The 60,948-nt window shown below is 26.0% G+C and overlaps 4 protein-coding genes and 1 pseudogene across 9 annotated transcripts in view; 3 read left to right on the top strand and 2 right to left on the bottom strand.

The window, feature by feature from the left end:
• The first annotated feature begins 254 nt into the window (after window positions 1–254).
• Window positions 255–7,741, top strand: LOC112686417 (asparagine synthetase [glutamine-hydrolyzing]). Its single transcript, XM_025558673.1, has 10 exons — window positions 255–496; window positions 575–700; window positions 1,636–1,873; window positions 5,367–5,540; window positions 5,654–5,832; window positions 5,895–6,072; window positions 6,181–6,388; window positions 6,458–6,631; window positions 7,262–7,405; window positions 7,541–7,741. The coding sequence occupies exons 1-10, from the start codon at window positions 371–373 to the stop codon at window positions 7,662–7,664; spliced, it is 1,671 nt and encodes a 556-aa protein (XP_025414458.1). The 5' UTR covers window positions 255–370; the 3' UTR covers window positions 7,665–7,741.
• A 2,415-nt stretch (window positions 7,742–10,156) lies between these two features.
• LOC112686408 (raf homolog serine/threonine-protein kinase Raf) lies at window positions 10,157–15,132 on the top strand. The gene is made up of 3 exons (XM_025558657.1): window positions 10,157–11,109; window positions 11,197–11,927; window positions 14,455–15,132. Exons 1-3 carry the CDS (start codon window positions 10,537–10,539, stop codon window positions 15,086–15,088), a joined length of 1,938 nt encoding a protein of 645 aa, XP_025414442.1. The 5' UTR covers window positions 10,157–10,536; the 3' UTR covers window positions 15,089–15,132.
• Window positions 15,133–20,160: 5,028 nt separating this feature from the next.
• LOC112686390 (homeobox protein extradenticle) lies at window positions 20,161–50,380 on the bottom strand. Of its 4 annotated transcripts, none has more exons than XM_025558626.1 (10): window positions 49,794–50,379; window positions 49,348–49,558; window positions 40,996–41,069; window positions 26,100–26,350; window positions 24,041–24,231; window positions 23,819–23,954; window positions 23,649–23,745; window positions 21,618–21,772; window positions 21,505–21,552; window positions 20,161–21,211 (listed from the first exon to the last, which is right to left on the bottom strand). In XM_025558626.1, the coding sequence occupies exons 2-10, from the start codon at window positions 49,545–49,547 to the stop codon at window positions 21,080–21,082; spliced, it is 1,284 nt and encodes a 427-aa protein (XP_025414411.1). In that variant the 5' UTR covers window positions 49,548–49,558; window positions 49,794–50,379; the 3' UTR covers window positions 20,161–21,079. The 4 variants fall into 4 exon arrangements, with proteins under 4 accessions (XP_025414411.1, XP_025414412.1, XP_025414413.1 ...); XM_025558627.1 differs by having other exon boundaries at window positions 20,163–21,211; window positions 21,624–21,772; window positions 49,794–50,289; XM_025558628.1 differs by having other exon boundaries at window positions 21,124–21,211; window positions 21,484–21,552; window positions 49,794–50,380.
• A 3,608-nt stretch (window positions 50,381–53,988) lies between these two features.
• LOC112686377 lies at window positions 53,989–58,508 on the bottom strand (annotated as a pseudogene).
• Window positions 58,509–59,672: 1,164 nt separating this feature from the next.
• LOC112686349 (serine hydroxymethyltransferase, cytosolic) overlaps window positions 59,673–60,948 on the top strand; it is a 3,843-nt gene continuing 2,567 nt past the window's right edge. The window contains exons 1-3 of one of the 3 annotated variants that reach the window (XM_025558578.1): window positions 59,673–60,084; window positions 60,220–60,432; window positions 60,781–60,948. The exon at window positions 60,781–60,948 is cut by the window's right edge and continues 81 nt beyond it. In XM_025558578.1, the coding sequence (XP_025414363.1) occupies window positions 60,371–60,432; window positions 60,781–60,948 (230 nt within the window). In that variant the 5' untranslated portion in view covers window positions 59,673–60,084; window positions 60,220–60,370. The other 2 variants (XM_025558579.1, XM_025558577.1) reach the window with 2 other exon arrangements.

Genomic DNA, 60,948 nt, shown 5'->3' with positions numbered 1-60,948 from the left:
TTTAATCAATAAAATAAGATACTTAAATCTTAAATGTTGATTATATTTAACGACCTATACATACATACACTATATTGTATATACTATAGGTGTGATACTATAATGAATTATATTTAAAAAATAAATAGTATAACTAGATATCTGAATACAATTGTTGGCCAATTAAAAAAAAATAACGAACGTATAGAGACGGGTAATGGTCAATGTCAATGCCACCTGATTTCATTAATATATATCGCTCACCGCGCGCAAGTCAACTAAATATAAGACGATCTATCAGCCACTAGTTCAGTTTTCGTTGGCAGAGTACACTCACCGTACGAAAAACGTTTTAAATTTTAAAAAGTGTTTTATCATTTTAAGTCTAAACATGTGTGGAATCTGGGCACTTTTCGGTGTCGACGTGCATTCTATTTCTAAGTACGACAAAACTTTTTCCAAGATTCAACACAGAGGACCAGATGCATGGAGATTGGAATATGATTTAAAAGTTAAAGTAATATTAAAAAAAAAACACTTCATTTCAAATATATAATAAATATATATATTATTGAGACTGGAATTCATTTTTCAGAATGTTTGTCTTGGATTCCATCGTCTTGCGATTATTGATAGTCTTTATGGAATGCAACCAATGAAATTACACAAATTTCCTTTAGTAACTATGATTTGCAATGGAGAAATTTTCAATTGGAAAGAAGTAAATTCATATAAATGTTTTGAATATAGTTAAATAGTTTAATAAAAATATAAAAGTTGTTTAAACAATTAAGCTTTAACTTAAAATTTAATGAACTCTTACCGATTTTAATTTTAATTAAATCATATTAATAATAATAGTATATAAATAATTATTTATAATATTCATATTAATATTAATATTAACTTATTTCAAAGTATTATTACATTTTTCAAATATACGTTGTTGTTAAATTAAGTAACTATAGTAACTTTACAACATAAATAATAAGTTATTATTGAGCTTACATTTTTTTGGTAAACACTTATTTGTATATAAATGCTCTGAATTATTGAGGAGACATATAATTCGAATAAAAATTCATCAAATATTATAGTTAGAAAAAATAAAAACTGTAATTGAATACAAATCTTTTTTTACATTTTTACCACTTTTATCTGACCAATGTTAACTTGAAATTAAATTTTTTGGTTACTCATTTTCAATTCATAAATACTTAAATATTTGTTTAAAATATTTGATAATTTTTTTATAAAATTCGTTATTGAAACTATTTTAATTTAATAACTAATTGAAATAGTGCTAAAAAATATCTTTTTTTATCAATAAAATTTTACAAGTTTTTGAAACACTTTATTAAAACTAACCTACAATACCTACTGTATTTTATATTGTCATTATTAATTATATGAGAAAAAAAAAATAATATATACTTATAAATTAATTTTTATTCAAAAATAACATTTTTAATAGCTAATAGACAGTTTCGATTGAGCCGCTCGTCCGATAATAATATTAGGATGAGCGACTATTCGAGTATTTAGCAATTCAGCATACATACAATTGTGTTTTGAAAAATAATAGCTTTAATCTAAAATCTAACATAAGAGAAAAGCTGATTGATCAATTATAATTTTCGTGTATAATTTTATTAGCTTGGAGTCAAACATAATTTCAACTACGAGACTCAATGTGATGTAGAAAGTGTACTTCAACTTTATGGAACATTCGGTATTGATGAAACATTAAAACAATTGGATGCAGAATATGCCTTCAGTCTGATTGATGCACTAAAGAAAAAAGTATACATAGCTAGAGATCCTTACGGTGTAAGACCATTATTTTGCCTAACGTCAAGTAATGGTATTTTGGGACTTTGTTCCGAATCAAAAGGTATTGACATTGGTTCATTGGTTTTATACATTTTATTTTTTTTTAAATTTTTTTTTTACTTTTATATCTGATTATATAATCATCATAAATTAACATTATATAAATTACATATCATCATAGTATTATATTCTCTGCACATAAATGACACTTAAATTACAACTTTTATAAAAATAAATTTTTATTATTTAAATATTTAATATATAGTTTGCATAGATGCCTAAGGTATAATAAATATTTTACGAAATTTCCTATAGAAGTATTGAATACAAAAATTAGAATACAAATACTCATTTGATTTTGACAAAATAAGTGTATTATTAGTTTCGATTTGAAAATAATGATAAATTATTATAAAGTAATAACTGTTACAATATTTTTTTTGTCAGAGATCAGCTTACCCGAAACGATTTATTTAGGCAAAAATTAACATCTTTTATTTCATTATCAATGACTATTTTAAATTTTTTTTTTAGAAATGCCAATCTTTTATTTCTTTTTTAATTTATATAAAACACATTATCGTTGTTTTTATGTTAATTTTGCCTAAATTTAATACAAAACTGCTCTGGTCAGCTTATAAAAATGTTAGGAAATATTTTATGCGTTGAAGTACTCAAATAGAACAGTAGAAACTTATTAAACTAAATAAGTATATAAGTTATAATATACATTTGTATATATTAGTTATTTTTATATAAGTTAATAAAAATAAAGAAAAAAAATATCTTTAAAGGGTGATTTTAATTACTTTGTACTTCTTAAGAGAATACTTCCAATTTGGGATTTATTTGAATCTTCAACGATTTCTATCATTTTTCCCAGTAATTAAATAGTGTTATGCTAACCACTGCATTCGTTAGAACGATAATCATTTAAATTTTTTAAAAAACAATCTATAATTTTAAATTCGCAAGATTATACTCCAGTTATACTTCGAAATATTTCGATGCAAAGAGATAAATCTAATTTAAACTCACTGATTTATAAATCTTCTAAATTTTTGACTGAAGAAATTATAATGGATACCAATTTATTTCCAAAATAATTTTAGCTTAATCTTATTTACTTCTTTAATTCAAACTTTAACAAATATAATCGACTGTTGGTCCAATTTCAGTTATAACTTAAATCTCTTAAAAATAAAATTGTATGGGTAGTTTAAACTGTAAGATTCTAATTATTTTTATTATAAATTACAATCTTGCATTTCTTACGGTAGTTTTATTTATACTCATTGTATATCTCTATGCTTATGTAAAACCTTGATATCTAAACTAACAATATAAATAAAAATATAAGTTATTAATTATGATTTTTAATATGTTTAAAAATATTAGTTATTACTAAGAATCTTTCATAATTTTTTTTCGTTGGAAACGGAAATAAGTACCTATAATTTTGTAGATAATTCATATTTACAAAGAGTTACATTGCTTTAATCAATATTTATTTTAATAAGACCTCAAGAGTTATTGTAAATCGATCTTGAAATTAATTATTCTGGTATGATATCACTACGTTTATTAGTTTAACCTATACAATTTAGAAGTTAATAAATCATGCTCATTCAATCCACTTTCTCGTGTATGATTTTTTCTTTATAATGATTTTAAATAATTATCCGATTATACTAGAAATATTACAAAATAATTAAAAAATCATAAATTTTTTGTATATTTACTTATTTTATATCAAATTAGTATTTAAGACTAACTTTTAATAAAATATCCTTTAATTCTAACCAACATCTAAATATAGTATAATTATAATTAGGGATGGGCAAGAAATTCAAAGAAGATTTGAATTTTCCGAATAACCTTAAATTTGGATTTGTATCAGTGCAGTTTTTAACTACGTAGTTAACTAGGCAAGGCAAATGTCGCCCAGTGATTTTACTCTGTCGACAATATTTTAAAAGATTGAGCGAAATAATGCGAAATAAACGTGTAATACTATAATTGTACTATGGTATTATACATTGACTATTTTGAGAAAAACATTTTTTGTCGCCCAGTGAAAATTCCTTATAAAATGCACTAATTTGATCAAATTTTTATTCGAATTTTCCGAATTTTCCGAATTATTCACATTTATGGATTTGCTTTCTATGTAAATTATAATTATTTTTAATTTCTAGTAAAATAAATTATTTTTTTTTATTGTAATTAAAAATTTAACAACAAATCAATATTGTGTTTTATGAATTATAGTACACCATTGGCGCATCTAGGTCTAAAATATTGGGGGAGGGGCTGACTGAAGCCCTACAATTAAATTTAATCAATGTGAGCCCCCCCATATCCCCCATTGCCGCAGACACGGAACAATAATTATTAATTGAAATAAAAACAATCATAAAATATTAATACCATACTATATTATTAAAAATCATGTACCTACTTCTATGTAGTATGTTATACATAAATATGACATAACACCATCGCTATATTCCATCGTCGTCCGTCACATATATTAGATAACAATATTACTATTAATTATGTAGGATTGTAGGAATTACAAAATAAACTATAATAATATTTTATATTTATACAATTTACTTTTGAATAATTCTCTGCGTCATATACTCATATTATTAAGTATATATCGCACTATCCCATGCTTAAATTATCATTAAATTTTAAATAATTAAAAAAATTTGGGGGGCTATAATACATTTTAGGGGGCTAAGCTCCCTAAGTCCCCTCCTAGTTGCGCCAATGCAGTACACTTATCTTGACATAACTTTTTATAATTTATTTTTAATTACCAAAACAATTTATTAAATGTTGAGTTAATTATTTACCACTATGACATTTAGTGATATTATTATTGAATACCCAATTCATTTATCTTTACTACATAACCTCAATTAATTGTATGTGAATATAATGATATGTCATTGAAAAGCAAAATTGAAGTGAATAATCTGGATAATACATGAAATCCCCAAAATTATAAAATAAATAATTCATATTTGTCAAACCTTAATATGCCTATCACTAGTTATAACATATAATTACAATACAATAATATGGTGTAATTTTAATTAATATATAAAATAAAAAAATAATAAAATAAAATATTATATTACATAAAAATAATATGAAAATGTAGATGTATTTACTTCTAATCACTTATTAGTCATAATTTTATCATATTTATTAATAGTTGAATAATAATTTTCACCAAAATTGTGATTTTAAAATTGCAAAAATATTTAATTTCAATTTTTACGCTTCATAATTTTCACTATACTTTTTTTTTCATTTTTTTGGTGAGTAAATATGTAATTCATTAATTGTGCACACATTGGTGTATTTGTAATATTAAATTGAATACATTTTTATTTATATTAATTGAAATTTTCTATATAGGGGTTTATATATTTATTAGGTATTTATACCTTATATATTTATATATATATTATTATTAGGTTGATATAAATCTTTCTATTTATTCGAGTTTACATTAAATACATTTACTATTGATATAGGTTTGACATGTTTAATTGAAGAGCTCGAGCTTACCGATTGGGAATTGAAGCCTTTCCCACCGGGTCATGTAGCTGAGTATAATATTTTACCAGATGGTAAACTGTCTTTGGTTTCACTGAAACGGTTTTTCGAAATCGAAAAACCTATTTTGCCACCTGTGGCATTGCAAGAAGGTACGTTTAGTTATACTTAACTGATGATTGTTACGACGTAACCCATTAATATAAGTGCATATAATATATGCATATAATGTGTGCATATAATATATATTAAAATTATTAACTAGGTCTAACTGAAGAAATTGTTCATGCCAATATTCGAAATTTATTGACACAAGCTGTTGAGAAGAGAATGATGTCAAATCGTCGTATTGGTTGTCTATTGTCTGGAGGACTAGACTCAAGTTTAATAGCTGCTATATTAGTAAAATTGTCTAAAGAAATGTGTCTCCCCTACCCAATTCAGGTAAATGAAAATGAAACTAAAAATACTGACCAATATTGTTATATTACATTTTATGTACGTAGACGTTTTCGATCGGAATGGAAGACAGTCCAGATATATTGGCAGCGAGACAAGTAGCCAAGCATATCGGTTCCGAACATCATGAAGTCATTTTTACCGCCGACGACGTATTGAATATATTAAACAAAGTGATTTACACCTTAGAAACTGCAGACATTACTACAATAAGAGCATCATGTGGTAGGAAATCAAATTAATTCGTCGTACAATCGTCTGAAATTGTATTGAACGTACACTCATATTTGAAAATGTAATGTTTCTATTGTAATATGCTCAACGATTTTACAGGAATGTACCTAGTTGCAGAGTACATAAATAAAAATACGGATACGGTAGTGCTGTGTAGTGGTGAAGGTGCTGATGAAGTTGCACAAGGTTATATTTATTTTAGAGACGCGCCCACACCAGATGATGCACACAATGAAAGCTTAAGGCTTTTGGGTGATATTTATATGTACGATGGCCTACGTGCTGACAGAACTACAGCTGCTCACGGGTTCGTTTTAAATAAAAAATGCTGAATATGCGATGTATGTGTATTTATAATTATTTTTTTTATTTTTAGGCTCGAGTTAAGAGTACCTTTTCTAGACATACGTTTTACTCAGTATTTCCTCAGTCTTCCCAAGACGATGAGACAACCACAAAACAAAGTTGAAAAATACCTACTTCGTTCGGCATTTGACGGTTTTGGTCTTTTGCCCAATGATGTATTATGGCGGCATAAAGAAGCTTTTAGGTGATAATCAGCTTAAATATGAGCATTTAAATAATACTATAATATAAATATATAAATTCAGAATAAGAAAATAAATTTGGATGATTTATGTCATTAATATATATCATGGTTAAAATATTAAAACTATCTAAATATATATCAAATTAATCTTTTTTTTTTAAATGCTCTAGGGCTGTATTATTTAAACGACCCAAACGTATTTATAAATATGTCAAAGTAATCTTAAGCGTTCAATTGGCGCTACTCCTTGTAAAATTGTAATAATGAACAATTTAAGCTTTTGTTGTATAATGCAGTTTTTCTTCTTCTTCTTCTTATCAGCTTAGTGGTCCATTCAGGACTAACGCTGCCATCAAAATGTATGATACAGTTAACTACACAATCTTTAGGGTATAAGAGTGTACATTTTACCTATTTGATTTTGGCAAATATTAATTTAATTTTTTTTTAATTTAAAATGTATTAGTATACATCACATATCCGCATTATTTCGTTTTTATCATAAGTTGAATAATACAAATTACATGTTGTTTAAATATAGTTTTCAAATGAATCAGATCTCGTACAAAGATTGTATACTCATTTACTACATATGATAATAATTACTATTAAACTTTTATTGTAATTTAGCGATGGTGTTACAACTGCCAAAAAATCATTGTTCAATATTATCCAAGATTGGATTGATCCAAAATACACAGACGACGATTTAAAATTAGCAGCAGTAAAATATCAGCACTGCCCTCCAAATTCGAAAGAATCATTGTATTACAGGTATTTTGCATTATTTAAAACGTTTAATTAATCAAACCATTAATTATGTTTTTATAAGAGTTTATTTATTTATGACGAAGTACTAAGATAAAAGCGAAAAGATTATAGTTATTAAATTATATTAATGGTTTATAGGGATGAGTTTGAAAAACACTACAAAGGATTATCTTCTAAATTTATGCCTTACTTCTGGATGCCCCAGTGGACTCAAGTTAAAGATCCATCCGCAAGATTTATTCAACATTATGCAGCTAAATAGTGCTTATCTTTTAAATCATTTAATATTAAGTTTTAGTGTATTAATTTAAATTTTAATTAAAATTCATATCTGTCTGATACTGTATTATTCTGATGTAATATATTTAAGTTTTAAAATATATTTGAAGTCATATTATTTTATCATTTAAATCTATAGATCTATTACAAAGTAAATTAAAAAAAAAAACTTCGCATTATAAATTACGAGTTACTCATATAATTTCCCTATGTATTTGTCAGAATGTATTAGCATTAAATGTTTATAATCAGACTTTTATTTGAACCATTACGTGACTTACGTCGGAATGCTTATTATTACAATATTTTTAAACGTATTCAATAATTATTTTTTCTAATTTAATTATATGTTTGAATATATTGCGGTATATTATAAATGTATAACATAGTAAATCATAATAATCTATAATCATTAAGCAAAACAACAATACCTACATAATATCATAAGAGTTATGGTAATTCGTTGAACAATTGAAAACCTATAAGGACATGTTATATTTATATGTATGTATACTATAATAATAAATAACCATAATAATTTTTATAATCTCGTAATGGTAAATAAAATGTTACTAAAAATATTATACGAGTAGTATTTTAAATTTTAACATATGGCTAGTGTTCAGATGTGTCAACACAACTAAGAATGAAAAACTAAATAATTAATTGAATTGGATATTTAAACTAGACAATAGCTACCTATCATATTGAGTTGACTGTATTCGGTTCTGAAATGTATCAAATAGTGAATAAAAAATATATCACAATTAATGTTCATGGTTTTATTAATAATAAAATCTTATTAAAAATTCATAAAAAAAAGTAAGAAATAAAGTATACACTTGATTACACTAACTTTTTTTTACAAATACATGGACCCAACTAAGAGAAATCCCTTATTATAATTAATATTGATTAAATGTGTGATTTTTTTTTGTTATTTTATTTAAATCTTAGTCAATCTAAATGAATTGTATAACTTTTCGATATAAATCAATATAACACAGAATTTGAATCATCTATAATCATAAATTCATTAGTTCTCATTTTATTACTTTGTAGATAGATCATACAGTTTAATAATATCTTAATATTTTTTAATAATAATATCATAACTTATTTTTCAGAATTAAATCACCTAAAATAAAAGGTATTGCAAATGAAACATGTTACAGATCTGGGATGGCAAACCTTTTGAACACTGCGTGCCCAATATTACCTTTTTTTTTTTTATAAAGCGTGCCATGAAAAAAATATTAAAAATATTATAATTTGATTGTATAATTAATGTATTAGTATAAAAAGGTTAGTTTAGGTACATAATAATAATAATAATATATAATAAATAATTATAATAATATTGCTTTGTTAATTATTTATATTATATTATAGATCCTATAATATTATATATTATATAATATATAATAGTAAAACTTTTTGCGTGCCATCTCGGGCACGCATGCCATGGATTTGCCATGATATATCCCTGTTATAGATTATAGATTAATTACAATTTTAAAATTTCAGTGTAATAACAACTTTTTTTTCTGGATTATTTTGTAAAATGTATGCTGTGAATTAAGATTAATTAATTTGTGCGCCTTAAGATTGGGTGTAAAATCGGAGTAAGGAATTTTGATCGGAGAGGGGACATTGAAATAACATGAAGTTGCAAGAGCGTCTGCGATTTCGATGCCTAAAATAATTTTTTTAATTTATATAACTAAAAACACCTGTTTGGAAAGTATTTTGAATACATATTAGTATTCTAAATAATGTATTAGAAATACTATTTTCATTTAGTACCTATTTGAATATAGATTCGGAATAATATTTTTGATAAGTATTTGCGTATTTATTCTAAATAATTGTAAAAAGTCTTTCACAAAAATGTGGAGCTGGCATGCATGTCGCATACTATATTGTAAATGTCAACCACTAAGATAATAGTAATAAAAGATAATATTATTTTAGTCAGTGATGTCAACAATACGGGTAAATGTAAAATTATTTTGTAAGTATTTGTGATTTGATTTTACTAAGAACTAACTGATCATACGAATTATGTGAAATAATTTCATACATATATAATAGATCCCTATAAAGAATACAAATTTATAGAATTTAATATTGAAAATTCTGCGGTTTATTTGTGTGTTCAAAATCAAAGATTTTTTTTAGGCACAGGGCGACAAATCAATTACACATAAGGGCGGATAATCGTTATATATATCAGTCAAAACGGATTTAAGAACGATTTGTTATTTTGTAAATTTTATAACATCGACGTAGGTAATAATAATTCACAGGTGGGTAAAAAACAAAATCTATAATAGCGAATGGTAGGTACATATCTTGTACTTATCGATCAGATTGGCCAACGGTGGATAAATCTCTGTCGAAACGATAGTACACGGTATTCGGCGCGTTCGTTATGGTTATACTGTCCGGGTAGTTTTAACTTTAACCTTAAAAATATTTGTCAATGTATGTAAATTTGTTTGACAATTCAATATTAATTATTATTCAATATTTCAGTTCGATGAGTTCCTAAACGTTGCCGTCATCGTTCGATACGATGCGCTTTGTACTAGCTGCACCGTTTATTTTGTAACACGATTTTCTACCGTTCTGCTCGAATATGTCGTAGTGACGCGTTTGACGCAGTGACCGTCACCGTTGTCGTATTTACTTGCACATCGACGTGAAATATCCAACGCACGGGGCCACACAATGGTGTCTCGCATCCGTCTGTGGGACACCTAACCGCTGAGATGGAGCTGCACCGCTAGACCGAGGCCCGGCAACCCGGCGAGCCCTCGGGCCCTGGACCCGAAGAACCAATTGCCTGCGTCATGTCGTTCGACTTCGAGGAGATCACCTCGCTGCGCAACGAGTTGCAGAACGTCCGGGAAGTGATGCGCCTGACCAAATGCAATATCCAAGCGCTGAACGGCACGTTCGCCACCTTTGACCATCCTCCGCCTATCTACCTGACCGAGTACCGCGAGCTCACTGTCAAATTGCATGATCTCGAAGCCAAGGAACAGGAACTTCTCGATCAGGTTGACCATCCCCGGGAACACCGCAAGACCAGGAGCGATAAACCTTCTACGCCGCTCGTGCGTACCATCCGTGCATTTTTACCAAACAAACAACGCACCACCATTGAGGTGAAACACGGCGAAACATTACACATGGCCCTAGAGAAACGTTTGCAACACCGCAAGATCCCGTTAAATGCCTGTGTCGTTTACAGAAATCGCACGGATCATCAGATACCATGGGATACACAGACATCAGCTATCGAATATGATGAAATCCAAGTGAAAATGTGTTGGTTACCTATTCAAGCTTCTTTTACGCACGATTTTTCAAAACGTACATCATTTACAACTTGTGATCATTGTCGTCAATTGCTTTTTCAGGTAAACATAATATTTTCTTTATCACTATCAATCTTTCTCTGTCTGATCATTGTTCGTTTTTATTTATGTATAATTCTTATGTTTAAGGGTTACCACTGTCGGTCGTGCGGATTCAAATTTCATGAACGGTGTTCTATGGGAGTGCCTGTCCTGTGTATTCCTACTAGAGATTTAAATAACAGCAACGATGGTACTCATACCATTTACCAAAATTCAGCTGGTATTCTACAGTTAACGTCTGACTATCAGTCTTCAAGACGTCGAGTTCTTGGTCATGGTGAAAGGTCGAGTTCAGAACCTAATGTATGCCGCAATATGGTTAATATGAATTGGGATGATTTAGCTGAGTTGAAACGTAGATCACAAGCACCATCTAGTGTACCTCATGGCTTTTTACCTCATAGTCAAAGTGCCCAAGCTTCTCCTACCAATGTATTGAGGCCAAGGCCTCGAGCTAAAAGTGCTGATGAAAGTGCTACCAAGAAATTACTCAGAGATACTGGTCCTCAAGAATCATTAGAAGATTGGGAAATACCAGAAACAGATATACAAATGGGTGATTGCATTGGATCAGGATCATTTGGTACTGTATATAAGGCCAATTGGCATGGTCCAGTGGCAATTAAAGCCCTCAAAGTCAAACAACCAACTGCTGCACAGTTGCAAGCATTTAAAAATGAAGTATCTGTATTGAAGAAAACTAGGCATGTTAATGTCTTATTATTTATGGGTGTTATACGAAAACCAAATTTAGCTATTGTAACACAGTGGTGTGAAGGATCAAGTTTATATCGCTGTTTACATGTATTAGAAAAAAAGTAAGTTTATTTTTTTTATTTGTTATTGTAAGTAGGCAGTACTGTTATAGCCAGGTGTGTTGTGTATATGAAACATATGGGCTCATGACCTCAGCCTATATTAGGGCCCAATAATATTTGAAAAATATGTAGAAAGCAAGGAAATTAATTCTTTTTGTAATTATAATTATTAATGGAGATTGATCAATAATTTATCGATTTTATTCTGTATACATTATCGTACATCAACGTTTCTTTTGCGACCTGTATAATAGAAATTCAAAATAATTTGGTTGCAGTTCTGTTTCTCTGCAAAGTCCGAATGAGATGGGGAGATTATTAATTTTATATACACACGGGCCCAAATTAGTGTAGTTGCGGCATTATAAATAGGTGTATTATACACTAGTATAATACTAGATTGGTGCATGGAAATGGTGAACCGGGCTCGTGTCTAGGGCCTCACTAAATTGAAAATATTGATTATTCATTCCTGTAGAATTGTTAATGTTACTTATTATTTTTGTTAAGAATTAAAAAATTGAATACACAAATTATGAACCATGTTTATTATTTAAATGGTATTTACCAATAATTAAATTATTTATTATACTAAAATATTACAAAAAATAAAACGAGTGTAGGAATTAATTTATGTCTATCTTTTTACTTCACAAATATGTCCTTTGTTAAAAAGCTCGAAAACTTTACATAGGACATAAATTTTAATCATAAAATATAACACCACCCTGGGTATGTTTTTTCAAAAACAATTTTACTATAATGCCCATTAATTTTTTAATTTCTTGACAGCATTAAAATGTTTAAATCTTTATTAATTATTTCTATACATTATTATTGATTTTTTTTTTTTATGATAACTCATGAAGCTTATTTAAAATTAGTAACTGTATTATCTTAATATCAAGGCTTTAATAAAATAAAATAAATACTTGTTGGATAATCAAGTAACTTGATTATCATTTTATTTTACAGTATTATAAAAACTTAAACCAAGGGAATTAAGTAAATTTTTTTGTCAAAAAACATTTATTTAACATGATAATTTATATTGTGTTATATGTTTTATGAATAATGTAACATAAATGTTATATGAATATTTAATAAATTATTTAAGATAAAAAATTGTTGAGGATTAACAATATTGGTATTTATGGTTTAAGCCTGTATAATATGATATAATATTTGGCATTTCATAGATATTGAGTTCTTCATAAAAATAACATTATTAGTTATAACTAGGGAACGGATTTATATGTAATAAAAATACATAAATATGTACATATGTATATAAGTATAATTTATAAAATATGTACTAAAACCATCCAAATATGTAGGAAAAAAATTAAAAAAAAAAAAAAATTATAATTATTAAATTATCAAAATGATTTGTTGCATTGAATTATTACAATATATTTTAAATTATCAAATATTAAATGTCGCCTATTAAATCTGAAAATATTTTTAAAACGGCTAAATGATCGTTCCACATCAACCTACATCGGTTGATTTAAGCATATTTGAAGGGCATAATATTAGAAGGCGATAATTCCAAATTTTTAGAAGGGTGTCTGCCACTAATTATGTCATTAATTGATTTAAAATCAATATGGCCTGAAATTTTTTCTGTAAAAACATGAATTTTCTTTTTTACTACTTCTCCTATTGGTCCGTTTACGAGTTTTCATTTTGCAATCTTTGATTCGACAATTTGCATACTTTCATTCAAGGACATATTTTTGTTTCTAATTTTGTAATTGTATGTGCAATAAAACTAAAATTCACTAAGATGAAAATTAAATTTGTTTTCAATGTTTCATTTTGCATAATATTTTGAGCTTTTCTAATAGCGATAAAAGTTCTGGATCTAAATTTGAAATAATTTTTTGTATTTTTGTACGAAGAAGACGTATGAATGATGAAATAATAAAATATGTTTAAAAATATTTACAAATTAGTGAAATATGTAAAAATATGTAATTATACCAAAATATGTAAAATAAAAGTAGCATCATATTAATAGGAATGATTTAAATCATGAACATTTCTTATCAAATTTTAAATATCTCGTTTTAATAAAAATATGTGTTTACATATAAATCCGTTCCCTAGTTATAACAAATTGTATTTAAAATGCATGTTAAAAAATATTGTTACAATTACTTCTTCGCCTTTTTCCCAACTATTTTGGGTCGTCCACTCTTATGAATATATTTTTATAAACTATGTTAATAAATAATAAATAATTCATAATACAAGTTATATAAAGTAGTGTTTTAAGTTTTATGCAAGTAGTATAAACACAAATATTAAAATGAAAAATATACAAATTATTCTATTAATATTTAATTCTCTTTATGCAATAATTCTGAAATAAAAGGTATTTGGGTTGGATCAGATGACTACACCCCTAGTTTGTTACATGTGGCCCTGTGTACAATAAGGATTCTTTACTTAAGTTAAACATAAAATATTAAATGTATCCTCAATAGTAATTTTATGCTTAAAATCAATTTTTATTTTTTAGATTTGAAGCCATGCAGTTGATATCTATTACGGGTCAAACGGCAATTGGTATGAATTATCTCCATTCTAAAAGCATTATACATAGGGATTTGAAAAGTAACAATATATTTTTTAATGATTCTGTTGTGAAAATTGGTGATTTTGGTTTGGCTACCATCAAATCAAAATGGTCTGGTGGTCAGCAGTACCATCAACCATCTGGATCAATACTGTGGATGGCACCTGAAGTAATTCGTATGCAAGTGGACAATCCTTACAGTTTTCAATCAGATGTATATGCTTATGGAATTGTGTTGTATGAGTTACTTTCTGGTCAATTGCCTTACACCGAAATTAATAACAAAGATCAGATCATATTCATGGTTGGCAGGGGCTATTTGCGACCGGATTTGAAAAAAGTCAGGTCAGACGCTCCAGCCGAGCTGCGTAAACTGATGGAAAACTGTATAAAATTTGATAGAGAAGATAGGCCGAAATTCAAAGACATTGCTATATCTATACAGAGCATAATACATGCTATGCCTAAACTGCAACGGACAACATCTGAGCCTACATTATCCCGGTCTAATTGGAACGATGACTATTTGTACCCGTCCGAAGCAAATAATTATAGAGGAGCTGCTGGCTTCATTTAAAATAATGAAATTGTATAAAAAAAAAATCACAATTTATTTTTTTTATTTTAATGATTTATTATTATAATTGAATTTTGTTGAATATTATTATGTACGACCAAAGGACGATATATGCGTATATGTACATATACATGTATATAATATGATATCTATATATGTGTGTGTGTATATTTGTTTGTTCTTTTCTTTTATTATTTTTTTTTTATATATATAATTTGTTGAATTCAACATTATTTTACTTGTGTTTTTGTTTCTAAAAACAAACCAAACATTTTACCTATATTTCATCTCATATTTCTTCTTTTTCTATTGTTTGAATGTTACCTATAAACATAATGCATAATATGTACCGTACAGTAAGTGTTTCACATTTTTTTTTTTTTTTAAATTGTAACGAAAATTTCTCTCTTTGAATTTATTGTTATGATATTTTGGCGTTAAATAATTGCTTTTGTTTATAAACTATAAGAGTACAATAAGTGTTTTCATCTATTTTATGATCAAATTGATGCAAATAAAATAGGTACTATTGATAATATATTAATATAGGTACTCATAAAATACCTATGACTGAGCACTTGCTTCTTTTTGAACTAACTCGTATTAAAATAAAATAAAAATTATATTCTAGAATCAATCTTAAAAATGTACAACTTAAAATATTTGCTATTGAATTTTTTTTTAAATTATGAACGATGCTTAGTAAATAAGTTTTTTTTTTTCAGAAAATGTTTCATTCTTCTTGATTCTCTAGTCTGGGGCATCGCATCGTTGTTGGCATTTTTAGCAATCCTTAATGTAGATACGTGGTAAAATCTAGAATTTTAAACATCAAAATAAGTTTTTCGGAGGAGAGAAATAAATAAACGTTGCTATTACATTGTTAAACGAACCGTATAAAATGTCCTTGAAAAACATTTTGGATTCTATTAACTTAGGTAATACGAGAGCCTGATTTTTATATAAACGGCATAATTCATGAATATAAGATGAAAAATCTAGGCCACCGATTCTTAAGTCTCCGTAGAATTTGTATGCAGAAAATTTACAATCGTGATAGACTCGAAGTGCATTATAAAACAAAAAATATAAGCGACCCAAAATTACTAATTGTCAACTTACTGAATATCTATCGTTATGTACACAGCAAAGATGGAGGATCCAGCACACGGGCGTCATTCGAGGGGGGCAGACAGGCAAATGCCCCATTCAAAGAAATTTTAAAAAGTCGGTAATTCTTTGTCCGATAATCAAATGCTAAAATCAGTAAAAAGTAAATTTTTATTTACTATTTTGTACTCAGAAATCAGATAATATTCTTTTTTAAATACACGTTCACGGTTTATTAAAAGTTGGGAAATACTGGCTCCTCCCCGGTTTATGACAATCGTTATTACGCGAACCTTATAAACTTTATTTTTGGTATATTATATATTTCTATATATGTGATCTTTATAAAACAGTTTTCGTAATATCGATAACTTAAAAATTGAGCTCATAATCTATAAAAAAAAAACCGTTAAAATCGTTTCTATTCACCTCAAAGTATGGTAGATACATTATATTTGAGATACAATTTTATGTTTTTATAAATAAATTTTGTAAAGTATTAAATATACAAATAATAAGTATTTATTTAATTAGATTTATATTATTATTCCATAAACCTATTGATAGGTAATTTGTAACCTTTAGGATAAGTAAATAAATTAATGTTTTACATCTTTAATTATTTATCTTTAACATTATTAATTGGGTAAATTGAAAGTTTCATGTTCTTTGTTTATCATCATGACATCATAATTCATTACTAATCCTTACATGTTTTGTTCCGAAAAAATATTTTATTGATAGTCCATGGTCCATAAATATTTAAATATATAAGTAGGTAATACTTATATATATATATACTAGCTGTCCCGACACGGTGTTGCCCGCATATTAGTTGGTTTTTTGGCATTTTCGTAGGCCATGTATTAGTGTTATTATGTATGAGAAAATTTAAAAGTAATAGGTAAAGTATCTAAATGTTGAAATTAAGTACAAACCAACATATATATTTTCTGAATTCACGTCGTACCGAACTTCGCATTTTATACCTTTGAACATTTCTCGAAAATTCTATAACTTTCTTCATTACAACAATTGCAATGCAAAAAATAATGAGATAAAAACCATAGGTTAGGTTAGTTATATAATTCTCGGAACAATTCATATCTACACGCCGCCGACGATAAAACACACACAATAGAAAAAAGGTCAGATTACAGGTAGCTATATAGATACTGTAGCGGTCGGTCACGGGAAAACCCGAAATACACCATGCAATTATACACATTTATTAAAAAGTTAATTAAAATATTTAAAATATTAAAAAATTTGAAAAAAAAACTATCCTATATTTTAAGTTGGACCAAATTACACACGGTGTAAAAAATTTCATCAAAATCGGTCCAGTAGTTTCGGAGATTATCGCGAACATACATCGTGACACGAAATTTTTATATATACAGATAAGTATATTTTTTAAATATTATGAAATCGACAAATTTAAACAGTTGCCACACCCTTACAAAAATTGAAATGACGCCCAAACCAGCATTTGTTTACAACCAGAGCATTTTATAGAAATGATAAAATATAGCCGATTATAGGCGTATGTAAGGAGAGCTTAGACCCAGTGCCTCAACTTCACTAACTTGAACCCGCGTGTAAATAAAATTAATGATCCCCTTCGCGTCCGGACTCTACAGAGAAACTGAATTGCAACCAAAATATTTTTAATTTCAATTATATAGGTCGCAAAAGAAACGTTGATGTACGATAATGTGTACAAAATAAAATCGATCAATTATTGTTCAATCTCCATTAAAAATTATTATTATAAAATGGATTTATTTTCTTACTATCTACATATTTTTAAAATATAATCATTGGAGCCATGAAAAAAGTCTGATGGGAGTATATCCCACGTCCCCATCATGTTATGTAATTTTGAGTTTAGGTAGGTAGAACATAGAACATTTTTAAGGGGTTTAGCCCCCCCTCCCACCAATAAACGCTAATGTGCTGAGTGTAAACCCTAGAAAAAAATTACGAATACACCACTGGCTATTCCAAAGTCGATACATCATCAAAATATAAGTACATCTTTTATAAAACCATTGGCATATAAATCAAAATAATGAGACGTATACTATATGGATAATTATATGCAAAATACAAATTATAATATTGTTGGACTGGTTTTAAGTTTCCCCCCCCCCCACGTTAATTGGCACTTTGGTAAAATGAGCCGAGACGGCAATTTAATAAGAGTATGCCGACTGCACGAGTTATTTAAAAAAAAAAACTGAAATGACGACATTTATCTATTAAAAATGTACAAAAAAAGTTTAAGTTAAGAAATTACTTTTTAACTTACCTATAATACAATTATTATAAATATAAGTTTTTTTACACAAGACTTGACATTTTTAAGAATTGTTTCTCAGCCAGATATACTTAAAAATATTTTAAGGAAAATGGGAATATCTGTAACAGGTAGAATATAAGTGTATGCAATAGCGTATTTTCGGGAAAGGAGGTTCCTAATTCTTTGCCCCCAGAAAATAAAGATTAATTTATAAATGTTATATAAAATTTTAGAACAATTTAAAATTCCACAACAATTAGAAAATACGCCACTGAGTGTATGATATACATACAAATATAATTAAAAAATTAATACATTTTTGTTTCTAAATTACAAGCGTTATAATTTTGTTTTCATTAGAAACTGTACAATATTTATTCATAATATTTTATTACCTAATACAGCCCCTAATTAATAATTATACATATTATATAATATAGGCGTCTAATGTATTAAAACCAAACAAAATCTGAATCCGTGGTCAAATATTTAAATATTTTTACTTTATAAAAAGTAAATCGTATACAAAAGTAATATATATATATATATATTTATAAAATTGATTATACTAAGAACAAATGTGTGCAAAACATAAAAGGTTATAAGACTCAAATACATTTTTAAACAAATACCTGATTCTATTGGTCACATTTATCAAAATTATGACATAAGTCGTTCATTCATCATAATGTATAAATACAGTAAAACCATTTTTTATTTAGAGCATTTGGCGAGAACTTTAAGTAAATTAAGTGGTATTAAATGGTATATTGTTGGTAGCATAGATATAAAAATATTTGTTGTTTTCAGTATTTTGACTATTGAGAAGTTTGTAAATAATGGATTTACTATATTTATATATATACACAATTACAAAAGAATATTTTTTTAGAGTATGACAACAAATTAATAATACATTCCCACAGATCTTCCAATGTGTAGTCTAAATGAAAAATCATATTATAACACACAAACATACATATACCTAATACATGTATAGTAACTATTAAACACCTATATGTATATAAATGTATATATTGGGACTTGACAATATGAATAAAAATAAAATATTATCTTAAATAGGAGTTGGAAAACAAAATTCTATTCTACTGGATATAATACAAAAATTTACCATCAGAATTACATTTAAATATTACAAGTACTAATTTTATATAAAATAATAATACAGTATGTCTAGGTGGTATAGTTTACAAGACGTACAAAAAAAAAAAATAGTATATATATATATATATAAAACATTCGAGCAATACTGAAATCAACACACTATACTGTGTAAGTGTGTAGATAATTTAATAACATGAAAGGTATACATAATGTCTTAACAAAGGTGACTATGAATTGACAGAAAAATAACAAAATTGTAAGTTGTTATATTTTATTAGTTTAGAATAGAATGTATTGCACAGGTATTTTGATTATAAAAATGTAAAATTTTGAATGTAACAAGCACAAGACTAGTTATTTATTGAAGATTTCATTTTTTTTTAAATCAATTTCATAGGCACACAATGTTGTTTTTCCTCACTAACAATAATCGTTTTATAATAGTATGAAATAAGAAGAGGAGTAGAATACTTTAATAATAGGTTTTTATGTTTTACTATTAATATTTATGATAAAAAGCATACAAATATAGCATAAAAAATAAAGAGGAAAAAATGCACAGTTCACAGACAACAATAAATAACCTTACAAATATCGTATACATTTAACTGTAATATGTTTATTTTTATTTTTTAAAAAAAAAAGCATTAAAAATGTAAGGGTTACTAGTCATGGTGCCTTAAAAAATACACTACTTATTTATTTAATACAATATTTATTAAACAATTATTAACAAAACTCGTTTTATATTTAAAATGTGTATTTTTAAATATCATGAAAAATAATAATATTACCGTGTGTATATCGTATACTTGGTGAAAAAGGAAATAAACACTGGACATGATTGTACTTGAATTTGATGCACGTGTTGATTTTCCTTTGAGATCACAGATAGTAGAAAAAATGTGTGAGTAAACATAATCAACAATATTATTATCATATTTTTTTCTATAAAAATTACTAATAATCTGGTGATGTGCACAATATACGTATACCAAAGTTACATTATGAACGATTAACGTTCAAAAAGCTCAAGTTAATATTATCATTTAATTATACAATAATAATAATAATAATAATAATAATAATAATAATAATAATAAGATACTAAAAATAGTTTCATAATAAAACTGTCTACTAAATTTCAGTATGGTAATCTCAAATATTAGGTTAACGTTATTTATACATAATACACTTCCTTATATGTGATGTGTATTAAAGTTAGAACACACCCATTCAAAGGCCTAAGTCTTTCGTTTTCGTCATTACAGTAGATTCATAATATTTATTAGTTAGAGTGAGATGAGTTTTTTAAAACATACATAATGTAGTAGACATACAGAAAGTATAAAGGCTGATTACTCTCACTTACGTAGGTCTAAAGATTAAGTTAAGCAATTGTTTTATGTACGTAAAAAATGAACAAATTTAGTAATTAAGAATAAAAATGCTTAAGACATTTTTGGGCGTTTTATATCGACATCATCTGACGAGTCTTCGCTATCATCATGCATACCATGTGATTGATATTCGTGACTGGAGTTCCATCCAGTAGATGGTGATCCAGAATTTTTAGGCATTGTCTGTAATATAATAAAAAAATAATTGTATTATTAATTTTTTAAATTTATTATTTATTTTTCTAGTTAGATAACAGTAAAGATTTTCAACGATTAGAAATATAAAAATAACAGAGTACAAGAAAGCTAAATTGTTTACTTTAAATTTTTTTTATATTACTATGGACTCAAAAGAAATATTCATGTTTTGTTACATTAAATTAATCATTTTATACAAGTTGGTCTGAAGATAGCTTTATATCACTTGTAATTTCATCATTTATCATTATATTAACCTGTTATTCACAGTCGCTCACCTGGTGTCCCATTGGATCATATCCTAAACTTCCATCAGAATATTGTGCCTAAAAAATTAATATTTTTGATTAGAAAAAATATACAATAACATTTTTTAACCAATATGACGCACACAAACCTGTGATCCAGACATAGGAGAACTATATTCAGCCCCATTTAAACTAAGACTGTAACCCATGCTGTCTTGCGGACCACCACCAGGAGCTGGAGATAGTAAAGGAGTTGGTGTTCCTTGTGAAGCAGGACCCATACTATAGGGTGAAGCACCTACAAAAAGTAAATAATCCTTATACTAGTTAATTCAACAACGACTATTATTATTTATATTAAATTAGTATTAAACAAAGTAATTTATAAATGAATCTGATTTAGTATCACACAATAAAGAATTAAATAAGTTGTATTCAACTAACATTTGTATATATTTAAAGTGATCACGTGCATATTTAAGTAAATAAGTATCTGTCATCATTAGCGCTCACAGAGATTTTTCTAAGGGGTCAACGTTAAGATTTGAGGATAAATTTCAAAATTTTACTATTTTAAAAGAAGAACCTTTTTTTTATCAAATTTTCCAGTTTAAAAAATATTTTGGAAAATCTAAGGAGACAAATGCCCCTGCTTGCCCCTTCCAGGCGCTTATGTCTATTATATTTTAAATTGATAAAATATTATAATATTTAAATATAATAACAAATCAATGAATTAATATAAAATATGTATAATATATATATATATATAGTCAATTAATTAAATTTTATGAGGAGGCTTTTAATTCATAGAACTTTTTCTATTAATATTGAATTTTTAGATACTGAAAATACAAAACAATAAATAATAAAAATAGGCAATATTTATTTTTAAGTTCCTAATTCAGTGATTCTATGATCACTGGGATCACTATTTATAAACGATAGAAAACCTAAAATTAGTTTAATAATTTATATTTTTAGAATTCTTAATTTTAGTTAATTTAAATTCATGATAAAAAAAAAATTTAATTCATGATTATTTTTGTGTTTAGCCGTTTTAGTGTTGAGAAGATAAAATATAGGTATTACAGATATTTTTAATCTAGAGTTCTAAAAAAATATTATTTATACTTTATTTTAATGATGACGTCATTAGTGTCTTTATATCTCGTATGTAAAATATTATATAATATTGATATTATTCCATGCCAATCGTCGATCAGCAGTAATCTAATCATTTACTCGTTCCTTATCCGTCAACTACCTCTTTTTTTTGTTATTGCGACCAAAATTCTTTGTCAACGGAAATTATTAGATAGTTAGTTAGCAGTCACTATATTATATTTTAATAAACGATTACGTTTACAAATAATAACAACAATAATACAATATGAATTTAAGATTGTTATCATCGAAAACAGTTAAACCATGAATAAATTAATATATTTAAAAAAAAAAATAATAATAATAATTTATTTTAAAGCAAAATATACTATGTATCTAATAGGTACTATAAATTATTTGAATTAAATTTTGCATACAATTAAAATACATTAAATTGTTAAAAATATTCATGTTTCATATTTAAACATAACATAAATTGTAATTTGAGGTTTAAGTCCTAACTGTAACTATTGGCAGGTGACACACCTTTGCATAAAAGAAACCATAAACACGCTCGTGTGGAGCATGCGCTCATATACACACGCGCTCACTTCAAAAAAATAATAATAATAAAAATAATAATAATAATAATAATAATAATAATAATAATGTACACACACATACACACACATTTAGTGTTATATAGAGGGTGTAGAATGGGACAATGAGGAAACCAGGAAAAACCATTCGAGCTGTCAAGCTCAAAACCAGGGTCCCAGTGATATATTACTTCCATTTGGAGCTTACACCGCCAACGTATATATATCACTATCCAAATCCCTATAGTAAACTTCACCCTTTCCCTATTTATATGTTTTTCTCTTTATGTTTTAAACACCAATAAGGACTACAATCTGTGAAAATATCTTCGGTAAGAATAAAATTTTGAACACGTCAATTTTAATGATAATTGTAGTGATATTTATTATTTTTAAAAGTATATTCATAGTAAATTTAAAAAAAAAATTATTAAAACTAAAATGGATTAAGATATCTATTTGACTTACCGGCAGCTTTTTTGGCGGCATAGAGATTTGCTTCTTCTTGAGCCTTTCCTATATTCTTCTTGTATCGAATTCTTTTATTTCCAAACCAATTAGACACCTTAATAGTTTTAATACAAGTATTTTAAACACTGTTTCATTTGTTATAATTTATACTAGCAAAAAATATATACTTGAGACACAGTGATGCTACATTTTCTAGCTAACTCTTCTTTTGCTTCTTCGGAAGGGTATGGATTACTTAGATGCGAATAAAAGTATTCATTTAGTATTTCAGAAGCTTGTTTACTAAAATTACGCCTTTTTCTTCTATAAATAACAAGATAGAAGAAACCATAGTATAACTTTATATTGAAGTGTTGATTTAAGTATAAATTAAATTGTATAACACAAACCTAGCGTCTAAAAACCTAGATCTGAGTATCATGACTGCTTCACAAGTACTTTGCTTCAGTTGCATTTGTATAGAAGAGAATTTCTTATGTATTATTTGCACCATTCGTTCGATCTCTTTTGGAGTGATCGGTCGCGTTCTAGATTGTTCTCGTAAGAGATTCATTACGTGGGTAGTAAATTCATTACAAGCCTAAAAAGTGAAAATAAAAAAGTAAATTTTAAGAAGCAAATAAGGTGATCACTTCAATGATATTGTGTTTGGAATATAGTATGGAAATTAAATTTTAAACACCTTCAAATAATTATTTAATTATACACATAAAAATCAACATATTTTAACATATAATTTTGTAAATTTAAGTGTTAAACTTAAAATGTATTTTCATACATTGAAATATAATATTTTTCGAAAAACATTGAATTTTAAATTTAACTGATTTTACTATTTTAAAATTAAAAGTTGATTATTTTAATACCAGAATTTCAAAATTATTCAACCTTAAAAATTCTTTTATTCAAAAATAAAATATCAAGCAAATATAATATATTACCATAAACCCTAAGATTTGATTACCAATATATCAATAAATATTTTTTCTGATTCTATTTTACATCTTAATAATAGCTCAAATCTATTCTAAAGTTAAATCGCAAATAGCATTAAGTAAAATATTATATTTATTGTAGGTTTAAATTACCATAACTAACCAATCACTATGAATATATCAATCCAAAAAATATAATTAATCATTTTTGTGGTATTTGTTTGATCACACGCCGTTTGTGGCATACCACGATGTAAAAATAAATGTTTTTAAATGTCAAGCAAAACACAAGACAAAGCACAGGTTCAAGGATATCTACTTTATTACCATTAACATAATATGCATCTCGTAGATTATTTTTCAGGCAATTTGTCCTGCGAGGCCAACAAATACGAGTACATATTTAAATGTGATTTCGAAATGTTTAAGAGAAAGCATAAAAATACGACCATACCTGGAACCCGAAATTATATCTTATTTCAATAAGTATTTATAAAACTCATCTTTGTATTCAACAATAAAATCGCAAATTATTGCGTGCAGATCTGGTTGTTAGGTCGATTAATCTCTGTAATATTATGTGTATTCTCCCTTCTCTGCACTGTCAGTAATCAAAAAGAGTTCTTTATACAAATAAAATAATTGAATGCTTTAGTAATATTCTCTTAGTTAATTCAAACTACAGTAATTTTTACATTTTATTTTGATTGCCTTCCAAATTGATTACATCCAAAACGAATTATATAGAAAAAATATCTATTATATATATACAATGATTTAATTGAATTCAATGCTATTAAGTATTTCATAAGACTTGTTATTTTTTAAATAAACAATTATTAAAAATTCAAATAACTTAGTTGTATTGATAGTATGTATAAAATTAGTTATTTTAGGGATCAACTTCTTAAAATGAAATCTAACCTTTAAGTTTCGATAGTAATTAATTACAATAAGGATAAATAAATTAAATACCTGCATGTTAAAAACGAACTGTGTGATAAGTATTAACTACAGTAATATTTAGTTTCACTATAAATACATTTAATATTTCATGGTGATTGATATACGGTACTTATTTTGATAAAGCTCATACATGGAAAATTATCACTTTTAATTGTCATACAAGAAGTAATTTTCCTCCGCATAGACATAAATTAGTACATTTATATTGAAACTTTTAAAATTATTATATTAACGTAATTTAATTTTATACTTTACAGCTCGTCTTACTAAATTGTATGCAATTAATGATTGAATAAGTAACCAATTGTTCGAAAATTAAATCATATATAACCAAATAATATAACTTTAAAAACACTAATAAATTTAAATTAGGTGAAAATAAAAAAATCATTATTGATTCAGAAATATTTTCTATTTTAAGTTAATTGCTTTATGTTTATACCCAATATTCTAAGATAAGAAAAGTATATTGAATTTAATTTATAGGTATACATGTAACTAAATTTATTAAATGAAACGTACCTAAGAAAAATTCAATAACTTTTACCTGTTCGTATTTTTCGAGTTCTTGATGATAGATTTGCCTGATTTGAGCTAATTTTGCTCTATAGTCCGAATGCTCAATGGCGTTATCTGGTTGCCCAGGACCACCTGAAGCTGCGGCCGAGGCACTAGCTGCGGCTCCTGCACCACCTCCTTTTTCAGGACCAGCCACTCCTTCGGCAATTAACATGTTATCTAATCTCATTAACTGAGGGTCTGGTGGTTCTTCTTCTTGTGTATTCCTTAAACTTAGCACTGCAATCAAAAAAACATTAACCCATATTAATTATTTGTAAGAAAATATATTTTCGATATTCTTAACTAATCGAGTAATTTTTATAATTTAAATAAAGCATAACATAGCACAAACAATTAACATATTCGTTTAAAACTGAAAAAATCAATTTTTGTTATAATACAAAAGATTTGTAAGAGATTATAGAACATTGTGTTTATGTAGTATTCCTATATACAATTATGTTTTTAGTGTTTAGTGTAACTAGCGAAACGAATAACTTCGGAACAAAAACCCTTAATATTTACACAAGCATTATGTATTATGAATGAAATTATTTTAGGTAGACGAATAAAATTAATTTATATTACAAGGAATAAAGTTAAATACGATTTAAATTATACTTGGAGTTTTCATAAATAATTTTTATTAAAATAAAATAAATGTTTATGTATATTCTTTGCATTACGTAGACAAATGATAGTATCCAGCAAAATCAGATAATAAAATATGTAATCTGTTATGACGCGACATCTAGAAGAATAATAGTAGAATAATAATAAAAATAATAGTAGAATTATATTTGTATAAATTTATACAATAACATAAATACATTGTCATTGTTTACTAATTACAATACAATTATTTTAACAGCAAATTTAACTATATTTGTATAAAAAACTTGTTACTAAGAAATTGTAAGTTTATTAGATTTTTATCTACATTAAATAATGCATTTTACATGATACATACATTTACTCGATTGTTATATCCTAGTTGTATCATACATAATATGCTTATCAATTAAAAAATATATATATTAAATAATGGTTGAACATATTTAATTATATTACGTCTAAAATAGAGAATATCTACATAATATGTAAAAAATTAATTAATACAATTATATACATAACATTTAAAAATATAATAATTATAAATTATTATTTTATTGTAACTGAAACTTATTAAAATTATGATAATTAATCATTGATTTTGTTTAATATAGAGAATGTTTTTGTTATATTAACAACACACTCAGAAAACTTTGAAGGAGGAAAGTTCGGTCGAAAAAGGGTTAAGTGCTACATTTGGCATATGAATAATTAAAAATTAAGCGGGCGTTCTCTATTGCACATTTAAAGGGTTGTACATTTACAACTTTGAATTTGCATCTTCGAATAAAACAAAGTATTTATAGCTCGCTGTTATTTATTATTTTATTTACTTTTAACAAATACGTTATGTAGGCCAGTGACGTATCCAGGGGGGGTCAGAACCCCACCCCATGAACCTGAGTTGGTAAATTAACTTTTACATGAAACATGGTTTTTTCTTTAACATTTTTATATTTAAGAATTTTGACTCGGAAATCATATTAATAGTTTGTATAAACACTATAAACATAATATATACACGCTGCACACACACACACACACGTCATAATATTATGATTAAAACCAAATATACAAAATATGCATTTTAAAATTAATATTTTTGAACATAAAATAAGAATTTTTCTGTAGGTACTTATTATAACGAATAAATTTTATTTACAACTTTATTTAACAACTTACAAGTCACAATTAATTAATTGGGTTTATTTTAAGGGGTTTTCTTATCTGGATACTAACTTTAGACATTTTTTATAATAAATAGTAAATAGAACGTGTTTGGACTGTCAACCGTTGAGAAACACAGCGATTATTGAAATATGAATACGTCCGATGTCGGCGACAGGCGTCCCCGTGGCCAGTATCAATATTTTGTGCGTTGAACAATATTATCTCATCTGTTTATAAATGAAATTAATAATCCGACAACAATCTAATCAACTACTCTCGAGACGTGTTTTTAGAAAAACTATGATGGGCCTGGGAGAAATCAAAAACCATATTAATATTATCATCAAAATTTAAAATAATTTTAAATTTTACTTTATTTTGTTTGTATAACTAAATAAATAAAAACGTCGACGAAAAAATATTGATAAAATAATAAATTATTTAAAATATGCATCTAAAAGTATAAAATGGAAGAAATATGCCCTAAAAACCAAAAAAACGCAAAATATGCATTTATATGCACAATAAAATTCCCAAACTAGCTTTGTGGAAGCATGAAACGTTTTTGTTTCGCACTCTGCTATTTTTGTGACTGTGCAAAAAAAATATGCAAATGCTACAAGTCCTCTGCTCTAATTATAATCATATTTAGATACTTTACTACTACTTTGATAATTTTTGCTTGGGAACATATTCAGGTTTTCTACAACGGTTTTCTATATCGGTCGTCTGGTTCCGATAAATGAGATAAAAGCGATATCATTGTCTGTATTCAAAGTTTATTTTGGGTATACCTATTGTATTCGTGGCTCGCCGATAATTTAACACAAGCACCTTATTGAGTAAAACTAATAGTTATTAGCAGGGCTCGTAAGTTCACGCATTTGCATATTAATCTTGCAAAGTTTTATTTAATGCTAGATGACATAGAAATTCATTTCAAGGTACGACGATTGAATATGTGAAATCTTATTTTGCATGTTTTTGCATATCAGGCATGTTTTTGTATATTTGGTATATTTATGCATATTTCTATTTTATCGGGCATATTATACAACATTATATTAGAATCTATCAAATGATGGAATATATATATAAAATTAAAAATAAAAATTATATTATATTTTCTTTTCTTATCTTCTTGATAAATACATACTTTCTTAATACATTTATTTCAAAAGTTTCAGATTTGAAATTAATAACTGACAAAAAAGTACATGAGTACGCAGTTCATGAAGGCTCTAGAATAGTATTAAATAGTATTTAAAATCTATTTTTTTTTTAACTGTGACAAAAAATAAAATATAACTATAAAAAAAATGAATGGATAATTCATGTAATTTCAAATATTATTTATGATTTTTTTAAGTGCATATAATGCATATTTTTGAACTTTTTAAGGCATATTTCAAAGCATATTTTGTCAATTTTAAGTGCATAAATACATGCTTATTTAGGCATTTTTTAGGGCATGAACTTACGAACCCTGGTTATTAGTAAATAGTTGGTCGTTGCCCGTGTTGGTATCTCACTGTTTTACTTACTACTCGTTTATTAGTTTATATTTGACATTTGTATTCCATTATATTTGTTTTATTTTAATTTGACATCATTCTAAGACATCTAAATATTCCATTATGGTAAGATATTTTTAAAATTTAATTTTTAGTATACCTAAGTAATTGGACAGAAAATATTCTAATATCTAAAATTTATGTTCCTATATTAGTTCCTAGTTCTTAATTTTACTGTAGAAGTATTTTACATACAAACAAAAAAAACAATACAAAAATAAAAAATATGTTGAAAATAGACAAATATAGAAATTAAGAATAGAAAAATTGTAAAAAAACCCAAGTAAATGATTAAGTGAGGGCAATGCATCATCGCGTGCTATAGCAGAGAAGGAATAGTGGTTGTGCATAAAGGAAACGACAAAAATGCAATCACCCTATTAAGAATAATAAAGTTATACACGAAACATAATATAGAAGAACATTAATAAAAAACTAAACACCAATAATAAGACAGCTATATTCTATAATATTTTATTATGGATATTAAGATATTTTTTAGCTAAAGCAACATTAAACGTTTGACTTTATTTTAACCTAAACTCAACGATTATACGTAAGTAAAATTACTATAATATTTATAAATTAATATAATCGAACATTCATACATAAATAGAGGGACTGAAGCCAACAGTTCTTCACAACTGTCACTATTTATAAACTAGTTATTTCTGGTGAAAACATGTGTTCCTCCAAAGCAAAACACATTTTTGTTCAGATCACATAAATTATATACACACTACACACATACACTCCTGTGTACGCACGCACATGCACACACAAGTATTAACCCTCATATCTCATAACATCATCATACAACTTATCAGTTTTCTACACACATGTATACATGTATACAGTTTTCCACACACCCGAGTAAACAATATCAGCAATGCAACATAACCTTCTCAAAACATAATAAATAATCAGATAAGGACGGAAAGATCTTTCATCGGCCACTTTAAATATATTAGAGCACAAGTATGGGAAATATGGTATATGCAAAAAAATGTCATTGATTTTATTTTATATTTACTTAACTTTGCACTTAAAATATTGTTTAAATAAGATTATTACAATACATTTAAAGTATTATGTTAGGATTTAAACTATAAAACAACTTTAAAATATTGCAATATATTGTAAATATAAATTTTAGTAAAATATATTAATATACTAAATCTATTAATTCAAGTTTATATTTTTTAGTAAAATTAGTATAGAAACAAAGTAATCATATTTAAATTTATCAAAATATTTTGAATAATTTAAAGATCATTTGCAATTTTTTTCATTATAGAAAGAAAAAAATATTTTATTTTTTATTTCAAAAACTATTCAGTAAAATAAGTTTCGGTTGTTGAGCCATTTTGAGTAAATTACAGCACAGTACATCGCAGCGGGAGAAATAACAGTATAACTGCGGGATATCTGAACTATTTGTGGTGGTATCTTATAGATCAACGATGGATTGAACAAGACTTAAAAGTCACTTGAGAAAATCATGAAGTTGAATAACGTAACAAAAAAAAATTAATTTTATAACATAAATATGATAATGATGTTTCTAATAAATACTAGAATAATAGTAAAATAAAATGAATAATTATTTTACGTATTAAAAATTACATAATTCGAAAAAAGTATCTTTTAAATAATAATAAAAAAAATGTATAGTAGAAGCTTGAAACATTTACAAAACTATTTGTTTAACACAAAGCAAACAAAAACCGTTTTATGTTCGACACTAAACATTTTTCAAAGTATGTAAAACATTCAACCAGAAAAAACCAAAAGTATTTTTATCTTTAACAGATCCAAATAAAATGCATACCTATTTTAAATTATTTTGGCTTAAATAGATTTTTTAAATACAATTACATCATGATGCCCAAAAACACCACGTATAAGAATTAAAAAACACAGTGTAAGGAATTTAAAAAGTGAAAGACGGAAAAAAAACATATTAATTATGATTAAAGACCGGATTTAATTAATATTGTAATATTTTATTGATACCCGATAAACCAAATTTCATCAAATATGTATACGAATCAGATTAATTACAGTCTTCCTATTAAATTTAATAATGCAATTTTTTGCAATTTTCAACGACTTTGCAATTCTTGCAATTATTACAATTTTTGTATACTTTGCTTGATAAAATATACAAATTATTATTTCCAAAGTGATTTTACAAAAAAAATATAACTACAACGTAAATTTTTACATGTAGTTAAATGTAGTTTAGGATTTGTAAAGTTATATTTATCTGAGTTATCCATAAAACTCACAAGTTCAGAAGAATCAAATAGTCAATTACTTAATAGTTTAAACATAATTAGTGAAATTGAAAATATTTCTATAAAAATTCCCGTCCCAATGGAAAAATAGTAGAAAAATTAAAATATGTCTTAGAAAAAAATAAAGGATATAAAACTATTAAAACTTAATTTGAGATTATGACACGTAATCAAAATATTTATTTAGATATAATACCAAATTTTTTAAATTATTTTTTATATGCATCGATAACAAGTGTCGACGGTGATCGTAATTTTTCATTATATAACATATTTTAAGTAACAGACAATACAATTTTCAAGAACACAATTTAGAGATGTATATAATTTGTAAATATATTAATGTCCATAATATTATTTAAGTAAATAATTAATGATTATATATTTGATATGATTTTACTATGTAATTTTTATGTATATTTTATTTCATTGCAATTTTAACATATATGTTAAAATTGCAATAAAATATAAATATATTTATACTGCAATTTCGGCATCTTTTTAGTGCAATTTTAAAATATTTATAATGCAATTGTATCCGGTCTTTAATTATGAGTTAAGCGACGTCGATGTGAATGTGAGAAGATCAGTAAAAGGGATAGTAGTGGAGAAAGATGGCAAGTAAAAAGTTCAAAGGAATGTTTCAAGTTTTAATTAAACAATTGTTCTTTCTTCCTCAAAGTAAATATTTTAGTTGAAGCAGCATTTGTGTAAAATGTAGCAAGCAAGCGCGAGGGGTTCAGCATCAGGGCCGACCAAAGAGCGAGGAGGAAACCTAACGGAGAGAGTGGCGACACGGTGCTGCAATAAAACAGTATAAAACGTGAATTGGAATTGAAGACGAAGAAAAACATGTACGGGCGCGCAACACAATATCAGCCGGTGCGGAATGGCACTCGGCAGTCGGCTGCCAGGCCGGCCGCCTTTTTCCCGTCCGTCCGTCTGCGTCTGTTTCCCTCCCGTTAGGTATTGATTTGTTCCAAGGACCAGCGCCCTATCCCCTCCGCAGCACACAACTACCAACACCGTCGCTCCATTGCCATCGCCACCGCCGTTGCTTCAGTCATCCACACATACCAAAGTCTGTCATTCTTCACACACACATACACACGCATACACATTCATGCACGCATATAAACACACGCATACACAGACGCGCAAACGAGCGTGTACGCACGATACACACATCACGTAGCACCCTTTACAACAACAGTTTTAATCATTTTTTCAGTTATTAATAATAATGTTGGTCACTGTTCATAGGATTCCAATAGATAAAAAATATTTGATGCTTATCGAAACATAGTATTTAACTTTTTTCTCGCTTTGTCGAAAAGTTCGAATGCACGGGAAAGGCAGGAAACGTCGACTAATATGAGCATATGTCAGCAGACCGTTGTCGATGAGCGGGACTTTCTGACAACTGAAACGCACATTGATCGGAACCGTAAACATATAATATTAAACGCAATACGTGACAAGATTTGCGGGGGAAAAATACGCGCTACGGTATCACATAATCGCGTTCCTTATACTGTTTTACACGTTTCCAATATTCTCCGAGACACCAAAAAGTATAATGTTATTTTACCCATGGAAACGGGAGAGCCACATGTGGCATTATTATTATTTTTGATGGATACACATATGTTATCATACGGTCTGTCGCAATGCGGGATACCCTTTGCAACAACTGCGCGCTTTATTTCTCCAATAAAGCCCCAAAGCTACCGTCATATACGTTCCCGATAAGAATATTAAGTTTTACTAGAACGTGCAGATGGATAGTAATAACTGCACAATACCATCATGAGTATTTAGAATAATATATATTTCTGAATACAATTTACAAAATTAATTATTAAAAATAAATCGAAAATTATACTAATTCATACCAAAATTGCATAATTTCGCACCTTAATGAGTGTAAAACAACACTGTTCAACACTTTTTTAATTAATGAATTATCGAAAGTGACTTTATTTAGGACTATGCCGTACATCTCCAACTATTATTATGCACTGATAACAGTAAATTAATTATTATTACATTATTATAACATAGATCCGTTTATTAAACACATTAAACAAAACATGTCTGTTTTATATAATAAATATTTGTATACAATAAATTGTTATCATGATAAAATAACACAAAATAATAAAAATATGGTACTCATATTAAATATAAATAAAATAATAAAAAATGTAAACTAAAATTATGACAATAAAAAACTTTAGTTGCAAATAAAAAATTAAAATATTTACAATAAAATTCCAGATAAATATTCAAAAATTATTGAACTCTAGCAGAGGCTTATAAAATACACAATAAAAATATATTTCTATTTATTTTACATTTATAGTTAACATTTTATACACTGATTAACTATAATGTTATAATATAATATTTGTCAACAATCACCACTTTTGATGAGATATTTTTAATTAAAAATAATATTTTCTCTCAAGAAAATTTGAAAAAATCATTATATAATTTTATCAAATGGAAATAATAAAAATAAGACACAATTAAAACATCAACATAATTTAATTTTGCATTGTTATATCAGTTTAAATATGTACTTAAGCAACGCGATTCAATTTAAATTTATGTTTTTTTTTATATATGTTGAAGATTTTAAGCATTGATAACGCTAACATTAAAATAGTTTTAACTATAGAATAAAATCTTTTTTTAAAAAGTTTTCTTTTATCTTTGTTATACACAGCATGTAGGGGATTATCTTGGACATAATAACTTATTGCGTTTGCATGAGATGTGGGAAGGATGAGGGAGGTACACAGACTGGACCCTGGAATCCCCACTTAGAATGGCTGCCGCTGGTCCTATACTGTCATTGAATTATTCATGAGGCACTCAGACGAAGTTCAAATTTAAACCGCCATGCGTTACTACAATATTGCTTTTACTCTCTAACCCGCGCGTATATAATACGTACAATTAAAACTAAAAAATAAAATATACTAATTTATGGGATGAATATTATAGATTAATTTTTATACGTAAATGTACATAGAATTTATTCAATATTATATTTTATCCTTACGATAGATTGATAATAAAAACAAATTTCTAAATAAACCATTTTGCAGGTCTGTGGTAGTTTTTCTTTTTTTTTTTTCTCAAAGAAATCATTTATGTAGCTATAATATTATATACAACTATAACATCCATTGACCTCGAAAAAATGATTGTGATGAAGGGAAAAATGAAAGATGTTATGAGATGCCATGACAAATTATATATTTTTTCATAAAAACATATTGTGTCGATACGCTACTTTCTACATGTATAGAAATCATGCACGGAACACATTTAAATCTTTACCGTTTTTTGAACTAAATATAAGTTCCTGAATTATTTACATTAAACAATAATACAGAAAAATTAAACCCAGAAAAACATAAAATACAAACATATGGTCTTAAATTTAGAATTTAAAATTTAAGTTAAGGAAAAATGAACTAATATTCAAATTAAGATAAATAAAAATTTTTCTCTGTTAGATTTTCATATTTATAAGCATTTAAAACATAAAAATAAAATTGAACTATTTATACACAAAAATGTGGATTTGTAATAAAAAATGTACAAATATTTAAGAAAACATACAAACAATAATGATGGATATTAAACTAGTAACCATCAAAACAATAAGGAAAAAAGTTTAATTTTTATGTCATTAGAGTAAATAATTTTTTCCGATAAAAATGTTTATTTCTATATTTTACACTTTTTTTTATTTACATTTATTAATCAGTTATGAATTATGAACAAGATTATAGGTGATGTCTAATATTCAATTTATTGTAAATCAGGATTCCTATTTTAAATTGTCAGTTTAAATTTGTAATGTTGTAGTTTTATTATATTATTTAATATTCAACTCATTTTGTACATAGACATAATATTGATAGTCGAACTACAATAATTAAAAGAAGCATTTTTTTGTTTTTTGAATTGAAGAAATATAATAATAAAAAAAACCTAACAGTTAATATAAATTAAAAAAATATATAGATATAAATTAATTATTCAAAAATGTTCTTATATGGGTGTATAAAAATGAAGAGGTTAATGACTTGAATTCGTAAAAAAATAATTAATAAGTTTGAAATATTTGTGAATAATATACATATATAAATAAATAAAATGCAAGTATACATTCAGTATTCAATCAATGCCAACGTAATAAACATAATTAATAATACGACTTAAGATATACCATTTTAATGAATCAGATAATTAGAACTAATGGCCATGAAACCATCATATTATTCTTTTTAATAGATGGCGGCATACAACAAAGAGAATTTACGAATAGTTAGACGGGATGCATTGATGCATTTGGACTGACAAGTTTAAATATACAAATAATAAATAAGTCGGTATAGTTATTTATTTACAATTTATTATTATTAAATAGAAAATGTTATTAATACATTGAAAAATAATCAGTGTATTCAACAAATTAAACTAATAAAATGAATTCAGGTAATGCCAATAATTTTTCAACCAATATTTAAGATACGTTATCAGTACTAAAATGTATATTATTTTTAAAACGAACTATGAATATATTTTAACATTTTTCTTAATTTGAAAATCAACGATAAGATCCCACGTCCAAATACAAAATTACAGATTATAATCTATATGTTTTTTCTATAAAAATATTTATTATTTACTAATAATTATTGATAAAAAAATTACAATTGATTTTGAGCATAAGTGAAACTTTTTAACTATTACACGCTTTTTAATTAAAAAAAAAATATTATTATTAAAATAATTATTTATGACTGAAATATACATAAATACGCATAATTGTATTCTAGCAGGCTACCTAATAGTTTGATAGAAGTCCTATATAAAAAATAACAAAATAAAAGTATTCAGTTTCACAAATAACCATATTTTTAATAACTACATTAAATTCAAACGAGAATATCCATTGGAAAGTTATTATAAATTATAAAATTATATTCATTTATATTATGTTATGTTATGTTCTATTATACAATATAAAATCGTAACATACCTACTAATAGATAATAGATTCAAAATTTGATTGCTTTTAAACATACTAAGTAATATGTAAATACTATAATATAATATACATATTATGTTAAAAGGTATTAAAGTAAAATAGCTACAACGAATATTTAAAATCACGCACATTAACATAGACATTTATACCTGTAGGTCTTATAAATAATTTAAATAATATAATGCAAAATGTAATATAACATTGTAATGATTCGAAAAAAAAAAGTTTTTACTTATTCTAATTATTTAAACCCATTAATTAAACGATAACAACTCATGATACGAAAAATAATCGAGTACCTACAAATTACAAAAATGTAAATGCCGAGTTTAAAATGTATAAAAAAAAAAATATGAAATAGTAGCAAAAGATAAATATTATTTTGATGATAATTTATTTTAAAATCTTAATAGAATATTAATACATCATAATATAACTTCCAGCAAAATTATTTTTTTAGTAAATTACTACTCAGAATACTAAAACATTATTCAAAAACAATCATAACATTGCATATACGAAAGCACAAAAGAAATAACGAATAGTTTATAAAATATTTGTAGGATAATTTTATAATAAAAAAACTCCAAGATGTAACATCGTTTATATTTTTGTTGAGTTTGGTCAAGTGAAATCTTTTGATTTCATTTAAATACTTAGACAGGACACACGAGGGGTGTCCCGACACTGGATGAGCATGGTGTGAGGCAAACCGGCAGGTTTAATATGCACAAAGAAACCAGTTCTAAAATATTTCATACCTACTGGTCCAGGGATGCTCAGTAGTTGTTAAACTGTCTGAAGTCAACGGACTCTACGGTTATCAACATTGTCGAGTCATTCAAATAATCAGGAAAATACATTTTATTTTATTAACATCATGAATATATTAATCAGAGATGTTTATTTTGAATATAATTTTTTATTAATGCAAAATTATACGATGATAAAATTAGAATTTAAAAATTCTGAAATTAACAAATTTTTTTTTGAACCCGAATAAAATGAAAAATCTTAAAGAAGCAAGAATAATAATAGTAACCAGTTAAATATTTGGAACCATTGCACCAATGGTCGATCCTTAGCAAGTGCATGCTGTGACTGAGTAGTCAGTCTGACCAACAATTCAAACAATGAAGAATCTATTTCAATAGGAAACATGATTTTCCCCCCACTAAAGAACAATAAATTAATACCTATTATAGTACTATAGGGTTATATAGTATACATAGAGTTGTATGAAGTTTAAACAGATGGTATGCAGAATGTTATTAAAACTAAAACTACAAATTATTTAACCATTAAGTTTTAATAAACCAACTTAGATGCTTAATAAATAAAATATTTAAATATTGGATTAGATTCGATCAAAATAATGTGGTACCAATTATAACTTTTATGATATTAAAATTATAATTTGTTCGTGAATTACCAGTTTACGTAAAAATCGATGTACCTTTGTTGTTTTAAAAACGTCAAATAATATATTAACGACGAAAATAAATAAGTCTGAACATTTACAAATTATAATACTCATAAATGGACAGTACATATAATTCAATAATTAATAATTGTTACTTGGTTTGAATTTAGCTTTAATATTTTTCATAAGTCCATTTAAAACTATAATAGACAATATTTGTCACAAAAAGTTATGCCGAAAATATTTTGAACTTACTAATACTTATAATTTTGATTGATACTGATTAAAGTACAATATAGGAATACAAATATTTTAGTTTTTGAATATTGTTTAAATGTATACATAGCTGTGACCTGTGAATAGATTTTATTCACAGCTAATAATGTTAATTTTTATTGTAAAATAATTTTTGTATGTTATACGTGATTTATAATTAAAATTAAAGAAAATTTATTTAAATTGTATTGATATTTACGTGTATTTAATGGTATATACTATATATTATAAAAAATGTTTTTGAATTACGTGTAAGTGAATACATACTATACACTAGCGCTGCGGTTCATATTAAATAGTTAAAAAGGATTAAATTGTTTTTCCTTATTGTTTTCGTAAAAACTTTATAGCAAATAGTGTAATATTTTCTATTGTATATTCGTATATTCTCATATTAACCTTATATTTGTATATAATATTTATAATCATAATAATAACAATAATATTTATTTATTTATTTTTTAAGTTTAAATATGCATTAATTTATAATTAAGACAAATTTTAATAAAATTAATAAAATGGGTTATCAATAAGTATTTTTTTTTTGTTCCGTCATTAATGTTATTCACAACACAGGGCACCGTGGCTAAATTGGGTCTAAAAAAAGGCACCGCGGAAAAAAAAGTTTGGGAACCGCTGCACTAACGTCTCCCAAACTCTGATTGGCGGACCCCTAGGGGTCCACATGTATACTAAAGGGGGTCCGCAAATGTAAATCAAAAATACACAATGTACCAATCTATAAAAATATGTGTGTTTAGTTCAGAAAATAAAGCAATAAATTTAGTATTATTATTACTGTTTTTTAATTTTTATCGAGGGGTCCGCGATCATTTTTATTATTTCTAAGGGATCCGTCAGAGAAAAAGTTTGGGAAACGCTGCTATACACTATAGTATTTTTTTACTTAAAACCTAAAAAAATTCCAATATTTTATACTTGATTAAATGCGCTTAAAAATTAATTATTACCAAAAAACTATAGGTTTACCCAACCTCCATGATCAACACTAAACCTGGGACACTCATAATATATAAATATCAATATATATTGGATACTATAGATTCATATTTGAATTTGTTATAAAATATCTTTGAGAACGACTAAATAACATAATTAATTTTATCCATATCAAGTTCACTAAAATAAATTCAAGTTTAAATGTTGATTTAGCGAAAATGTCTAGAACTTATGAAAAAAGTAGAAATAGAAAATTTAAATGTGAGAAAATACTATAACGGCGAATCAAAATCAATTTTAAAATGTTTATTTCTTCAATAGATCGTTGAAAAAACAACAATTGTTTACATTATTAAGTAACGCGTTTAATAGATAAATAGAAAATTACCGCTTTCAAATCCCGTAAATGTTAAAACAATTAAACAACATATCTGAATTAATTTCCACATTTCAAAAACGTTGGATTAGACAGTAGAAGTACAATTTTATGATCCATCAGATGATTTTACAAATATTTAATTTTAGATTCCAATAGTAAATTTTAAAAAGTACTTATTGAATCAAAATGCAGAAGTAACATTACATGACGTTTTTGGTTGAAAAATATACAAAATAATATATTTTTATCATAGACTATTCTAATTAATGGTAAAGTAAATTTTGAAAATAAGAATAAGATTATATTTTTGATGAGTTGGACAAAAGAAAAAAATGCTAAGTATAAAACATAAAAAATTTGATTTTAAAAGAAAATTGTTATAACAATATATCTAAAATATTAAATAAATATATTATAATAAGCATAAATTGATTAGTTCGAACATTTTACCTTGATATTCCAAGTAAAAAAAAAAAGTATTATTTATTATTATAATCCTACATTTTCATTTAATATATTTTAAAAACAGTTAATTTTCCAATTCAAATATATCTTTATATAAATAGCCACTTAAAATTTACCTTATATATTTAAAATATAATACGTTAAAATGTATTTTTTTTTCTTATCTGATTAAAATGAATAATGATTATTAAACACACAAAATGCACTACATGTGTTTTTAATAAAAATTGTAATCGTGAATAAATATTTGGAACCATGCATGTTTAATAATTTTGACATATATCACGAAGTATTTTAAACTGTATAAAATCTAAAATATCAGAGGAAAATGTACAGGTTAGCTAAATTAAATGTCTACGTCTCGCTAGGTTTGTAAATTTAAGTAATAAATTGTATATTTTTATTGCAGTGAAATGTATATCTACTCAAAATATATATTTTAATCATTTAATATTATTTAGATATCGTAAAAATTATTCAAAAATTTAATCGTCAGGTTATAGGTATTTATATTACTTTTATAAAGAAAATTGTAGACGTAAATTAGGTATAATAATTATCTACAATATTGCTGTAATTACATTATCGTTTTTAAATTGTCATCCTAAAAATTAATATAAAACAATTAAAATAAAATAAAATAACTTACCAGTTTTCTCTTTAATTTCACATAAAACGCTGAATAATGAAGGCTTCATTCGGTGACAATTTAATGTATGTTTTCTGAAAAAATAATAAGAGTAAGTTTTAAAATATATTTATTAATTTAATTTCAATTTGTTCATAAATTATATATTATAACATGATATTTTATTATATCACAGTTTAAGAAATTAAGAAAAAATATTTGCCATTAATTGGTATATAATACAATATTTAATAATAATTTATAATTATAAATAATACATAAGGAATAGAGAAAAAGATTTTCGATGACAACTTATACAACCATGTCTAACTATGTCACGCGTCCTAAAATTGCATTACACATTAGTATAACAATAACGTATAATTGAAACAAATAATAATCGGAAGTATAATTTTTAAATTTATTAATAAAGCAAAATTTCAATCGTATAATATGAGCAAGCTAAAATCAAAAGTCACATGTTTCAGAAATCATTTTTCCAGAATGTAAAACTTTTAGCTTAAAATGTATTTAAACGACGAAAATAATTTTTTTTCTTTATGAAAGATTCGTGTTTCTCGGCATAAATTATACAATAATGATGTATTTTATTTTATTTAATATTACGGTAACTTTTCTCGTCCTTTCCTTGTCGTTTTCTGAAAAAAGTGATTTCTGGAGCATGTAACTTTTGATTCTAACCTACTCATATATAGTATAGTACTATATAATTATAAAATATTATAGTATCAATATTTTTAAATAAATGTCGTCATTATAGGTAACAAAGATTTTAAACTTGATTTTTAATCATTTTTACATTTCAATTAAATTTAAATATTAATAATAATCTACATAACCTAGAAATATGAATACTTTGAAAAAAATATAATTTAGATTAAATTATAAAATCATTAAATGTTAATCTATAAATTATCTTAAAAAGACATAAAACGCTTTAATGACTGCAATAAAATAATTAACCTAAAGAATTAAATTATATTTATACCTTTAGTTAATTGAATCATCAAATATAATAGAATTATTGCGATTCAAAGAAAATTGTTTTTTCAACTTTAAATAATTTATAATTCTTTATTAAATTAAATTTTATTAGTTATTTAAAAATATCTTGAAATAAAAATAATAACTAACATAAATCAATGAAAAACAAAAAATTGTTTAAAATTGTTTTAAAAATATATTATTCATCGACCATCCTTCAGGATGATAAATATTTAATGGATTTAACAACTTGATTTAAGCTACTTTAAATTTAACAATCGTAAATTGTAAGTATCACAAGTTAATTGTTTGTATTGTACAAACAATGATTAATCAATGATTAAAACTAAAGTGATTAAATTATGTACAATTGATTCAAATATTAAAATACAAAACATTTTTTGTTTAAAAATATGTAATATTTAGACTCCTATCCAAATTAATTTTAAATAAAAAATAATCACTAAAATGTCATATTATTGGAAAAAACGAAATCATGTAAGAACATATTTTTAATTTTATTTAAAAAAATCTAGCTAAGTTTACCCAAATTTTATCATGAAATGTACTATTTTTTAAATTAAAAAAATAAAAATAAGATAGCCAATCAATTTTATCCTTAATATCAACAAAACAGTCTCTAAATTATATTTGTATGTACCTTAAATTATTATTTTTATATAGGTAGTACATAACTAACTTGATAAACCATACTTAATACCACTCAATGCAAAAGGTATACTTATATCAAGTATCTTTAATATTATTATTAATTACTTTATTTATTGTAAATATAATTTAATGATGTACATAAATAAATTAATAAAATATATGCTAATTCGTAATTAACTTTTTAATCCAAAAATTTTTCTTATTGAATAAAAAAATATATAAACATTTTATTCGAATATCTACCATATATGCGGCAATTAGGAGTTTCAGAGAAGACGATTTGTATAAATTCTAACATAGTACTAAACTATTTTTATTAAATGACCGGTTACATCCCCGTTTTAAGTGGTAAATGACATAAGCGCCAAAATGAGATAAAGAAAAAAAATCGTATCGTACGAAAGCGTTAAGATCCTGGGTACCTGTGTGCCATACTTATTACACTTTATGCTTTATTCCAAATAGATATTCAATTTATTAGAACTATATTGTTCAATGACTCCAAATGTTTAACCTAAATCGACAAATCTATTATCTGATTACGATAAATTGTCACACGATAGTATGTAAGCAATTTTGTGTTTTAATATTTCGCTTAGTGATGGGAATAATCGAATGATTTCAATATTCGAAATATTCTCTTGATTAAAATAATTGAAATATTAACATTATTGATTAAAAACCAATCAATAGTCAATTTATTAATGCAAAATTAAACACTTTATAAATATAAATATAAACACAAAACAAAATACATTAAAAAATAAAATTCTTATCAACGTTAAGAATAAAGGTATTCAATATTATTAAACCGATATATTATATATATTTAACATGAATTATACAAATGGAAGTGTATCCTATATCACGGTCTTGTAAACATATACAAATTTAATATTAAATTTGTAATAAATTGTATTAATAAATTAATAAATTGTACTTAGAAGTTATAAATAATATTATGAACAAGAGTTATTTACGTAGATACTAAGTAATAAAATAGAATTGTTTACTAACTTCAAATATAAAACATTTAAAGTAGGAAATTTGGAATGAAATAAACAAATAAATTAATTAAAAAAACGAAAAAGTATTATAATATAAAAATATTTGAAGTCTATAATGATTATTGATTTATGATTCGTGATGATAGACAAGTAGATTAGTTATTAATTAATTATTTTTGTGTTTTAGGAATTCAAAAGTGAGATCAGATATTTGTCATTAATAGATTAGTAGAATACAATAATATTTGATTATAAGTTACTATTACTTATTGAAGTTCGAGTAACTCGTATTTTATTAGTAATTAATAATATAGTATTTACTAATTTAGAAATTACTCTTATTATTTGATTATTATCACTCGATAATCCCATTACTAATTTTATTACTACTTCGTAAGCATTCGTGTAAGCTTTGTATAAAATTAATTTCACAAAAACCAATATAAATAAAGACGTAGCGTGCATTGTATTTATTGAGTAAAAATAGAGATTTTCACTAGAAATGGCCATCAGTAATAAATCATTAGTACACAAAAAATATAAATAAAAATATTTTGCTAAAAAAGAGATGAATAAATCTATGATTGTAATTGTTTGTGTTAATAGTAAGCGTACCTATACACGATATAGTAAGTGATCATGATACCCAGTGTTACATTTTGCATAATAATTGTAAAAGAAAAGCAACTGAAATATTACCGACAGGCCATTAAAAATAATGTGTCACGAGTTATGTGCTACTAAAAATACTGTAATGTTTTCAGATGAAATTGGAAATATTCGAATTTCATTGTACAAAGACGTAAATTATTGCTAAAAACTTCTCAATATTGGGAGAAATCTATTAATCCAGTTAGCAATCGAACTATTTTAACTAATAGGCACAAAACGTTTTTTCATAAAGATACAGAAAGTAAAATCAGTTTCTGACCACTAAATCAAATATTCAATACATGTGCCACAATAGTTCAATTATAGTTGCCGATGGTAACTATATATATATGATATATTTTACGTATATACGAAATTCTTTTACTAGTTATATATAACTATATATACGATACATATTTATAATTGTGGAAGCTATTTATATTTGATTACTTTTTACTACCAATTTCATGTTGTTCATTGTTCCGTTCATATAGTAATTGAAGTGTTATTAAAATTACAAAGCAATATTTATTTATTTATGAATTCTCCTCAACACGAAAAATTATGATATCTTAAAAATAAATTATTGTACAATGGAAAAAATACCAAGATGGTGAAATAAATCATTTAGAATATGTGAAATAAGTTAGATTAAAAAGTCAAACAATTTATAAAAAATTATACTTATTTTCATATATTTATATGTATGTTTTATTTTATCGATTATTAACAATTTTAAATATTTTAAGTACTTAAAGCAAAATACATAAAATATTTATTTTGGCATAAATGATACATCCTTTTTGCACCTATGGAGTTCATGCCATACAGCTATAACAGGTATACAATATAAGATTATTGATGCTTATGTCCTATAAATGTTGGCGCAAATTATATGTAATTTTTACACCTTTAATGCTTATGTCATATAGACTTTTTGAGAATATAAAGGACATTTTATAAGATTTTTTAAGACAATAACAATATTTTTAAACCTAATAGAAATCTAAAGGTTCATATGAACATTCTCCCATTAATATAACCAACAACTTCTCAGAGTATAAATGATAAATAAATTAAAACCTTTCGGATAAAATGTTTTTAAATTGAAAAGGTAAGATAATATTACCAAATATTATAAAATAACTATGTCAAGTGTTAAGTAATATACTAAAATATATAAAATATATAATGATCTCTTGAAATAAAATAATAATCAAATTATTATTAATTTTTACTTGAAAAAAATAAATCATAGATATAAATGCTATGTAGGTATTCTACAAATTATCAACATTAATAAAGAAACATTATTATTTTTTTAATACATAATAAATTTGACCAGCAGTGAGCTTGACTCACTTTTCTTAGGTTTGGTTAAGTCATAATATTTACATTATTTTTTGAAATTTCAAAATAATAATTTATTATATAAGAAGAAAAATTTGGAGTGAATCTAAATTATATTTACATTCTTTATAATGTTAAAATTTAAGTAGACATAAAAAAATGTTAAACATTTTTATAAACATTAACCATGGCGTAGTTTATGCATTTGTAATTGATATCTTATTAAAGTCCCACAAACAAATAATACATTATAATTTATAATAATATGAAATGTAAAACAATTTGTAAGAAAAATGTTTCATTACAGAGTATAATTCAAATAAAAATAAAAATAAAAAAAGCTATTTATTATTACTTTATATTATTTTTAAATGTATTTTATTGTTGAATAACATATACATTTTTAGTTATGTACTAAAATGTACATGATAAATTTGATCAAAAGAGAAATGCACGGTAAATTAAAATTTGTTTTGAAAATTGAACGCCACATCACTAAATCAATTAATAAATTGAAAATAGAAAATGTCTATTCTTTACCGCCATAGCCACGACAAATCATCACTATTGATTTCCTTATCTGGGAAGGCAAAGATTCTATTGGTACTAAAATAGCATAAGAATAACAAATAGCACCTATTATGTTATGTATAATATTATAACAGTTTTTTCAGTAGTTATTCACAATAATTATAAAAAAATTAATGATTTATAAATTAACATTGAATTTTTGAGTATTTGAAAATTAGGTTTATATTTATTTTTATGTTGAATTGCATGATTAAAGTAAATAACAATGATATTACGATAATGTACCTATCATATATGCACATGTGTATCTGTGTATAAACATTTGTATTTAGTTTCAATGTTATAAAATGTAACATGGTACAACAACAATTATTTTTAGACATTAATGATTATAAAATATATTAAATGTAATATTCCATATATAAAATCATCATACATATTTTACTTATTGGGGTTAACCCTCCCGTCAGTACACCACTGCATTTGATAGAAATTTGTGGACTTAAAACGTACTGATAATTAAAATTTAATGATTTTCTTCTTTTTAACAAGAAAATTATAATTACCTGAATCATAAAAAAAGAGTAGAATAGTAAGGTACTAAAAAATATCATCAATAAGATAAAATAAATAAATGAACGAGACTACTAATTGTTGTCAACTCATGGTTTATTTATGTTGATGGGTAACCTGAGTACACAAATAAATTATTTAAACTAGATCACTGTAACTTAACTCAAATACCAAAGAATAATACAATTTTTTTTTTTTTATTGTATATAAAATTTTTATATTTTGAGTATTTAACTGTGATCCTAGATTCAACTTAAATAAATTAAGTAAAGAAACTATTGAATATGTAACAAATACTTTAAGTTAATATAATTTATTAGTGAGTAAAAAATATAATATAAAGGTTCAAGTACCAAATTCTGTAATAAGAATAATAATTCCAGAGTTAATATATTTATTATATTATTTATATATGGAGAAAAAATATTTTTTTAGTTGAATGTACCACTTGAAAGTATAAAATTGACATACAAATCAATAGATTACTACACCAAATTTATGTTACATATTTATAAACTAGACAAAATATAAAAGGCTATATTCGTAAAATGATAATCTTTAATAATGATTAGCTTAATTTCTCTAACTAATATTAAAAGGATTCCGATTTAGATTTCCATTAAACCAAATACAATATTAATTGAATGAAGTTTTATAAGCTTGAGTTTTTTTTTTTTTTTTTTGTATTGAGTTAAATAGAATATAATTAAATTATTTTTAATCTGTTAATTTAATAACCATATGAAATTTGGTTTTATTTAGTAAATCATCTTATAATTTCCTAAAACATATATTTTACCACAAAAACTAAATTAATTGATGTACACTAAATTATATTCTTTGGTAAACCAGGATAACATATTACAAAAATATTTTAATAAAGAGTTTAAAACCTAATGATTTTTTTTTAAACCTATTTAGAAGCCAAATCAGAATCAAATTTTAATATAAATGCTCTTTAAGAAATATAACTAGCATTTTGATTTTTATGTTGAACTTTTTAATAAATCATTGAAAATGTGTATACATTTTAATTTTAACAGTATTTAGTTAAAAAAGAGAAGAAAAAATTGAAGCTTTGAAAAAGTTAATTATGCTGTATAATTGAATACCAATATAAAATTCATAATATATTCTATGTGCTACAGTTTAAATCATAGTATAGTATAAGTGATAAGTTATTTTACAGTTTTGTTATCGAAGATCGACTATCGATAATAATAAGAAAAAAGTTTTAATATGAAATTTCAACTAAGACCAAAAATCATCTTAAAGGATCAATAAATTAATAAATCTGTAAATTTATAACAAATTAAAAGAACAACTTAATCCTATAGATATAAATTTAAATTTAACGTAAAATAAAACTTGTACTACATCAAAAATCAAAGAAAACTCACTGAAGAATAGAAAATATTAGTTAACTATCTTTTAATTTTTTTTATTAAAACTAGTGTTTTATTGCATTAATTTATAGTTTTAAGATTGATTTGTATAATTTATTCATAAAAATGAATAGCATTTACCTCAAAGATTAACAAACTTAATATTTCTTAAAAAAAAATTATAAAAAACTGTTATTTTAACTTTATTGATAAACAATAATTTATAGATAAAAAAAATAGGTACTATCAGCAAATTATCTTTAAAATAATAAATAAATATCACGATAAATATTGACTTTAATCATTAATTTTATTTTATTTAATTATATATTTATTAAATAACCATATTTAAGTAATAAACATTTACTTTAATATTAATTTTCATATATATTTTATAATAAATTGTTTCAGTTACCTACATTTATTGGTATTTTAGTATTTGTAGGATTATAATATTTATAATGAAAAACCAATTATATTTTTAAAATAGGAGGAAAAATATAGTAGATATTAAAAAGTTTAAAGGAATAAACCTCCCTTTAAAAAAATTCTTAAATCCTAGTTACATGTTTGAGTTCATAAATTGAAACTCATATTAGTTACATTTCAATTAATCATCAAATTGTTAACTAAAATATGAAATTAAAATAATTTGAGTTATTAAAAATTAGATGTAGGTAATCAACTACTAAAGACTTTAAATTTTAATGTTCAATAACTTTCAAAACTGTACTTATAAATTATAATACTAAACATATTAGGGAACAAAAAAAATTACTGCTTACATATTTTGAACAATAATAAAGATAATTAGATTTTTTTTTAATATTTCTTAATGAATTTATATGTATATATCTTCCTCAGTTAACAAAATAGGATATTATAAAAATGTAGGATGTTTAACAAGACTAGTGATAAGAACTTATAGAAAGTCAATAAGCATATAACTACTAAAAGACTTAAAGCAATAAATTGTCTACTATGAAAGACTTATATAAAAACAATATTTTGACTATCAAAGTTGAACTGATTTTACATCAATCATGAAATATTGGGCAATGATAATAAATCATCTAAAAAAATTAACAAATCAACTAGTTATTACAGTATTTAAGTTCATAATTACATACAAAACAACCTATAAACCTAGGAACTTTCCAAGACCAAATGCAAAATAAAGGGTATAAATTTGGTTTTACCTAGCTTGAGCTTCGTCCAAGGACTGATCCGTAATGTTCATTATTTGTTGTAAAATTTCCCCGATATCTTGTTTGCGTGTATCTTGATCAGGTGGAGTAGGTGCACCATGGTTAGGATCAACAGACGACATCCCATATGGTTGAGATAACATCGCACTAGTCGGATGCATCATACGATTATGCTCATCCATACTATTCATATTTAAGAATTCTGCAATATAATGAAAACATACATTATCAATCTAATAAAAAGATAAGAGTTCATAAATAAATCATCCACAAATAATAAGAAACGATAAAAACTTTTAGTACTAGGTATTAGCAATTCAGTTTTAGTTTTGATCTGAAGACTACGGTCGATTTAGAACAACCAATACACCAGTGCAAAATACCTTATGAAGTTTAAGAAACATACATTAAATTTTAATATAATATCGAGTACTTACATTTTGACTTGTTTGAGAAAAAATTAAGCAGCATAACAAGAAAAAAAAATAGATTCTACACAATCGGATTAGATTACAAACTTCCCACGCGAGAGAATACACAAAACGACCGACTTGAAAATAGGGGTAGGTACAAAAACATCCGACGGAGATAATTTACATAAAATATTAATCAAATTTTCAATTTCAATAAGACGACGTGAAATGCAGTTGGGGAGAGAAAAAAGGAGCAATGTCGACGATCACATGAACCGCGTTTTCTAAGGAACGGAAGAAAAACAAAAACTAAAATACTAGAATAAACCTGATCCCATCGGGATCGGTTATTATTTGATAATATTAGCAGAACAGTAATAATAATAATAATAATAATAATAATAATAACAACAATGAAATAAACACAAAAACAAAAAAAAAAAACAAAAGAAATATGGCCGTAACACAAAACGGTACGGACGAGACGCGGACAACTGGGATTGAGAGCTGTCTCGGCGCCGGTGGTAGAGCGGTTCCAGATTTCCCAATGCTCGGGGGTAGTGGGGGTAGCCGTCGGAATGCCGTCTGCCGACCAATGGCAGACGTCGATTTTGCGTCGCGGACGACGACGGCGATACGGTCAACTACAACACGTACTATACTCCACTACTCCGCCAAATGAAGCATAATAATGGACCGATCAAACAAGCGCGTGCGCGCGCCCTCGCTCCCCGGGAAAATCCCAGTGCGTTGCGCCACTGATTCCGTGCTTATCAACTGATGTGTCGGCCGTTTGTCCCGAGTACGGTACGCAAGTCCTAACCGTCTGTTTCTCTACCGAATCGTTTTGCACGATAGCAATTTTTCGTTTTTTTAACCTATATGCACCGGGGTCGTTTAAATCCAGTTACAACGTTGCTACTATATTCTATACCTATAATGCACTGCTGATTACGTTAGACATATGTCTAATGTCCAATTTTAAGTTACAATACACAATTTACACATCTTGATGTTGCATAATTTCTTGTTGTTATAATTATTTTGATTTTAAATTCTAAGTTAAGCAAAAAATTTTATGGAATTTCGATGATGATTAAATTTTTTATTTTTTCACTGTAAACACTTTAATGGATAAAAATACTGGTCCAAGACTTTGTCTACCAACTTTTTAGTTCTATCTCAATAGTTTTTCCAAAACTACCGAAAAACCACAGAAAAACTGTAAAAATGTATAAATGAGAATTTCACTTTTCATATTATAATTATTTAGTCACAATTCCAAATGTAATGTGGCTTATAACTTAAAAATGTTACTTATAACAGAGTTATTTTTTTATTATTTGACAAACAAAAGTTATGTAGGTAATTTTAATTTAAATACAGAACTTTGAAAATACCTAATTTTTTAATAGTTATTATGTTATACAATTTTTATATTCAAACATTAAGACTTGAAGATTTAATATAACTTTATTCATAATGTTTACCTATCGATATTAAAAATTTCCAAAAATCGTTAGTCAGAATTTGATTTTATCAGCGTTTAAGTAATTTATTATACGACTTTTATGGAATTTACTGTTATTTATTAAAAAAAGATAAATGTTTACAAAAAAAAATTGATTTATTCAATCAAAATGAAACTTTGGATAAAAACTGAACATATTTTGAAGATTTGTTCAAAAAAATGTCTCCTTCGTCAAACAAAAACATTTTAAATAGATTAATAAACAAATAGAAAGAGCCAACTGATAAATAAATTAAAAATTGTAAAATATATAAAAGATATATTTTTATACTGAAGCTTTGCTCAAAATCATTTTACTAAAGAAACGAGTTATTATTTTTTTAAAATTCAATACACCCATTACCATTATCCAATTCGAAGATCGAAGGGACAAAAAACAAACTTCCGTTACCATTACCTTACCGGTTTTAGTAACCTGGTAACCAAGTTAGGTTGAGAGGTCCAGTCAAACAGAAAACGGTCTGTTCGCCAGGCCGTTGCAGATTGCAACTGTCAAACAGAATTCGGACAAATTTGAGCGAATGTGAAAACCAAAAGTCTACTGCTGGTTATTTTTATTTTTTTTATCATATGTTTTCTGTTGTCATATTTTTATTCAAAATAACTAACAGTTCTTCTGACGAAGAAGAATCGTTTCATTTTTTGTCTAGTTTTTATTTTGAAATTGGAATTGAAGGTTTCTACGTATTTTGAATTTTATATTAATTACAAAATAAATTCAGTCCCTGCAAGCATCGTGAAAAATACATCCATTTATTTGTTCACCGCAGTATGCTACGTATGTCTGTTTAACCAGAATGAAGCAATTCAGCGCCTAAAATATATTAGATTCATCACTATGTAATTCACTATATATAAACCTATAAGCATATTTGATGTATTTAATAAAGATATTATGCATAAGATAAAAATATTTAACCAGTTAAGTAAAAAATTAGATAAACTCAAGTTTATACTGTACTATTCTGTTTCTTTACTTTTCACGAAAAAATGTAGTCTAAATAGCCTTGTCCTTATGCCCTTATTTATTTAGACTTAGATAACTTAACCATTGATTATTAGTAATATATAACCAATGTTTAAGTATATCAATTACCACTAATATATATATATATATATATATATATATATATATATATATATATATAATATAAATATAATTATTTTTCAATAAGAATATTCTACATTTTATCGATTATGGGAGAGATCACGTAAGAGTAAGATATGTACTAATATAGTAATGTTATACTACATACATAATAGATATAATAATTATATGCCTATTGTACATGGTAAATCGACTAATCAATAAAATCTTGGCGGTTGACTACAATAAGTACAAAATTAAACAAATTAGTATCAACATTATTTTTTATTGAAATAAAGTATTATTAAATCTTTAACATAGTATATTATAATATATTATAAAAATTAGATTATAATATTTAACATGTATAATTCTTTACAGCGAGATATATTTTTCTAAAAACGTGCTACCCATATTATGAATATAGCTGTAATGGTCGTGTCTGTATACCATAAATTAAAAATAGCTATCCATTATAGTAGTATTATTGCTATTAATTTGTTCTAGGGAATGATCTTTGTGAGAATACTATAAGTATATAAGTTGATATAAAATTGAATCTAATTTTATAAATTAAATATTTACAAACAAATTAATTTGGAATGTTATTTTTAATAAAAATAATAAAAAACCAGATTTAACAAACAAGAATAATGTATACTATCAACATTTGTATAGTATATTATTTAAAATGTAATATATGTGATTATAAACATTTTGAATATAACTGCAATACAGATATTGTTCACAAAAAGTGAATAAAACAATAATTTCGAATTATTTTTTAATGTTTCTTATATTTTTAAAAAAACATATTATTTTAAACTTTTTAATATTGTTTTAAGTAACTCAATAGCAAAATGAAATAGTTTGAAAATTCACTAATTATGTTTCAAAATCAACTATTTTATATTTTACTATTTTACTGTATACAGGTATAACTACTCAAATATTCTACTACATGTATCTATATTGTTCTATATTGTTCTACATTGTTGAAAAAAACTCAGGCCATCCTATACATACCAAAATTGACCACGAAAGTAATTCGTCTACAAAAATAGACGTGGGGAAGCAATATATAAAGTTTAAACGGTAGTTGGATAAACCTAATATTTTTTCGTTGGAAAATGCAAATTGAATTCTGTTTTTTTTTAGGTGGAAGTTACACTTAATAATACACATTTTTATGGTCTCTGAACTTAAATCAGTTTATTATAGTCGCGCATGCCAAATCCAATTTTTTTTTTCTTAAATAGCAACCTCCACTTTTGAGCAATAATTATTATTTTTCTTAACTAATGTAATTGAAATAATTGAACCGTAATTTGTAAGTTGCATTGAACTGTGAGTTGAATTTTTAAATAATTTGAATATTCACTCATCTAAATAAAAATACATTAACGAAAATCAATTTAAACAAATTTAGTAGATTTTTATAGTATTTCAAAGTTACCAAGAGAGTGAAAGTTGACTAGTAAAGACTTGGATACATTTTAAAATAAAAGCGCTTTACACTGTTGACTTTAATCCCACATATTTTACCAAAAATCATTCCCCCGACAAACGCAAAAATATTTTCTCTAAATTCCGCAACATATTTACAAATAGACAATTGTACTTTTGAAATTTTCATTAGAATCACGAATACATTCTATCGTGAAACACAACTAAAATATAGTTCAATATAGTTCAATATAATTCAATATAGAGATTACAAGAATTGGTCCTGACTAAATTATTTATATCTAGAAGTGTTTGGATAATATGGATAATACGATTAAGTATAAGAAAACAAATTATTTTGAACCATAGCAATACATGGGTAGAACCAACGAAACAGTAAAAGAAATGGGTGTGAAACATTTAGGTATTTAACTATAATGCAATGGAAAATCGTAAAATATAGAAATATGCAGTGCACATTAAAACAAAACATGCAAAAATACGCAAAATAAAACTTTGTACTTTGGATCTATTGATTATAATTCAAACTTGTAGCTTATTTAGTTATTTTTTGAACTGTTAAAAAAAAAAAAACATGTAAATCCATATAATTTCGGTTCCAAGTTATAAAATTGCTAATATTACTACATTTGAGTTGCGATAACTCGAACTTCGATAACTCGAATTGTGTTTTATTCCCCTAGAAAATTCGCCCCCTATAAATTAGTTAGATATCACAAATAATACATATTTCAAAGTGAATTTTCATCCCTCTTCAACTTCGAGTTATCGCGACTCGACTGTATTATAAAATTACAGAATAATAATAATATACAATACCAAATTATATAACTAAATAATATACATAAATACATACATTTTATTTCAAGTATCAAAAAAATGTAATGGTACCAAAATAAATCGGAACACTGGCAAAGAGTGATCATACAACATCAAGCGTGCTTTTAATTCCAGTTTCAACACTGAACAAACTGAGTGACTTGAGTGTTTATCGTGTTTTTCAATAACATACAAGAAGCTAAATATTTTCAATCCGTTTTATTTTGTTGTGCCTTATAAGACTGCGTGTGAGCGATTATATGCATTTTATATAGTATTAGTAATATTATATCAAATGTATCTATTTTATGCGCGTCGTCATATTTTTTTAGTTATTATTTATGGACGTATAATATAATAACAGGTAATTTTATAATATTATGCATTTATGCATAATATACATATTTGTAATAATAAAATATACAAATATATCTATACAAATGTATTTATATTGGAGGCCCCTCCACTTGCCCGATGATATTTACAAGTGACCGTTTTCCTCAACCGTGACTGTTCAGACGTAATGTAATGGTACGTTACAGTCTCCGGTTCTGAGGCTGTCTACAATTATCACGCAGCACAAAGACTGAAACGAGTTTTTGCGTGTATACCAAAACGAGTTTATGTATGTGATTTTAACTATTGAGCGCGAATATTACCCACTGTGGTGGTGTTATAACAATATTGTTATTGGTTATAATTGTATAGTCGTCTTAGGTGGAAACGGAAGAAGTATATTTAGGAGGCTCAACAATTTTTATAATTTTTTGTTATGGTAGATAGTAAATATTAATAATAATAATAATAATAATAACAAATAATATAATAAGATTAATAATAATGTTTTTGTTTTTTAATTAAAAATATAAAATAAATACAAAATCTTTTTTATTCATCTATTTCTTTTTTTAATAGTATTATTAAGATAAAAATTTATAATAAACATTATTTATAAACTAATCAATTTTTTTTTTATTTGAAAAACAATTTATATTTACAAGTTATACAATCAGTAAATTGGATGATTTTTTTTAGAATGATAGGTAGGGGAAACCGCCCATTAGCGACACCCAAAGAAAAATGGTTTAGGGAAAGAATAGGTTCCTGCACCAGTTCTTTTTGAGGCATTTGGGTGGGTTGTCTGGAATTTGTTTTGATGAAAGATTAGTGATTATAGGATTTGTATGAGTATTGAAAGTTTTGTGTGTTTTTATGTAAGTGAGTGTAGCAAGATTATTTAAAGTTGGAATACAAATATCTTTATGTAGTGAGTCATTAGTGATGTATCAAGGAGCGCCTGTTATTAATCGTAGACAAATAAGTTGAAAAGCCTGTATTGTTCTGGTGTTAGACGATTTCGCTGAGCCCCAAAGTTGGATACCATAGTACTAGATGGGTCTTAGAAGAGCCATGTAGACTGTACGTTTTGTTTTGATGGAGAGATTAGAGCGGAGTAGAGGTCTGAGAAGGTGAAGTCTCGAATTGAGTGCTTTGCGTTTGTATTTTAAATGAGGAGCCCAAGTGAGGCGTTTGTCAAGCGTATTTGTATGTGGTATTTAGTTTGTGTGTGAGAGGGTATTTGTGTATTTTCGATAAATGTTGGAGGGCAATCCAAGGAGCGTAGGGTGAAGGTAACTCGAGAGGATTTAGCTGAATTGACGTTGATTTTCCAGTTGTGAAACCAAACGTTTAGCTCAGATAAGTGGTTTTGAATTTTTTGAGTGGCTTGATTAGGATCGTTGTCGATAGCGAGAATAGCATTGTCGTCCGCAAATGTACATAGTAGAGTGTTTGAATTTAAAGTTAAGTCACTGGTAAATAATAATTACAAAAATATATTTTAAACACATTTCAGTAGTCAAATTCTGCATTAAAAGATTTATGCAGCAACTTTTTATATATCTGTTGAAATTTAAATTGGCCTTAATGCTCGGGAAAATATGTTAAACTAGAGATAATTTAATAATGTAACATTTCGTGTGACAACCATGGTTTATATTTTATTTTTATAACAAAATGAATAGTGTTATATTTAGAGCGCGGATTTGTATGCACTTAAACGTATCGAAATATGCCATATAATATGCAGCAAAAATCATGAAAATATGCAGTCAAAATCATGAAAATATGTAAAAAATATGCAGTCAAAATTATGAAAATATGTAAAAAATATGCAAGAATTTTTTATTTATTTAAAAGTTATAATTCAACTTATAATAATTAATTACTTAAATACTTAATAAAAAAAAAATGTAGGAAATTTTCTGAACAATTTATTTTTAAAATTTTATTTATTATTAAAATGAATAAATATATGCATTTCAAGTTTATCTTCTGTGAAGCTGGGTCGTTTATCGGTTAACATATTTTTAAAGACAGAAAACGAACGTTCGACGTCAACCGAAGTTATTGGGGCATATTTGAAGCAACTTAATATTGTCGGATCTTGATAAAGATCTTCGAGCTGAACTTTTTCGCCTAATAACACTGAATTAATTTTTCGTAGAATTTTCAGACCTTCATTTTTGCTGGAAAGCTCGTTTAATTCTGTTGTAAGAGTTGCACCTTTCGATCCAGGAATAGAATGAATTTTTTTTTCGTTTCATCAATTATTGAAAAGTTTTCATGTAAAGTCATATTTTGAATTTCCAGTTTTTTTATGACTATCACTAAAAATGCCAAATGAGTAGATATAAATGTTAAATCATTGACAACATTACCATCTTCAATTATATCCAAAACTTTTCTAATACTTTGGGCATCTTCCATTGCCAGTCGCTCGATGACTTTTTTATATTTGGTAAAATAATCTGCGTAATATAACGCAGCATGTACCCATGTTCCCCACCTTGTAAGAACTGGAACAGATGGTAAAGGGATATCATTCATTTCTTCTTTAAAAATAGAGAATCGACTAGGCGCTTTTAAAAATATTTTCTTCCCATTATTAATTAAAGCATTAACTTTTGGAAATAACTCCCTTACTTTTTATGCAAAACGATTACAAGCATGAGGGGTACATGTTACATGGATCATATTAATATAAAATATCTTAAAATACTTCCCTGCTTTCATCATGTATGTCGCCGAGTCTGTTAACAAAAGTAATACACGCCGTTTTATTCCCACATCTGTCCATAATAGTCATTGACAAATCGTGTAATCGTTTCATTGTATGTTTTCTCCAATTGTTTACATGCTAAAACATAAGGTTTCCCAGAAAAGTTTTTATTCATAACTCCTACAAGTATATTTGCAATGTATAAGCCCCGTGCATTAATTGTCTCGTCTACAACAATATATATAAAATTTTGCCCAATTTTTTTTTTAATTTCATTCATTGTTTTTTGATAGCATATATTTACATAGCTCTTTCGCAATGTGCTTTCATCTGGGATAGGATGATTAATGTATTTATTCAAAAAATTACGAAACTGTTCGTTTTTTAACTTGTGTAAGAGTATGTCAGAAGAAACTTTAGCGAAATATAAATCTTCAAAAAAAGTGTTATTGGTAGAACTTGATCTAGAACTAGTTGTAAGTTATTGTTATTTGATAACTTATTTTTAAGTGCAGACAAATGTGCAGCTAAAATATAAAATTAAAATAAAAAAATAAAGAAAACAAATTAAAAAAAATTCTATTTCTATTTTTATATGTATCGACCTGTTTTTATGTGTTGATCTACCTGAGCCTTTCTCTCACAAACAATAGATTTTCCACAATGGTTACAAAATACTATTTTCCTGTCAGTAGTGAAAACCTCGGTGTCTGTGTTTGCTGTGAAAATCCATTCACGAATTTTGTTACAAATTGAACTCCTTATTTTTGGCATATTTACAATTTACGGACAACGACAAGCGATGAAATTTAGTTGTATATTGATATGTCGGTAACTGACTGCTACAGTAAGAGCAATTAAGATTATAGGTAGACACACGTTTATTTTCGCCATATTCACGATTTATGGACAACAACAAACGATGTAACCAAGTGCCGAGTGGTGTGTCGATAATTAACTTACAAAGCAAGAGCGATTAAGTTTAAGTTGTAATCGATTATTTATTTTATAATTAAATATATATATATAAATTATTATTTAGTGACTATGAAATTTAGTTTTAATTTTTCTACTTGACAAAATATTATTTTATACATTTTTTTTTAAATTTTCGCTTCAATATGTAATACATTTTGAATTTTGCCAAAATATGCAAAAATATGTCATAACCTCAAAATATGCAGAAATATATAAAAAAAATTTCACCATTAGCTTTAAATTATGATGATTCGTGTAGATAACTGACAAAAATCCAAAAATATTAAAAGGAAAAAAATATGCAATTGCATAGAAATCCGCGCTCTAGTTATATTAGATAGGTACTGTTTTGCCTTTATATTTGGGGTTAATTCAAATTTTACATTTATTTTATAGCACATTATATATAATTAAAAATAGATAATTTAATTGAGGCGATGAACGTTTTTTCGCCATAAGAACCCTAGGAGTTTAGGACACAAACATATCGCCATGTTGAATTAATCTTAACATAGTAAATAAACTTTAAAATACAATTTTACGATTTAAAGCTCTAGAAAATACAACAGCAGAATGCATGATGATAGTATGATTACTAATTAGTTACTATAGTAAAAGGAAAGCATGCATTCCTTCGATAGAAAAAAGGATAACATGGGGGAACACTAGAGAAGTATTTTGGAACAGCTTTACAAAAATCGAGAAAACTGTTACCTACATAAGAAAGGACTATTCTTTTGTATTCAGTTTTATTACTCAATGTAATGCGCATACTTAATATTTTGTTACACGTTATAAGGACGAGGCGTGAAAATCAAACACACACACGTGACTCACGGCTATCACATTGCTCTGTACAATCGTGTTTCCTATCAGAATGAGAGTTATAGGTTAGAGAGCATTTAACAAAAGATATAATTTTTCTCTCTCTCTCTCTCTCTCGATCACAATCCTCCGCACGTCGCGTGCGATTGTGTCATATTTTGTAATATACCTACGTCAACGTCGTCCATCACCGATTGCCCAGATGATGCAATATTAAATATCGGATCGACGAGAAACGGGACTATTGAGTAGAATTAAAGTTCTAATCGATCACATCAACAGTATTGTTGGAGAGCTGTACAAGCAGCAGCAGCAGTCGTATTCCGGGACTCGTTACGAGCGGACCACGCGGTTATCCGTCGTTATCGTGTGTTATCACGCACGCTTACACTCGACGCGTTAGTGATACCCGATAGTAGGTACCTGTTGTTGTAGGTGTGATCGTGGTACAGTGCGACTCGTTTGTCGAGTTGTTTTCATCTCTTGAACCGGACACGTTGAACACTATTTCGCGATCTTTGCATATTGCCGTGGGCCACATCGATAGGTAAGCAATCGCATGTCTGTCTGTATGTCATCATTACTGTTATGTGTATTCCGTAACAATACAATATCCGTCGGTTGTTGTAATCGTAATAATTATAACCGCTGTCAAATATTAATAATTTCGTCGATAAGTTAGATAGATTGATAGTCGGGAGAGATAAGTTTTGAACTTTGAACGATATTTAATGAGAACTGACTGGTTACCCGCGTTGAATACACTAATATAATTATACTTAATCGCAAGTGTGGTCGAATCGAATTGTTTTTACCTAAAATCTTTCAATAAAATGCATTTACGTCCGATATTGCGTACCTTGGGTAGTGTTCGACGTCCACATTTCAAAAACAAGTAAGATCATTATTGCTTGTTCATTTTTTATTTTTCTGTAAATATTTTTTTTGTTGAACACATTTTGCATTTTTGTGTGAACTATTTGTATTATATTATATATAATGTATATTTTTTATTTTATTTTTATTTTTATATTTACGTAATTAATATGGTTTTTTTGTTGGTGCATTTCGTATTATAACAATCGATGTCAGGCACTTCAATACTTATCTATGTGCTTGACAACTCGCATCTGGTTTTAATATTATTTTTAATTTTGTTGTAGAGTTTTTGTAAGCATGCTGTATTTTTGAAGGTTAACCAATATTATTTAATCATTTGGTGTGTTTTTTTAATTTTCTTAAGATTTGCAAGTATGTCTACCAGTATAAAAGTGGAGCAAAATGGAGTGGATGCAAAAATATCTGATCCAAATTTAAGTCTACCTCTTGAAGTAGCTGATCCTGAATTGTATGCCTTAGTCAATCAAGAGTCAAACCGTCAAAAAAAAGGACTTGAATTAATTGCATCAGA

This window comes from Sipha flava, unplaced genomic scaffold (genome assembly GCF_003268045.1).
Source record: "Sipha flava isolate LNK unplaced genomic scaffold, YSA_version1 307_pilon_pilon, whole genome shotgun sequence".
In the NCBI taxonomy this organism is placed as follows: domain Eukaryota; kingdom Metazoa; phylum Arthropoda; class Insecta; order Hemiptera; family Aphididae; genus Sipha; species Sipha flava.
The sequence above is the reverse complement of the archived record's forward strand: the minus strand, read 5'-3'. Positions and strand labels throughout refer to the sequence as shown.

What these genes read in the sequence shown, in the direction of transcription:
- LOC112686417 (XM_025558673.1), top strand. Translation starts at nt 371, where the DNA reads ATGTGTGGAATCTGGGCACTTTTCGGTGTCGACGTGCATTCTATTTCT. An exon ending in ACTTTGTTCCGAATCAAAAG is followed by an intron (nt 1,874 to 5,366) that starts GTATTGACATTG and finishes CTATTGATATAG; the next exon opens with GTTTGACATGTTTAATTGAA. An exon ending in AGAACTACAGCTGCTCACGG is followed by an intron (nt 6,389 to 6,457) that starts GTTCGTTTTAAA and finishes TTTTATTTTTAG; the next exon opens with GCTCGAGTTAAGAGTACCTT.
- LOC112686408 (XM_025558657.1), top strand. Translation starts at nt 10,537, where the DNA reads ATGTCGTTCGACTTCGAGGAGATCACCTCGCTGCGCAACGAGTTGCAG. An exon ending in GTCGTCAATTGCTTTTTCAG is followed by an intron (nt 11,110 to 11,196) that starts GTAAACATAATA and finishes CTTATGTTTAAG; the next exon opens with GGTTACCACTGTCGGTCGTG. An exon ending in TTACATGTATTAGAAAAAAA is followed by an intron (nt 11,928 to 14,454) that starts GTAAGTTTATTT and finishes TTTATTTTTTAG; the next exon opens with ATTTGAAGCCATGCAGTTGA.
- LOC112686390 (XM_025558626.1), bottom strand. Translation starts at nt 49,547, where the DNA reads ATGAATAGTATGGATGAGCATAATCGTATGATGCATCCGACTAGTGCG. An exon ending in AACTCGAAAAATACGAACAG is followed by an intron (nt 24,232 to 26,099) that starts GTAAAAGTTATT and finishes TTCACTTTTTAG; the next exon opens with GCTTGTAATGAATTTACTAC. An exon ending in ATGATCCAATGGGACACCAG is followed by an intron (nt 21,212 to 21,504) that starts GTGAGCGACTGT and finishes ATTATATTACAG; the next exon opens with ACAATGCCTAAAAATTCTGG.